The 72,089-nt window shown below is 46.6% G+C and overlaps 1 protein-coding gene and 1 non-coding gene across 2 annotated transcripts; both read right to left on the minus strand.

Annotated features, from left to right (window-relative positions):
• Positions 1–974: 974 nt before the first annotated feature.
• Trnat-cgu lies at positions 975–1,047 on the minus strand. Its single transcript has one exon. It is a non-coding gene; the product is annotated as a tRNA-Thr (tRNA).
• A 1,360-nt stretch (positions 1,048–2,407) lies between these two features.
• On the minus strand, positions 2,408–32,566 carry LOC115326809. The gene is made up of 5 exons (XM_040208292.1): positions 32,492–32,566; positions 30,173–30,188; positions 20,158–20,299; positions 13,183–13,564; positions 2,408–2,692 (listed from the first exon to the last, which is right to left on the minus strand). The coding sequence occupies exons 1-5, from the start codon at positions 32,564–32,566 to the stop codon at positions 2,408–2,410; spliced, it is 900 nt and encodes a 299-aa protein (XP_040064226.1).
• Between the last annotated feature and the right edge of the window lie 39,523 nt (positions 32,567–72,089).

Consider the following 72,089-nt stretch of genomic DNA (forward strand, 5'->3'; position numbering starts at 1 on the left):
TTACATCGGCTAGAATGATTGCTCAACATTGGCACCAATGCCAGTCACCATTGGATCGGGTAGCGCTGCCAGTATTCTCCAATATTACGCCGTTATTTTTTTCCAATTTAAAACCATCATTGGCTGGAACAATGGTTTAGCAATGGCCCAACACTGGGCCAACTTTGAATAGGGTAGCGCTTCCAGTATTGTCCGATAGCTTGGCCGATCTCTGCCAATGTTAGACGAATGTCGGACCAACATTGGTGTGCTGCTTGCGTCCCTTCTAATCAAATAGGCCGTTCCGTCAGTCTAACTAGTCGAAGAAATTCCGAGTGCGTCGATATATTACTCACAATTTAGGAGCGACAGTATGAGAGCACACGAGGCTTACTTAGCTTCGCCGCATTTTCTCAATTTTATAATACTGTCGATGTTGCCTACCAAAACGAATAGAATGCTGGGAGGCGTTATGGGGGGCTCTCGACTCGCCAGAGTTTGTCCGCATGTAAATACGGACTACGATAAATAATGGAAGAAGTATACTCGATTATAATGCAATTAAATGCAAAGGTGCAAGCGAGCTGGACAATAATGATGAAAATAGTCCCTGGAGAAGGGGAACAAGGGGGACAAAGGACATACATAAATCTTTAAACACAGCTAGGTGACTGGTGCGCGACCGAAAAAATCCGCCTGGTCCGGGTATTGAACCCGGGACCTCTCCATTACAAGTGGAGCGCTCTACCAACTGAGCTAACCAGGGGTTAGACATTAGTAGAGCAAACGGGTTTTATCAGCCGCCACCAGTCGTACACCAACAAGGGTGAAGCTTGCAATTTAATGTTATGATTATAATGCAATTAAATGCAAAGGTGCAAGCGAGCTGGACAATAATGATGAAAATGATCCCTGGAGAAGGGGAACAAGGGGGACAAAGGACAAACATAAATCTTCAAACACAGCTAAGTGACTGATGCGTGACCGAAAAAATCCGCCTGGTCCGGGTATTGAACCCGGGACCTCTCCATTACGAGTGGAGCACTCTACCACCTGAGCTAACCAGGGGTTAGACGTTAGTAGAGCAAACGGGTTTTATCAGCCGCCACCAGTCGTACACCAACAAGGGTGAAGCTTGCAATTTAATGTTATGATTATAATGCAATTAAATGCAAAGGTGCAAGCGAGCTGGACAATAATGATGAAAATAATCCCTGGAGAAGGGGAACAAGGAAAACAAAGATTTATGTTTGTCCTTTGTCCCCCTTGTTCCCCTTCTCCAGGGATTATTTTCATCATAAGTATACTCGGCCGGTTACTATGTTCTATCGTCTCCTCAATGTGCTAGGCTCCTTAAACGATCCTTGAGCAGGGAGAGAGAAGCTGAACTGTGGAGTGGAAGCCAGGTCGCCAGAAAGGTGTGCGAGGCGGCCGCCCGTAATCATATTCCCCCTAAGTTAAGACATGTCCCTACGGCCGCTGAAGGTCAATGTTTCAACGGGGGGCTCTCTCAAAGATGGTTCAGTGAAATGCCAGCAAGTGCGGACTTTATTTTTATGCAGTGCTGAGATGCACTTCTTCGTCAATGTGGCAATCGAAACCGAAACCATGTCCCTCCTCCCCGTGACCAAAGACGTTCCATAATGCTACGCGCGAAGTGTTGCGTGCGGGAATTTTTCGCATGAGTCTTATGGGTGGGGACCACGTACCTTTACGTTCAGGGCCCCGTGCTCATTGGGAACGCCATGCAGGACCCGACGGCTACCAGCAAGGGCGGTCGCTACGCCCGGTTCACCACCGCCGTGCAACAACAATGATCCTGGTGTCCAACATACCTTATAAGCAAGGGTCGCCAACAAGGAAGTGCTGTGAAGCCAGCCACGGATACAAGCACCCGCCGCGCTCGCCGACCTGAGCTAGGGGAACCGTAGCCGGAGGCCTCTGAGGTCGGACGAGCTCACGCCACGACTCAACCCATCCCAGGAGCTCAATCCAAAGATCTCTACAGTCGACCGTCCACTTAGTGGAGGGAATGCCCGACAGTCCCCCGGGCCCGAAACGGGAGCCGCGCGGAGGAGTGCGACAGTGTAGGCCAGAACGGGTGACAAACTCTCCTCAGGACGATGGGGAACGCCAGGCGCCAGACTCCGGCCGTCGCGTCCGCGGTTTATGTCTGCTCGGAAGCCAGTGGCTCCCACAATTGGCATAACGACATTCTAATTAGCTTGAGGAACACCAACCAAGTGCAATTTAAGAATCGACTTTTTTTTTTAAACTAATGTTTAAATGTCTTTTCGAGCAAAAACTGGCGTCTCTGTGCAGTTGCCATAACATTGTCGGTGTTTACAACATAAAAAGCGACATAAGTTTGCTTCAATTCACCTTTAATTTGTCAAAGGAGGGGTCATTGATCTCGCCAGACTCTTCTTTAAAATTCACCAGCGATCCGTGACCTTCCAGAAACTATCACCGTTTTTTTCTTGAGCGTGTCCGTCACATCATTCGTGTAGATGTCAGATTCCGGCACGGAGACCTTTGTGAACACACCAGAAGCCACGAAGAGTGCGTGCCTGGGGCCTACTATTTCCAGCTCCTTGCTGGCAAAGGCGAGGTAATACGCCGGCATGATGAGCACGGAGGTGTCTTGAAACGGTTTCTTGAGCCCCATAGCAAAGTATCCACTGATGGTCCAATCGCAGGTCCAATCGATATCCTAAAAAGGTCAAGAAGAAGTTCTGAGAGTCCATAAAAGCTTCCGTAAGCAATTAAACGCACCCTTTTAAAATGTCTGTATTTCTCGGCAAGCCTATCCTTTTTCTATAGGTTGCAATGATGTCACATCAACCGCCATTATGGTGGTCTCGCTGCTAATCGCGTACGTTTTATGGCAAACGTTTAGCACCACAGGAAGTGTTTTTCTTGGCAATAACAAGTACGAATGACCACCAGCACGGCGCGATGGTGTCATGTGCAAGAAATGTATACAGTGTGGCAGTCGCGCGCACGCAGTGCTTTTTATTTTATGCAACAGACGTAAGTCAAGTGTGCGAGTTTATTTCTTTAGGTTTCAAATAATTGCTTCAATGAAGGCATTCGAACTATTGTTAAAACATATGCAGTGCACTAACGATGCACTTTATTATGTTATGCAACCGTATACAAATAAAATTGCATACTCGTTTAACATGGAGGGGGCTATGCGCACGCCGCTTTCGTTCATATCAGCTTTAAACACGTCCTTGATTGCGACATCTCGTTCGTCGTTTTTTCAGTCAGCAAAAATAAAAAAACCATTGGAACTGCAGTGAAGGTGAAATGAAGCAACCGAGCGGCAAAACCAGATTTGACGTTCGTGTTTATAGAGCGTAACTTCGGTGTGTCTTTGAATTACGGCAATACTGGTTTACGCTGTACAGTCAAAGAAATAGAGGGTGTAAAGAAGTACTCCCCTTGTCCCATATGTAAGTCCCCAAAACTACATTTCGTCGTTCTGTCCACTGACGTCGAGCCGGCGATACCAACGTTTACAAGCTGCTTGATAGTCGAGCAACACAACTTATTAAAATAGCTAATGTACTCATTAAAGGCTACATTAAGACAATCAAGGTTTTCTTGGTCCTGCTGCAAAACCTCAGTACCTTTTTTTTGTTTGTAGTCTTTGAGACACATCGTAGCTATTTAGTACGTTATGTCCAACAGCTATCAAGCCGCTTACAAAAGTCCGTTTCGCCAGCTTGACGTCAGTGGACAGAAGATCGAAATGTAGTTTTGGGAAGTTACATATGGGACAAAAGGAGTACCTCTGTACACCACCTATTTCTTAGACTGTAGATGATAAAGTTAGCCAGCCCAGTAAGGCTGCTACCCTGGTGTCTTTGAAGTAGGTACATCACGCAGTAACGATGCACGACTACAGTGTACTAGAATACGAGAGCCGGAGCAGTTCGCGTGAGGCGTGTGGTGTAGATCGCAATAGATGTCAATACCGGCGCATCGGCAGAAAGGTCAGTATGATGGTCGTTGTGCACATGCACCGCGTGCACGCGCACGTGCGGCGGCACGTGCGGACTGCAGCGACTTCGTGCTGCCTCTGCTGCTCTGTCGACTGCAGCGCCACGATTGTTGTCTGCACGCGCAGCCTCAGAAGCTCTCATTGCGTTGCCCTGGCGGTCCAAACACTATCCCGTCTTCTAGTACACTGTAACACGTGTGGTCGGTTTGCCTTGCTGCATACCCGACCCGGAGGAATAACACGGAGCCAACGGTTTCAACAACAAGAAACTACATTTAATGGGACATGGACGAGACGATTAACATTGTTACCACCGGCGCCTGAGTCCAAGCAGCGACCCTCCGTGCGCCGCCTCTGATCTGCCTTATCAAGGCGGCGCATCCGATTTGCGCGTGGCTGGCGTGACGTCGCCGCCACGCGGGAAAAGTTCGGCTCGAGCCTCGCAGTCGGGCAACTTGGCTTGGGAGCCGCCAGGGTGCCCACACTTCCCCCCCCCTCAAGCTTCGTCCGGCATGTCGATGACGGAGACGTTGTGGGCGTCAGGGCGGGATGACGCTGTTGGGCGGACTGACGTTTAAGTCCGGCCGGCGCCTGCTGGACGAGCGCGGTGGCTGCTGACGAGCGCGGCGGCTCGGTCAGCTCCAGCTTGTCGCTTGTTCGGGATCAGGGCTCCACCAGGTGGCTGCTTTGCCCGTGGTCCTGTAGAGGGTGGCCGCGGTCCACGATGAGACCGGCCGCCGTGTCGTTCAGATGGCGGGTGTGGCGACGGTTTTGTCCATGAGTCAGCTTCGTAGAAAACATGGAAGCAGACGACATGGGACTCAGTTGAGGGCTGAGCCTGACGTTATTTTCGGACCCCTTCCAGAAAGTTTGAAATAACGGATCTGAGGTGGGCACACAATCTTCTCCCCCCTCTCTTGAAAAAGGGGCAGATCCGTGGAAGTAGAAAACTACCCCCAAAATGCGAAAGAGGCCAAGGAGACAAAAAAAAAAGTTCCTCTCTCTTTGGTGTCACCGACGTCGCAGGTTATACCGCCGCCTTGGTGGAGACAAGGGGGTTTCCGGAACGGGACTGCCGTCAGTGTCGTTCCGGTCCTGCGAGGAATCTTCGTCTTCTGCTTGGAAAAATCGTTTAAGGTCGGTGACATGAACAGGTCCGGTTTCCTCACTAGACTCACAGTTAACTAGTTTGTAAGTGAGTGGCGAGCACTTTTCACGCACGCGAAACGGACCTTCCCACCTGTTGGCGAGGGAGGCTGCGAAGCCTCGAGCGGCGTCACTCAGTGGGTGAGTACGCCGGAGTACAAAATCTCCCACCTCGAACTGCAAGTCACGTCGCCCCCGGTTGTACTGTTCAGCCTGCTGTACCCGGGCGACGTCGAGATTTTCTCTGGCCTCTCGAAGGTTATCGGAGAAGCGCTTTCGCAGGTCCTCTGCGAACTTGACGTAGGGGCGAGGCCTTCCTCCAGACTCTGTAGAAAGGAGGCTGTTAGAAAGCGGGAATGCGAGCTCCTTGCCGAAATTTAATTGGGCAGGAGTGAGACCCGTTGACCGATTAGTGGTTGTACGGGTCGCGAATGCCAGCTCGGGCAGTTTCGCGTCCCAGTCCTTGTGGCGCTCTGTGTAGGCCACTAGCATCATCTTAAGGTTTCGATTTACCCTTTCCGTGATGTTTGCTTGCGGGTGGTACGGGGAAGTTCTTTTGTGTTTGATTCCCAGTACCGCGCATGCGTCCACAAACACCTTACTCGTGAAATAGGAGGCATTATCGCTTACAAGCTGTGCAGGAAAGCCAAACCTAGCGAATGTTTCGAGTAGACACTCCCAGATTTTTTGCGAATCTAGCTTCCGCAATGGAAATAACTCAACCCACTTCGTGAAGTGGTCGGTTACCACGAACAAGTACTGATTGCCCCGGGTACTACGTGGGAAGGGGCCCATGACGTCACAGCAACAAATCTGCCAAGGGCTCTGACTCGCGATTGGTTGCATGAGACCGGGGGGCTGGCCACCACGTGGTTTTGCCTTCTGGCACACCGAGCAGCTACGAGCGTATCGGAGCACATCCTGCCTCATGCCTGGCCAGGTAGCAATTTGGGATAACTTTTCGTAGGTCTTGCTCCCACTGCTGTGTCCTGCCAAGGCAGAGTCATGCATGTATCGGATGAAAAGCTTACGTAGCTTGCGGGGTATCACGGTCCGGAATGCCGAGCCATCCGGATCGTCGTCGGCCTGGGGGATGTAGCGCAGCAGGAGGCCGTCGTCGCTCATCAAGTAGGAGTCGAACTCCTCGTCACTTGGGAGGTCGACTGGACCTCTTGCTGCCAGCCAAGCGGACACGCGTTGGCAGAGTCCGTCATCCAGCTGCGCCTTGCGAAGCTCCTCGCGGCTCACCAATGTACCCCACCGTGAATCTGGGGATCCTCGTGTCGTGGCCGCGACGGTCACCAAGCCATGGGTATCCTGCAAGTGTTCCTCAGGAAGTGGAGCACGAGAAAGCGCATCAGCAACTTTGTTAGTTGACCCCGGGCCGTACACAATGGAGTAGTCGTACTGTTGTAGCGTAAGCGCCCAACGAGCAAGACGTCCAGCTGGATTCTTAAGTCCCCTTAGCCATGATAGCGCTAAGTGATCAGGTTGAATCTGGAACGTTGCGCCATCTAGGTACATATCGAAGCGCTTCAAAGCATGAATAATGGCGAGACATTCACGTTCTGCGACACTGTAGTTGCGCTCGGCTGAAGTTAGCGTGTGGCTCGTGAAAGCAACTGGCCGAAGCACACCGCCATACTCCTGCAGCAATACAGCACCCAGGCCACAGTCGCTTGCATCTGTCTGCAGAACGAACGGCTTGTTCAAGTCTGGGAGCTGTAAACAAGCGTTGTCAGTCACGGCTTTTGAAAGGGCTGCGAATGCGCATTGTTGTTGTTCGGCCCAACACCACTTGACGCCTTTTTTTAGGAGGTGATTGAGCGGTTGCGATATCTCGGAACAGTGTGGAATGAAATCCCTGTAGAACGCAATCATTCCGAGGTATCTTTGTAGGCTCTTTACGTCATGTGGGCTTGGGTATTCCGTTAGCGCGCGCAACTTATCTTCGTTGGGACGGAGCGTGCCGTTATCCACAACGAATCCAAGGAGGTTAATCTTGGGCGCGGCTAACTGAACCTTTCCGGGATGAATCGTGAGCCCAGCATTACGCATTCGCTCAAGTATAATGCGAAGGTGCTCGACATGCTCTTTGATAGTTCTCGAGAAAACAACCACGTCATCCATGTATGCCATGGCAAATTCGTACTTCGAGTTCCCAAGTACAACATCCATCAGGCGTTGAAAACTGGCTGGAGAGTTAGACAAGCCAAACGGCAGTCGGGTGAACTCGAACAACCCTCTGTGGCAGATGAAAGCCGTTTTTGGAACGTCTGATAGGTGAATCTCGATCTGAAGGAACCCGCGACTGCAATCCAGCGTTGTAAACACGGTCGCGTTACCGAGCGCGTACATCACAGAGGAAATGCTGGGGAAAGGGTAGCTGTCTCGTACGGACACATCGTTAAGCCGCCTGTAATCCACACAGAGTCTGGCTGTTCCGTCTTTTTTCGGGGCGAGAACAACGGGGAATGCCCAGGGGCTCTTCGACTCACGTACTGAACCGGTGTCGATCATTTCCTCGAGCGCCGCATCAAGGAGTGCCCTTTTGTGGACGCTGATCGGTCGAGGATTGCACCTCCGAGGCGGCGCGTCACCGGTTTCAATGCGGTGCAGCAGAATGTCAGTCTTTCCAGGTGTTTCCGTGAACATCGGTGAGAAAGACTCCAGGACGGCTTGCAGCTCCTGCTTCTGCTGGCTGCTTGCGGGGCACCTTCGCAACGATTCTCGAACGCCGGCAGGCAAGACGTCTGGCACCGTGGTGAAGTGGGCTGCAGTGGTCGAGTTAGGGATGCAGTCCTCCCTTTTGGTAAATGGAGTCAGCTCCGGTTGTTGTCCCAGCCGGTATCCACCACCAGAAAAGTCGAGTGTCATGCTTTCGCCTGTAATGAAATCTCGGCCCAAGATCACAGGTACCACAAGTCCTGGCATATAAAGAAATCGCTGACGTCGCTTCTTTCCATTAAACCGAATCTGCAGCCTCACGGCTCCTCCAGCTGTTATCGCTGTACCAGAAGCTAGCTGCAAACGGGTTTCGCACTCCCGGAGGCTTATCTTTTTTGCTTTGCAGAGTTCGAAAACGAAATCCCCTATGAGCGAGATAGCGGCCCCAGAATCCAAAAGTGCGGCAATGGGAAAATCGAGCAGTGATATTGTCATGCGCGGTTCAATGATGTTAGGCTCGGGCTGGATTCGACATACCGATGGAATCTGTGCCGCGGCCTGACCGCTCCCAGGGACTGCACCGGCCGTCGGCGAGTGGCTGTCTGGTTTCAGCGTCGCCGGCCGTAGTAGTTTCCCTGGTTGTTTTGGTTCCGGCCCTTTGCCGCCGTCTCGTGCCACCTCTTGTTTGTAGTGTCCAGACGCCTTGGACACTGCTTTCGGTGATGGCCGGGCTGCTTGCACTCGTAGCAGCAGTCCGACGACAGTTGCCTGCTTAGGCCACCGGCACCGAGGTGCCCGTCGGACCGCCTCCAGTGATCGGATAAGGAACCACTATGGGAGGGCCTCCGCCAGGCTTGCGACTGGCTGTAGTGGGGAGGGCTTGTTCCGTTGCGGCGGGGGTCAATGCTGCTGGGCTGCGGGTTTGCGACCGCACCGTGCCAGTTTTCGCCAGCACTTGCAGGAGCAGACTGATGAAGATGGTTCGCTTGGGTGGTGATCTCCGTTGGGCCCCAGCTTGCGATAGGGCACGGCCAACGACCTCCCACCTGTCGTGGCGACCCCCGCCCGAAACCCTCACGGGCCTCGCTGTGACCTCCGGGGACCTCTCGGGGAGAGTTAGGCGAACACACGCTTATCCCGCACGGGAGTTCACCATGCATGCCACGCCAACTCTCCTGGTTGACGTGGTGGGGAAGGGAGGTCTCGTTCGGACAGTCCACTTGCGTGGAGGCCTCGGGGCCCCGCCATGCGCATGCCGGTTCGAGCGCGTACTTGGCTGGTGGCGGCGGCACGTAGTTCCGCTCGGCATGAAGAGCTTCCTCGATGAGGCGGGCGCCCCGGGCTAGCTCTTCAAGGGTCTCAAAGGTGCGGTTGATCAGGTAGACGTGGTACCTTGGGTGACACTGTCTTCTGACCCGAGCTACTCTGTCCGACTCCGGTGACTTCGGGTCCGCCCTCTTGAAGAGCTCTTGCATGACCCGAACGTACCGGACCAGACTTTCATCCGGGTGCTGCGTCCTTGCCTCGAGCTCTCGGAGAATCTGCGTCGCGTAGCCTGCAGGCAGGAACTCTTCGCGAAGCCTTGTCTGGAAGTCCGCCAGGCTGGCGAAGGGGGCCTGTGACCCCAACCAGCACCTGGCGCTGGCTTGTAACGCCAGCGGGACAATCCGCTCCACGATGAAGGCTTCCGAGGCACCGGAGGCAAGGTGGTACGTCTGCAGCTCGCCCAGGAAGTCTGCCACGGACTTGACGTCGTCGTACCCCATGTAGACCGGAACAGTCAAGTGTGGTCTGGGCTCTCGCGGTGGGGTTTCCTGCTGGCCAGGCGTGTGGGCCAGGCGCTGCATCACGGAGTCGCACATCTCCGTGACCTTCGTGAGCAGGTTCATTTGTGCTGCTGCGGCCATCGCGGCTTCCTGCTCCCGCGTGAGCATGCCTGCGAGCACAAAAAAAGAAACGCCCCCAAAAATCCAACACAAGCGCGCAAAACGATTGCCGCGTTCACAAAGACACGGTCACAAACACGCCAATACAACAAACGTAGACGTGACGGAAGCACGAAACAACGATAGGAAACACGGGGAATATGAAAAAGGCTTACCGAAAGAAGAAACCAAGCCCCGTGAAATTCCTGCGAGTGGGTAGCATACCACGGTTGGGCGCCATTGTGGTCGGTTTGCCTTGCTGGATACCCGACCCGGAGGAATAACACGGGGCCGACGGTTTCAACAACAAGAAACTACATTTAATGGGACATGGACGAGACGATTACCATTGTCACCCCCGGCGCCTGAGTCCAGGCAGCGACCCTCCGTGCGCCGCCTCTGATCTGCCTTATCAAGGCGGCGCATCCGATGTGCGCGTGGCTGGCGTGACGTCGCCGCCACGCGGGAAAAGTTCGGCTTGAGCCTCGCAGTCGGGCAACTTGGCTTGGGAGCCGCCAGGGTGCCCACACACGACCGCACGCCACTACTATGCTCATGCAGATTGAAACGGGCGGATCTCCAAGTTCTGCAGCGCGAGCTTTCGCTCCACGAGCTCCGAGCTGTAAGCATAGCGCTTCACTTGGGCCCCGTACGTGCAAGGATGTGCAGCGTGCGCGTGAACGTAGCATTCGCGAGCCCGTAAATGCACGCACTTGACAGCACGAGCTGAGAGATGGCGGCTGCCAGATGCCCTGCTTGCAATCGTCTGTAGGGAGTATTCATTGGACGCCATATTTGTGGGTGCTGTTTAGTGCGCATGCTCAGAACGAGCTCGCATCTATAGGCTCCTAAGACCGGCACTCTTCATGGTGCGGAATGCACGTTACAAAAGAACTGTGGAAGCTCGCCGTCAGCACGCACTCAGCATTCGCGCACACAGTTATGGCCGCCAGTGAATACTCCCGGAGTATTCACTGGCGGCTATAGCTGTGTGCGCGACTGCTGAGCGCGTGCTGACGGCGAGCTTCCACAGTTCTTTCGCCACGTGCATTCCGCACCACCAAGATTGCCGGTCTTAGCAGCCTATTGATGCGAGCTCGTTCTGAGCATGCGCTCTAAACATCGCCGTCAAATATGGCGTCTAGTGAATATCCCCTATACTCCGTTCACCCTTAAGCGGAGACTGCCACGAAAGCTACAAGCGCGGGCTAGCCCGCACTCCGGGCTTTGAGACGTGCATTTCTTGCCCGAGCGCTCGTTCTGCGGAAAAACGCTTTAAATGCGCAACCTCGAACTCTCGTGCTTCTGGCATTGGCTGCAGTGTCAGCTTAAAATGTGAGCGGAGTATAGCACAATCCTCCCAACCAAGTGGCGTTTACGCGTGTCACTCACTAACACAGCTAGGGGGTTATTCACGGCTTGCAAATGGCCAGGTGAACACAACCAATCCGCGTCCGGCCAACTGTGTTCTTTTATTTGTGTTCCAGTTATCTAAATAATTGGTCGAACTCGGCTCATATATGGCTCTCAGAAAAATAAATTTGTCTGGTCGGTGCGTGATGTAATATAAAAAGTATTTATTTATTGGCTAATGAATTGTATATTAGAATAATTTTTGATTAACTGATAGATGTGGTGGTTGATCGATCGATCGAAAAGGCTGGGCGGCTTGCGCTACGTTTGAATACAGAGTGAAAATGTATAAACATCTGCACCAAGAAATTTTGCACCCTTAATGGCAAAACAATGAGTTCCATAGACTTACCCCCTCCCCCCCCCCCCCCCCCCCCCCCCAATCACGGCGAAACCTTTTCAACACATTTAGCTTGAGTAATTCACCCTTCTGGTTGTAAAATAAGGTGCTGTTGCATGGAACACCATTCAACTTTGAAGGGTTTAGGAAGATAGTGGAAAAGGCTGCTACGATAATTTGAGAACACACTTCATTTATTAAGGATGTTTGCTGCACTAACAACAAGCTGTTGAATAAGTCGCTAAGTTAGCGGCTTTGTCGAATAATATTCCGCTGTATCAATGATCTTTTCTTAGAGATATCTTCCTTGAACTTAGACATATTATGCCCTACGTGGAAGACAGCAAAACAACAGACGTGTGGCCTTCGTAATTGCGGAGACAGTCACCCGTGGATGAGTGTCTTTGAATTGCCGAGTATGCATACGGAGCTAGAGCAGTAAAAAGGGTCGTGATTGCAATACCGTGCGTAATTTGTTGCATTTGCATTTGTTGTTTCTGCGTACGTGAGTACTGCATGTGGTGCTTCCTTCTCGCCAACACTCCGTCTTTAGGGTGTTCGTTCACATCCCGCCCTAAAGCCGGGATCACACTGCTCATGCCCGAGTCCCACTAGAGCGACAAAGAGAAACAACCGACAGCGACACGCCTCAAACCAGATTCTTTCGCAATTTGACAGGCTTTGTAGAATAACGAAGGCCATGCTCAATCACGAGCATCATGCACACGAGGGTATTTTGGGCAGGCTTGCAATCACACTCTCAGAAAAAAAGGTGTATTATTACACCCCTTGTCCCATATAATACACCCCAAAATTTCAATTCGACGTACAGTACCCCATAATCGAACAGGCGGCCCCAAAGTTTACGAGGGGCTTGATACCCGTGTGGTACAACTTACTAAGATAGCTGATGTACGTATTAATGACTACAAAAAAGATTATCTGAGTTTTCTTGGCCGAACTGCAAAAGCTCCGTGTTCTCTTTCTTTGGTCTTTGATACGTACTTTAGCAATTTAATAAGTTATATCGCACCGTTATCAAGCCCCTGGTAAAATTTTGTGTCGTCTGTTCGACTCTAGGGCGCTGTATGTCAAAATGAAGTTTTGGGGTGTATTATATGGGACAAAAGGGTGTAAGGTGATACCCTTTTTTTTAGAGTGCACTCGTGCTTACTTCACGAGCACCGAACAACTAAATGCCTGCCTACTGTCATCGCGAGCACGCTGCATGTGTTGGAGGCTTGTCGCTGTACTGGAACTCAGGCATCATACATCATACGAAAGACAGACTACAAACACAGGACACCGCAATATCTGCGGTTCGAATGCCGGGCGCCAAGTGTGTCGAACGCAGACGCGTGGTGCGAAAGGTTTTCTTTTCTTTTATTTTGTTTCTGCTTGTTTCTCCTTTAACTCGTTGCCATGCGGCATTCGAAGCACGGATCTCGCTGTAACTCGCGTTCCATTTTGTATAAAGACTACCTTTTGTGTGATGCATAAGCAGTATTACCACGGCTTTAGTGTGCTAGCCCAGGGACATGTTGATTTGCACCCTTAAGGGTGTAAGCGATTTGAGTGCGTGGTTGGATATCGATGGTAAGGATTAGTTACACAACAGCGCCCACAGGGTCGCTCTAATGTGCAAATCGCTCCAGTGAACACAAAGCGGACTGCTGTGCCCTGGTTAAGGAATTACGTACGCTTTGAGCGGGGGTGGCGTACCACTCCACTTGAACAGTCCTTTTGGGGGGAACGTTGACTCCTGTGGCCACCGCAAACGTCTTGAGTTTCGTCTGACTGTCGGTCGTGGTGTTGTCCGAGTTGTATTTAGCGCCGAAGGTGCCACCCAGTCCAAACACCTCTTTTAGTGACACACCTCCCGAAGTTTCAATGCCGAGGGTGAATCCGTTGCTTACTTTTAAAGATGTTTTTTCTTTGCGAATGGTAGTACGCGTGACGGTGTATGTTTGGGTAGCATTCGATTCGTTGTCATAGAGGTTAGCGTAGAGAAGGCTGCGGTTACCGGGAGCTATTTTTGGATCACTCATTGTTACCTTGCCCCCTTCGACTTGTATATAAAATCTGGCATAAAAAAGAAAAGAATATATCGTCAGATATATCTAATATACATTTTAAAAACAATGAAGAAACCAATAAACCGTTTATCGATGAACGTGCAGATTTCGGAATATCGCTCGCAATGTAGACGCTTTACACACGCGCCAAATTACAGCCGCCATTGGTGACCTTCTCTTGTCTTACCGAGATGCCGAGCAACTGAAACGGTAGTTGACGATCCTCTACAAAGGCCGATGCTTTAGAAAAGAATACAGTTGAGTCTAATATGGCAATAGCCTGGCCTGCTATGGTAATGATGAAGTGAAATAAACGGAATAAGAGGAAACAAAAACTGAAGGTCAGTTATGGCGGCGTCCATGCACAGCTGCTGCGAAGCGTCTATAGGGGTGGACAACCTGACACTGGTGTACTTATCGCAGCAGGAATGGCGACACGTATTAATATTTTTCATTGGTAAATCCATATTGTTAGCAGTTTGTAGCACTATGCATTCTGGGCTGCACATGTCAATCTTTAAATGAGAGCTGCGGCGTCAATTTGAACGTTTTCAACTAGACGTGTTCTCCTAAAGAGCGCGAGAAACTGAGTCTAGAGCATCAAGTAAATTTCTCCCAAAAGTATTTAAATAATTTTTAATCTTAGAACTACGTCAGAAGCGAAACCGAAACTAACCACCAGCTTTCCTGGTTCCCCGTCTTTTTGATAACGGATGTCAGATGTATACCCATTAGAACATGTGCAGCTTGAGCCTGTTTTGCCCAGCGTCATCGTGAAATAATAAACTACGATACATCCAACAAACAATTACCACCAAAGTTCTAAAGCTTTTTAGCTCCAGATATCAGACGATTCGCCCTTCGCATTTGATCCGGCGGCATCTCCTCCAAGGACACCTCCCCGTGTCGGCTGCTTTCACAATCCGCCTACGTGTGGACCAATGGTCGCTTTGATGCAGAATGGCATGGAAGGTTTGATGCGCTAACAAGCTGCGAACTGTTTTCTAGCAAGACGCGAACGCCAAGAGCCAGCGTTTGCGTCGGACTGCTCGGACTCACTTGCGTCCTAGAAACTTGTCGGATACCAAAAAGATTTCACTCCGTTGATCTCATTCGCTGTGCTATTGCACCCTACCGCCAATCACCAATTACCATCACCCTCCATCACACGCCGGAAACAACCTAACCCAGAGGCAATTCATAAAGCCACATATGCCATCACCAGGGCCGTTTGCTCGAAGCGCTAACCGCGGTTAAAGTTAGCCGCAGTACATAGGAGTGGGATTTTAAAATCACGCGACTGGGGGCTCGGTAGGGATGCGGGGGAACATGGCGGTGCCCCGGTGAGTGAGCGCTGCTCGCTTCGGAACTAATATGTCGTTGTAGCTGCAATATCGGGCGTGTTAGTCAGCAACGAATGGTGCAGGAGGCTTTCGCTTTGCCCTAACTCACTTAAGTCGCAAAGCATGAGCAATGACATCGCCGGATTTTTTAGATAGTCTTTCGATTCTGGCCATTCTTAAGCCTAAATGAACGCGATAATTGTCGGCATGGCAACGTCTTTGGAAAGTGGAGTGCCTTGACTCAATTGGGGAGGAGATCGAACAGTCACGCCTCTGGCGGCACGCTTCAGCTGTGGGGACAACAAACCGAATTTTCTTGTTTATTTTTGATCAGCGATATCGATGGTGAGGATTCGAAGGCCGCTCCTCGTGCAACCAAAGCACTGGTAAGAGTGAAGCGCTCGTGTCCAGACCGTGCATGGCGAGGTTCAATTTCTTTGTTTTTCTGTGTTAGTAAACACCGGGCTGTGGGGACAACAAACTCGATAAAGCTCCCCTACCCTCTAAGAAAAAATGGAGGAAAAAAGTAGCAACGGCGCGTCTTCCTCCCTTCTACTGACGCGCCCCCAAGCGGACGCGAGAAAAGGGGAGGAACGAAACGTCTTTCTCCTTCTCCAGGCAGACGGAAGAAAGCTTTCGCCCTCCCGACTCAACTTCTTTCGGTTTCGTTTTTCGAGCAGGTCGCGCACGTTGTTTAATAAATAGCTGTTGAGTTGATTGAGCTTCAGCGGCAGCGAAGGCCGCCTGTAATTCCGTCTTCTAGTCCAAACGTGCAGAACATTTCGGTTGCATTGACGTTTTTCTCATTAATTTTATCAAACGAGCAAACGAAGCCGCTAGAAACAGCGAAGTTCCGGAGCAGTGCCAGCAGTGCCACGTACACTGGGGGATGGCCGTCTCCGGATTGCGGGACTCGCGCGGCGCGGAACTGCAGTAGCGAAACCACGCGGAACTGTGTCGACGTTTTCGACGTTATGGAAACCGCAGGAACTGCGTCCAAGACAGGCAGGTTCTGCTGCCGGCTGCCTGGGTGCCTTCCGTGCTGAGTTCGGTTCTGTTTTCCAATGCCGAGTGCAACCGGCGTTCAACGTGGTTATGTGTTTGTGCATGTCAGCAACATAGCTGCAACATCGTGATGGCAGTGTTGTGGGTTGTGAACAGAATACTGGAATTATCGCCGAAGTGACCGTGTGTTCGCGTATCAGTGGTGTAACAAGAAGATGAGATCGTAAACTGTTGGGCATTGATGAAGCTGGTCGGGCCCTGATCGAAGGGGGCGGGGATGTCGCAGGTTGACATTCCGCTTTACATTAAAAAGTTTAATACCACTTGAGGGATTACGTGCAATCGATCAACGTGCGAATAGTCATGTTGGAACGCTGGTCTGAACAGTAGAAGCTCCTATCGTACAGTGGCCAATGTGACTGTCGGAATTGTCTCGCCCCCGAGAGCGATTGCGCTCTGGGGCAAGGACTGAACAGTACGAAATCGTGACGGAAAGTACGTATATTTACAGTATGGAATTTCGGCATTAAAACACAATAGTAGGTAAAATCGAAAATAAAAAAGCTACCCTTTATTTTGCTGTTTAAATATACTACGGCTCCTGGAGGAACTGCCCTCCAAGTGGCGCGCTGGGATGAGAGCTAGAAGTTTTCGGGCTCGCCACGGCGTAGCTCTGTACCTGCCGCAAGTCGCGGCTTTGACTGAATTCAAGTTGATCGAAAAGCGGTTTCTCAGCCCGTGAAGCATCACTTCCAGCTGAGTGAATATCCGCTCTACAGAGATTAATTCAAGACGGTAATTGCAGCTTTGCACAAACAGCACAAATAGAAAAACCAAAAGAAATACAGGCTACGACGTGTCGTGTGGGGAAACAAACTTGTGGCTTCGAACCACATTGGAGTGGCTTGATTTATTGGCTTTCAAGTAATTACGGCATGATCGAGCGTTTGCTTTTTAATAAGTGATTCATCCCCTGAGCCATTCAAAATACTCTCAGATGTATGACATTACTGGGAAAAAATGAGCATGCTGGGAATACGTTTTATTGCTGAGGGAGTCACCGAAAAGTTCCGTACGTTCAAAACGACCAGTATAAAAGACGGAAACGCGGAGCGCGGGTGTGGTGCTCGGGTTAGTGTGGTGTTCCGTTGTACTGATATTTGTGTGTGCCGTGTATGTGCTCAATAGGGAGTTTTAGAATAGCGCACGCTAAAGCTTTGCGTGCGCAAAGAATAGCGTCGTCGCCACTGCGCATGCTCCGAACGCAAACCAGGTTTTGCGCTTTGCGCGCGCAATTTTAGCGCGCGCTATTTCTCGGAAATCGCGTGCGTACGCAAAGAGTCTTTGCGCTTCTCCAAGGAGGATTCGTGATGAGAAGTTGGCTCAATCCAAGACGAGCACAGTTAAAAAAATTGGCGGCTTCCAGGATTATGTTGGCGGCTGCTTTGGCGGCGTCGTGAGTGCGACGTCGGCGGCATCCTCGCGACTGCAATTTTCAATACGGGACGACATTGTACCCGGTTTGGCAGCGATCACCGGCAACTTGATGCTTGCGACGTGCGAACATTTCACGGCGAAGGAACGATGAGCGAAGGTCAGTACACGAGACCTCTCTTGTCGAGGCGACGCAAGCGGACACGACCGGTCAACCGCTCGCGTCGCGTTCTCATGTTTAAACAAAATTAAAATGCTACTCTGGACAAAAAATAGGTTTCTTTTTCTAAAGTTACATCATTTCGTGTGTGAAATAAAATTTTTTACTGTATCTTGGTGGCGTCGCAAGCGCCAGATGTTTGGGCTTTTGCGTCGCGGCGGAGAAACGCTATTCTAAAACTCTCTCGCGTCGCGTGCGCTAATACAAGCGCTAAATTGAGCGCTTGCGTGCGCTAAAATTGCGTACGTTATTCTAAAACTCCCTAATGTCTGTTCACCTGATGCTAGTAATAAGCGTAATGTAAGTATAGTAGAGGATCCCCAAGCGGAGTAGTGGCCTGAGGGAAGCAAATTATTTTTTGTAGAACATGAATTGGGCGGTACCTAGCGCCACCTAGCCTAGCTACTTGCAATTACTCTGCTTGACCCCGCCATCTGGTGGCTAGCGATTTAACTCTCTTTCACGCTACGCGATAAACACCGGCTTCGAGTTTGTTCTTTCGAGAGCGGCTTTTGGTTTCGCGGATTGAGTTTGCCCTTCTCCGTGATGTGCGGTTGACGAGGGAATTGTGACTCGAGGAACACCAAAGGTAAGACGTAAAGTGCGCGAAGTAACTGGGTATCGGTTGTCTCCGTTTAACATCGCAGTGCTGTCGACGAGAAAACTGAGTAACTAATTTCGAAACGCAAGTTTCTGTACCTGTGGGAGGAATCTGGCTTCGGAAATAAACACAGTTTGCGGAAAGCTCGTGTTACGCTTTTATTTGCTGCTGCTCTCATCCCGTACAAGAGACGTAGCGTCCTCGTCAAGCCTTATTGGGCTCGATTTGCTCGATTCGGGGCCGCCATATTGAGATGCAAGCGACGGAGGAACTTTGCTCCCCTGCTTCAGGGACGAAAGTTTCTCCCTTTCTAAAGGAACATAGGTTACAAAACAGTTCCTCCCCTAAGGGAGGACTATCCATACCCTTTTTTCTAAGAGTGTATAGTTCGATCTCCTGCCCAATAGGCCTGGTATTGCTAGCACACAAAAGCAGACAGCGTCCCAACTGGACCTCTTTCTAAATTTCCCAAGCACCGAGGTGCATGCTACGGGTGTAGTTACACGCGATGCACGTGTTGGCGTCTGCACTAGTAATCGTTCTAAAGCAAAAAAAAAAAGACTAAAATAAATACTGCCTTGCACGTGCGTTCATCAAAGCCTTATTATGATTATTTACTTCGAATCTTTTATAAGAGGAAAGCCAGCGCGCGCGGTCCATAGAATTAAGCGTGTTTCACATGCAGCGATTTTCGCGGCGCTCGTGCCGCTCAATCGCTGCGGCTGGCCAGAGCGCCGCGACGGCAGAAATCGCGCCGCCCTAGGGCCAAAACCGCTGCATGTGAAACACGCTTCACACTTCCAGCGTTCTCCTCGATGCCTGGGTAATTTAGAAAAAGGTCTATTGGCGATGTGCGCGATCGAAAGCGTCGACAAAAATGTAAGTAATGCAAGATTTTTTTTTTTTTTTTTAATTTTGATGGTGTTGGGAGTGTTGGTTTCAGATCGCAATGATTTCAAGCTTCCACCATGCTCATTACGAACACCATCGAACTTGTTGTTCGCATGGTAATGACGTCACGAGAGGGAACCGTATGAGGGCGCCACCTCGTGTGCTATCAATAACCGGCCGATTGAGTCAAGGCAATCCGCTTTCCAACGGCGTTGCCATGTCGACAACTATCGCGTTCATTTAGGCTTAGGAATGGCCAGAATCGAAAGGCTATCCAAAAATGCGGCGAGGTCATTGCTCATGCTTTGTGATTTAAGTGAGGTAAGGCAAAGCGAAAGCCTCCTACACCATTCGTTCCTGACTAACGCGCCCGATATTGGAGCTACAACATGTTATAGTTCCAAAGCGAGCGGCGCTCACTCACCGGGCACCGCCATGTTGCCCCGCATCCCTACCGAGCCGGTCACGTGATTTCAAAATCCCTCCCCTAGGTACTTCGGCTAACTTTAGCCGCGGTTAGCGCTTCGAGCAAACGGGCCCAGAACGCACAACGCAGCGAAGTAGCGAGCATCGCCTGCTCTCGGAGACGTTCGACGGCACGAGTGCCCCTGCTCATGGTTGACAGTAAAGCGACAGCAATAGATTGGGTGGTGCTCGCGTAAATTTCAGAATTCATTTCCTCGAAATAAAATTATTGTCTTGAATAAATATTTCGTAGACATACTGAGTGGTGGATACTTAGTAAATTGTAAACATTTCATAAAAACCAATGACCCTCACAATTTCGCCGGAGCTTCCCTTTCAGCGCTGCATTTAGAATTTCTTTATTCGTGTTGATTGATTCTTTCATGTAGAACGTTATTGGGCCTCATATTAGAAAGTTTTATTAACTATTTTTTGTATTAAGCGAGGTATAAAAATTACGTGCATTGAAGCTGCATCCCAATGCCCTCGTGTGAATATGACTGTTGCAAAACAGGGCTTGTCGGAACCCTTCATTGATAACAACACAGTGCAAGGAAGGCTTCCAACGAAACACGTACGTAGGATAAAAATGTCGCAATATCTTTCTGAATTGTGTGAGAGTTTAGGTTGAGTTTAGTTACTTTTTTGTCTGGAACAGGTTTTTCATATCCTCACTTTCTGACCTAATATCAGTCCAATTCACTTCGGTTTTGTACTGTTTTTCAAAAATTTTAACGAACTTTTCCATTGCCATCGTTAGATTGAAGACCTTTGGTTCGTTTTCTGCAGAGATAGAAAGAGAGAGAATCAAATTTAGCTGCCACGTTGAAGTGTCCACGTTGATATACATTACAAATAGCATTTTAATGTACAATATTGGTATCGGAAAACATAATAAGGCAAAAATTAAATCGAACATTAAAGAAATACAAAATTCCTTAGGTTGCTGAATGATTATGGTAAAACAACTTCAGCAGATACGAAAACAAAATATTAAAAAAGTGGCAGAACCTTTTCCAGAAGGGCGCCGCCATCTTGAATGTCGTCACTCGAAGTATGGCCGAAAACGGGTTTCGCCGTTGCTACTCCAATAGAATATAAGCGAAACCGTCACCCATTCTCGTTTCGCCTCACCTATTTTTTTTTTTAATGCGAACGTATTAACTGTTCCATGGAGCGCAGCCGGCGGCGTCTGTAACGGCAAACAACGGGAAAGAAATTCCCACGACCGGTGGCGCCTGTAATCGCTGTAACCGCGACAAACGTAAAAGAGGACCTGATTGGCGTAAAGGGAGCCCTGATTGGCGGTGCTGGTTAGGCCGAGAGGGTATGGAGGAGGCGGTACGGAGGGGGCCCTGATTGGGTGCGGCGACAGGCGTCAAGCCGCATTCCGTGAAGCCGTGCCCTGTGACCACCCTTAAAGCGAAGCGCGCAGGGCTGCTTTATTGTACGTGAAAGATGTACACGCCAATTTAGTTTCTACGCTAAATGTAGCGGAAACTTTAGCGGAAAGCTTAAATTGTTGTACAGGTCAGTGATGTCCCATAATGCAACGCGCGCAGTGTTGCATTATGGGACTCCTAAGCGCCCTTTCCCGCTAATAGCGGTTACGCCGGCTCTGACGCCGACACCGATGCCGATGCCCACGCCGCTATATGCGGGAACAGGTGCTTAGAAACTGCGCTGCAATAAAAAAAAATGACAACAATTTGCATATGCGTCAGTTAACCTTTTATAGTTCTTCTTGAAAACGAGATTTTTAGCTCAAAGGTCGGTTTACAATGGGGAGTTTTTCTACGTGGTTACGTTACGACCGCTTTTGGGCGCTTACGTCAAGAGTCACAGGGACATCCGTGGTTCTAATGAAGCGTGGTGACCGGTTCAAGGAGTAGCTTGGCACGCGACGTAAGAAACAGGAATGTTCCGGTTAGTCCTCACGTAACGTAAGAAATCGTAAACAAACACCCTTGTGTGAACCAACATTGAAGGGGCCATAAAACGATTTTTCTACGCTCGCTAAATACTGCTCAGACTCACTCCCTAACGCTAATAACCGAATAAACTTGCCTTAGTTTTTCTTTCCTAGCAATGGCAGTCGGGAAATAAATTCGAAAAAATGAGCATCGTTCATCCCCTGAACATAGGCTTCTCTATATCGACAAAGCCCGGCAGATCGCCACAAGACGCGGCCGCCGAAAGTTAAAAGGTAGGGCGGCAGACAATGAATGAGAGGAGAGGCATTTAAACGGGCACCCCGCTGCGGCGTGGCGCCGAAAAACACTCGTCCCGAGTGAATGAATTTCCGCTCGTGCTGCTTGCGTTCCTCGGGCTACCTGTTAATACTGCAGATTGGGCGAGTTGGTAAGGCATCGTTACGAACCAGCGCAAGAAGACAGTTATTCAAAATCCAAACACACAAAAAAATACATTCACTCAGCGCTGAACTATCAACTGAATTGTATTTCAATTTTCCTCTTCTTCGACCCCAAGGAAGAGCTGAAGATATTTTTCATCGATATCAAGGACCTATATTATTCCTTACCCCAAGAACGTCTCCTAAAATGTGTGGAAGAAAGCATTGACGCCTTTGGCGTCATACCCTTTATGAACGCGGCGGGTCTGCCCCCAAAGTCAGTTTCTGGACATACTGAAGATCTATTTGAAGTCCACCTTCGCGGCTTGGGATGGAAATGCCTACCTACAGAAGACGGGAGTATGCATAGGATCCAGCATTGCTCCAGTCCTTAGTGACATCTTCCTTGCACATCAAGACAGGAGTCTACAACGAAAATTGGATACATCAAAAGCAGTGAAAGTATGCATATATGTAGATGATTTTTTAATCTTCCTTGCTACAGATGATACAAACCTCACAGCCATGGTGGAAGAGGTCCTCTACAATTTCAAGAACTGTATGAATCCTCTGGAGCTCACCTACGAACTGCCGGTCGAAAGATCATTACGATTCCTGGATCTTCGACTGTATGTGCTACCATATCACATCTGTTGGTCCTATGAGTCCAGGGGAAAGAAACCTCTTCTACCATTCAACTCTGCACATTCCAAGCTTGTAAAAAGAGGTATAGTGAGGTCATGCCTTAAGAACTCTATTAGCAAGTCATGCTTACATTCAATGCAGACGAGCTTCGACGTACAAGTATCAAGGCTAAGGTCCGCTGGATATCCTCTACCCATATTGACGTCGGTAACCGAGGTTCTTCTCAGAGAAATCAAGCTCGGTAGCGCCGCAAAAATACCCAGAGACAGGACAACCAGACCGGTAGTCGTGCCATATATGCATAATCTATTTCATGGTCTAAAGAAAACAGCAAACAGAGTAAATGTGAAGGTAGTGTTTTCAGCACCACACAAACTTCACAGCCTCTGCAAAAAAGTAAACACCTCCTCAATCAGCACCGTCAGCTGAGCAAAGAAACACAGATCCAACTTTGTCCCATGTGTTGAAGGGGTAGTCTATTCGTTTCCCCTTTCCTGTGGAAAGGAGTACATTGGACAGACGGGGCGGTGTTTAAACGATCGCCTGCGAGAGCACAACAACAACATTCCAATGGCAACTCCGGTCACCTAAGTATTCACTGTAGGGATTGTGGCTGTTTTGCGCGACTGGACAACTGTGCTGTGTTAGGCAGGAGCAAAAACCAGCTCACTCGAGAAATTATAGAAGCGGAGAACATTGCAAGATGGGAAGCCCAGTGCGTTAGCACTTCGTCCTTAGCTTTATCAGAGAAAGAACTACATTATTTAGACAGAAGGAGTTTAAGACAGTACACCAGTATAACCACTGATTTTTGTTTACATCTGATATTATTTAACAACTAATCCTGTAACTCTTGGACTTTTTGCATCACTCAAACTATTTACGCCGAGAGTGTAGTCGACAGTAGGCCAGCATATCACCTGGTTTATACCTGTTCGTGATTAATTTTCTAATTATTTTTGTAATTTTTGTAACTCTTGGACTCTGGTGTATTAGTATTATTCTATTTTTTTTCCTTTTCTTTGTCTTCTATTCATCTGTTTTCCTTTTCTTTTTCTTTCGCCTCCCCCCCCCCCCCCCCCCCCCCCTTGCCTTGTCTTTCCCCTTTTCTTCCTTGGCAACCTATTCCTTGGGGTCGAAGAAGAGGAAGTTTGAAATACCATTCAGTTGATAGTTCGGCGCTGTGTGAGTGTATTTTTTTGTGTGTTTGGATTTTGAATAACTGTCTACTTGCGCTGGTTCGTAACGATGCCTCGGGCTACCGCTCCTTTTCTCGTCGGGTTTGAAAGCCATCTTTCGGGTCCTCACCGCTGCAAAGGCTGTGGGCTGACTACAGGCTCCCCGAGAAATGCTCTGTGCTACCAGGTCCTCGCCCTCTAAATCTGCGACCGGGCACTTTATGGCTCCGTCATCGAACTGGATGTCTTTGTGAGTATGAAGGAAACTATGCCTTAACTCTCAGGCACAAAAAGCGTCCCGCGGGTCCTGGTGCCTATCCTACTGCCATCGGTAATCATAGCCACGCGCTCGGATTGGCAAAGTAGAAAACACGTCCCGAGTACCAGGTATTGTTAGTGTTCGGCTATTCTCATGACCGTAGTGGATGGACACGACCCACAACCCTGGTGTCCTCTGAGGCATTGATTGTTACGAACCGAAGTCACACTGTTCTTGTGTCTGATCCACAAGCCGCGCTCGACTGTCATCAGACGGGTGGTTTCGATCAACGTTATATGATTAGCTCAGTTACAGAACTTCTCATTGGCGCTTCTTGTAGAGAGAGTACCCCCACCCTCTCCGCGGTTCGCCTCCTGTCACTCGAAGCGCCAATCTTTTGGAGGCGGTCACTGCAGTGACTATAGTTCGATAGGGTGTGCGTAATGCTGCGTGGTGAGGACCGGCGAAGAAAACTTGGATTGAGCGCGTTGGTAATATATTGTAGTGGAGACGCTGAGTGCGGGGTGAACGGAACGCGACGGAACAGCCCGCACCACGAGCGTTCAAAACTAAACAAAAAAACATAAAAGAGGAGCAACCGGCACGCGACGAAGGGAACGCTCGTCGTGCTCGTGCGTGTGCGCTCGGCAGTTGGAAGCCAACCACCGAAGATTTCGGACCTCTCTGTGCGGTGATTAAGCAAGTTAAAACGGAAAGCAGAAATTGTAACAATATTCAAAAATACGAAAGAGTGAGACGCAGAGGAGGGACAGGACAAACATCTTTCTGTGCTGTCCGTCCTCCTTGTCTAACTGTTTCGAATTTCTGAATCTGTGAAGCAATATCGTCGGGATCGTCGTCACCTCGCTTATTCATCGAAATTCCGGAAACCATGTGGACACGATGGATCGCTCACGACAAGAACAAGGCAAGGTAAAGAGAAAAATGTCAAAATCGACGCGGGGAAATAAACCGCGCAGAAGAGGAAACCGGCTGGACGTAAGACATGCATTTTCCATCGTCAGAAAGCCAGCCCGACCAGTGGCACCACCATGTCTCCAATCGGCAGGGTGATCAAACTGCTCCATTACAAGCTCGACCGCAAGCTGCGAGACACCAAGGCCCTTTTTCGCGAAGACCGCCGCCCGGCCAACACCGACGCCAATCCCTGGAGCTCCACCCCGGGGTTGATGAACTCCTTGTGTCACGGGAAATTCGGCCGGATCGTTTGCAAGCTGGACACGCAGGGAACCCTCGCCAAATGCCCGAGACTGGCCTGCTAGAAGTCAGCAACCCATGGCGGCACAGCGAACACCACCGTCGCGAGGGCTCTGCTAGGCCTGATGCTCTTCTCACTCTTCACCATCCTAATATCATCGTGATCATTCACATATATTTACAATACCATTTCATGATCATTACATGCAGCGCCGCAAGCCTTCAAAGTGTGGGCGATTTGCTTTTCTGCGGCGGCGCGGCTCTTCTGAGCTAAAATAAATATAATAAGCTGGACTACATTATTCCTTTCCCCTGTTTTGTTTTTGGTTCCTACCAACACCGCGAAAACAAAGACGCAAACGTGTAACAAGCAGCTGAAAAAAAGTGAAGTTCTTTTTTTGTTTTAGATAGTTTTGTCGTGTTGTTTCCGCTTTGTTTGTTGTGGACTCAACACCGACGGCGACCACCACCTGCGCAACGATGGTTGTCGTTAAAAGAGTTTCTTTACTGGATGTTTTGTATCTTTGGGTCGACTGCTAACATCTTTGTTTTATTCGCCGTTGTTCGCGACTGTTCCCCATTTCTTTTTATTTTCGTATTTCCTGCGAAGTTCGGAAAGTGTTTGCACGGTCATTTTTCTCGTTACGTTTTGTGTTTGTTATACTGCAGCGGCTGGTCCGCTTTTTCTGGTAATATTGACATGTTGTTTGAACACCCTTTTAGCTAAGAAATGAGAACCACTCAGTTTGTAACGGATTAACAGTGACCTCTTACAATTTATTTCGAGTAGCTAAACACCTTTTTCCGTTTCGCACACGCGTTTCAGACGGGTTTGATCCTTTGAGTGGCGTTTGAGACCGCTAAATAAACTGCGCTATCTTTGTTTCTGCGCGCGTTGTTATTTTTTCTTCAATTGCAGTTAGGATCAGTGGATTCCGCTTTGCAAGTGCACTGACCGTAATGAGCTGTTTTAGCTGTTGGGGTGGAGAAACCGGGCTCTGAAAGCTCGAGGACGTCGCGGAGCCTATAATTGACCAGTGCGTCGTCTGCTTCCGTAAACTCCGAGTCTCCTAGAGGCGCTACTGTCGCGTTCGCCGCCGCTCCAATGGGTTTTGGGAGGAGTTTCCTGTATTGGCGAAGCTATATGGTATTTGATGCATCTGCGTGGCCGTGCTTTAATTTATGTCTTATATCTGAGGCGCGTCCGCTTTGACATTGAGCGCCCCGCCGGTTCCCGGGACGAAGCATCCGCGTTTATGTGCTTTTGGCGAATGGGAATTTACCTGCCTTTTTGCTGCTACAGACGGTTACAGACAATTCCTGCTTCGCTCCAAGGGACAGTTGATGCTTTCGCATTGAAATGTAATTCGTCGCGTTATTCAACCGGGTGGCGTCAATTACATTAGTGGAGTGGCTCGAATTCGCTGGTGCTACGCTGCACTGGGACACCGCGTAATGTTTGGGCCGGCGCTACGCAATATTGTGATCTTGCGCGGCCGTGTGGGTACAGAAAACGCGAGTGGCGCTGAGGTTGATATACCGAGCCTGCTAAGTTTGGCAGGGGACGTATGAAGCGTTCGCAATTGCGCTGTTGTCGCAGCTGGCTGGTAGAAGAGAAAACAAGAAGGAAGCAAAATGTATCCAGCGGGCTGTCAGATCATCCGGTGCAGTCCATTTGCCGTCCTGACAGTGCCACCCCCTTCAATTTTCAGCAGTCTCAGGTAAGATGTTTCAAAAATGAAATTGTTACAGTTACTTTAAAACGTAGCGAAGTTAGCGTTACAGTTACTTGTACAAAATGGTAATTATAATTAGCGTGCCTTTTAAAACATAACGGCGATACATTTTAGCAGCTTTACTCGATGCAAAAAAATAGACTGTTCACTGCCATTATGCCGCGCGCGTAGCTGGCCATGGTAGGCAGCACCGCCGTGGCCTCACGGTGATCGTGCTCGCTTCCAACGTGAAGAGCCAGGGTTCAATTCCTGAGAGCGACGCGCCTTTTATTTATTCTTGAAATCTAATGTTCTGGTAAATTCGAAACTATGTTGCGTGTTTGAAGTCTGAATGTTCAACGCGCCGAATCTTCCAAGCCGATTGTTCCAGAAGACCACGTGTCTGTAAAAGTGGTTCCGCGTGGCGAGCCGGAGTCAGTCTCGCCCCAGCGTGCGGTCCTGCTGTTACGCCGCCATCGACGCCCGCGACGCCCTATTGTTATCTCCTGTTCTCTTTTTGTTTTGGGTACAAGTTCGCCCCATGAAACGTTTAGCGTGTTTAAGTTTTCGTCGCCTTATCAATCGTCCTTCGTGACATTTTGGTGGAGGTGCGGCGTATCGCTTTCTATGCCCGTGAACCTTATCCCTTCGAAGGCATCCCGGCCAAGTGAGGTGCTCAGCCCCAGAAGACTATCCTTTTCCGAAGACGCCGAAGCCCGAACAAGACGTCGTACCAGAGGTCAGTTGCCGGAAGTTGGTCCCCTGCCCGAGAACCGGAAGAAGATCCCGACCATGACCACCCCGCCCGTCGTTGTCCTACCCTTTGCTGCCCGTTCGCCCCGTACTTCCATGGTGAGCATTATGAAGACGCTGAGGACTGGCTACAGCAGTACGAGCGAGTGGCCCAGCACAACCGATGGACGGAAGAACAGCGCTTGCAGAATCTTTACTTCGCGCTCGAAGGAACGGCCAGGTACTTGTTCGAAAATCGCGAAACTTCCTTGACCTTGTGGACCGCCTGCAAGGATCCGCTAAGGCGGACGTTCACCAACCAATATCGACGGGAGAGGGCCGAGGACCTTCTTAGAATCAGGACCAAGGGCGCAAACGAGACAGTCAATAGTTTCGTCGAGCATGTTCTGCGTCTGGTCGCTCGTGCCGACCTTCAAGCCACCGACGAAAAGAAGCTGTGGATCCTGATGCGATGTGTAAAGGATGACATCTTCGGCGGTCTTGTCCTCAACACCCCCCCCCCCCCCCTCCACCGTCGAAGATTTCGTCGAGGAAGCCGAGAAAATCGAACTTGCCCTTCAAGCGCGGGCCTCCCATTACCAGCGACTTCCAGCTGGAACATCCCGGACCTCCGCAAGATCATCCGGGACGTCGTGCGGGAGGAAATCACGAAGCTTCTACCTGCTTCTGTAAGCCCGGCTTCGTCCTCAATCGCCGAGATTGTCCGGGTAGAAATTCAGCAGGCGCTGCAGCCAGAAGTCGTTGTCAGCGCCGCTCCCGAACTACCGACACTGAGCTACGCCGCAGCTACCCGACGACCACCGCTCCCTGCTCACCCGTATACGCCGCCACCCCGACGTGAACCTCCAGCGCCGCAGTATTCCCGACGCCAGGAAGATCGGGCGCACGTCCGCCCAGAACAAGCTGCGCCACGAAAGACCGACGTGTGGAGGACGGCCGATTGACTCCCTTTGCGCTCTCACTGCGGTGAAGCCGAACACATTTACCGTCGATGCCCCTACCGACAACTGGGGCTGCGCGGGTTCCACTCGAACAACCCGCGCCCAAAGTACGTACAGAGTACAGAGTCTCCGTTAAAGAAATGGAGGTAATGTTGAAGAGATGCTGAACGACGAGATAATCCAGCCCTCAAGCAGTCCGTGGGCCTCTCCAGTCGTACTGGTCAAGAAGAAGGACGGAACACTTAGGTTCTGCCTGAACTACCGGCAGCTGAACGCGGTGACGATGAAAGACGTCTATCCACTCCCCCGTATAGACGACACGTTAGACCGGCTGTGCCATTCTCGATACTTTTCACCCATGGACATAAAGAGCAGCTACTGGCAGATCGAAGTCGACGAACGGGACCGAGAAAAGGCAGCTTTGTCACACCGAATGGACTGTACGAGTTCAAGGTGATGCCCTCCGGACTATGCACGGCGCCAGCAACCTTACAGCGTGTCGGCGTGTCCTTCCAGCTTTGGAAGGACACGCCCCCAACGATGATCAAACTCACAGGAAGCTATTAGGTGGAAAGGGCGGTTGATTTGGCGCCAACAGCTTTTTTGGCCGCCCTCTGGGTCCTTCCCACCGACCGCGGCCTCTATTTACGGCTTCAATTGGAAGTTTCTCATTTGGCTGGCTTGAGCCGGTATGTCGCCTCCCCTTCTTCCTACTTATAGCTCTATGATCCACACAGCACCGTCTGCCTTTCGTCAGCGTCACCGCCATCGCCTCTCGTTGCGCCGCACAACGAGACCGACGTTAGCAGGCGCCCACGCGAAGACGGACGCGACAGCCGTCTGCTCTCGTCTAGCTTCCGCGTCTTTGCCGCTTGGGGCGGGGCGGGCATCCACCAACGATGATGTCATGTGGCAAGGCCTTGCCTTCAAGGTGGTATTCGCTACACGCCGAATGCTGAGAAGGCGGCGTCTCGCTCCGGTGTTCCAAAAGACACTTGCCGCAAAAGACAAGTGAAAAAGAAGAAAAGAATTCGTAACTTTTCCACAAATGGTTTGAAGAAGCAAGCGCACTGCACTAGCACTAGCACTGCACTAGAGCACTGCACTATAGTTAACCATTTTGTTCTTAGCCCGAGACTAGGGACGTGTCTTCAACTGTTCATTTTTCTTCTACTTCGAAACTTTCCTCTTTTCCTGCCTCAGTCTCGGGCTAAGAACAAAATGGTTAACATCCACCAGCTCGCCTGCGCAATCACTACATTATCATGCTTTATAGTATTATAAATTCCCAAGTTCTTTTTTTTTATAAGTTCTAGAAAAAGGCTTGGTTGCAGACGCAACCATTTTTTAGTATTTTATTTTCTGGTTAAAAATTATATTGATTTCTCTACCATGCAATTATGTCCTTTTGTACAGGCTCTAAGAGCTGTAATGTGGTTTACGTTTTTTGTTCTTTGTTTTTCTTAAACGTTCACTGTGTCAAGTATGGATTGACACGTAAACTCCTGGAACCCTTCTGTAAAAAAAATATATATATATATATATTTGTTTTTTTTATTAGCGTTTGTGAGGTTTCAGAAAAGCCTTCACTCACCTTCGGGGTTAGAGGCCTGAAATTGGTAAAAGAAATAACGTATTGTTACGGCTATTCAGTAATATATTTTGCATGCTAAACGTGTTAAAGGGATTATGAAGGCAGTTTCGAAGTTTTATTCGACGATTGAAATGGATGGCAGGCACGTCTCAGATACTGTCGACCAAGTTCTAGCCCGAACAGAAGTTTGGGTGCCGCACCAATCGAGCAAACAGGCGCGGTAATAATAGCGCCGGGAACGATGCCTGAGACCCCACCGAAGCGGCGGCAGAAAGGTGAACTAAAGTGCGCCGTCGAAGCGTGACGACAACGGGCTCCTCGTCTGGCGATTGGTTCAAACGATAGACGCGCTCTTGGTTTCGATTTCGGTGGTGAGATGTGATGAAAAATTTTTATTTGAAGGTTGGATAATCTTTTGAAGTTGTAGTTGGGAATTAATAGGTCTCATACCGTGTATAAAAGCGTAATCTGAAGCGATCCCTCCGTTTGTCGCTGGTTGAACGCATCCCGCACTGCTACCTCGGGCGCGTAACAAGCATCGAGCAACCATGGACAAAAAAAAGAAAAAAAGTACGAGCGCCGGGGGCGGCGGAGTTTTGGTTTTGGTTTCGTGCGTCGTCCCGTGTTCGCTTTGCGAACTGGTGTCTCACCAATCATGCCGCGTTTATGTGCAGTAGTAGCTTGCGCGAAAGGTCGGCTAAAGACGTGCGGTCGATCGGGTGATGTTAGTTTGCATAAACTGCCGATTGATGCAGATGCGCAGCATTTGGTTGTGCGCCGTCGTCTTGCGTAGAGCTGTGGACAGCAGTGTCAGGATTTGTTCGTTGCATTTCCGACCAGAAGACTTTGAGCAGCACCTTCACGTCAGCCGGAGTCTGGGTAAAAGTGGGGCGGGGAGTCGCTCTGGGGAGGCGGCGACCGAGGAGTTGGTGGTAGGTCTGGGGCGCCCTCGTAAAGCGCCAATCCGGAGTTCTGCGTCCTTAGCAGCATCTCCCGTTCAGTCGGCGTGAGGTCGCTGAACGGGAGCTCAAACTCGTTTGCGAGCGCGGCGTTTTCGTCCATTTCTTCCAGGTTTTCTTCACCGACCGCCGTGCACTAGAGCGAACCACGGGAACCACACTGAGTTTGCACTAAATCCTACCGATGCCGACAGTGCTCCCTGACGTCACTTCTCCTTCCAGAGACGAAAAAGGGAAGAAATCGGAATGTTTGTTTTGGTTTCGCAAATTTATTTGCTGGTACAGAAATAAGAGTCACAACGTTCTAGAAAAAATTGTGTGGCATGCCAGGACCCCCAATGCTTCCAAAAACACCTTTAAAAAAAATTAAATTGCCTTCATGGTCCCTTTAAGGATATCATCGTACTTAAATGTTTCTTCCACTAAAAACGGATAGTTATACGTCCTATATCCAGGAAGTAAGTTGTTCTTTTTGTAGTAAGGAACTCATCAGACGTATATGAAATTCCCTATTTTGAATACATTTCGCATGATCGAATTAGATCGCATATCTTGCGATTTAATTCATTTTGATGTTAAGGAATTCGTCGTATTGTAGCCCATGCGTTTGGTTAACATTTTTAGTGGAGTTTGCAGGAGTCCCGAGTCAAGATCTCGGGCTTCATTGTGAAAACAATGAATCTGCTGAAGTGTTTTGTAACATTTTCGTAAATATATCACAGGTGATTGCCATACGACGGCGGGGCCAGAGGGCAGCATTCCTTACGGCCTTTGGTCTCTCTTAGTACCACTAAATAAGCTACGCTTCAGAGTAACGACACTTGGCCATATTGCGCCCTAAAATCATGGTTGCCAGTTATCTGAAGCTTTATCTGAAATCTTAGGAAACGCTTTTCCGCCCTCCACAAATGTTTAAACAGCTCGCGACAGATCAAAGCAATATTACATGAGCTTCCTAACACCGAATCTAATGCTGAGGAAGTCACACTTTTGAATCATGACGATCGGCAGTTGCGTCTGCTCTGCATACGAACCAAAATGGTGGCGCCCACGACAATGTCGGGGAACAGAGTGCCGATACTCTAAGCGCAGCTCATTTAGTGGCTTTAGTCTCTCTCAGAAGCATTACGCTTTCCTTTTTTTCTAGCCACGTTGTAACGCGACCACACTACCCCCCGAGTGCTGCCTGAATCACTCTGGAACCCTGTTCCGACGATAGTGTTTCAAATTTGTACCAATGTACTCATCTTAAACCGAATAAAACTTTCATAGCACGTTTCGCGTGTTAGGCATGTTACCATTAACCGAAGTACCAAGATTAGTTTTAGGGACGGCTTTAAAAGAAATCGATTCAACTTACGAGAGCCACAGAAAAGACAACGAAGCAGTGCAGCAGTGCTTGGACAATCATGATTCTACTGCGATCGTTCAGCATAACACACTTACGGCACCAACGCTGAAGGGCCAGAAGAAATCAGTCGGTGTACCCTCCGCATTTATAGAGCCTCACATCATTGCCCACTCTGCAGCTGTGAAATTATAAGTCAATGCGCTTTGAAAAAAAAAAAAAAAGAAAAGGAAAAAATTGCAGATGCGACCATTGCTCATGCGTAGAAACCAGATCCAGATCGCCACCGCAGCGCCTGTTGCTCTTTAAATGCCACCCTATGACCGGCACGGCACTTGCACTAAATGCTTCGTGCAGAGTCTTAAATTTCCATTCAACTCGTTACGCCCCAAACCCCAGTGTAATGAATGACTCGTGAATCGCCGAGTTACGGGTATTTATCACTAGCGTTTTAAAGAGGCTAAAGGTTTAGGAGAAGCAGAAATACTGAATTTATACGTGGATGTTTCAATACTGAACAGACGCGGATGTTTTAGAATAATGCACAAACGCGGATGTTTTCATGTCAAGGGCACTAACACCACATAACCTCATCGCTATCTTTTTTGTCTTTTGCTACCGGAAATTATTATAGAGATTACACTAAACTCCCCCAGCTTTCTTGCCCATGAGCTCCTTGTGCCCTCTCTCGCCTGCTCTCCGTAAAACACTGTAAAAGATTAATTTCAGTCGAAAAGCTGTGTACATCTTAATTTTCCCCGGTATACCCATAGACCACAGTAATAAAATAAAATAATATCTTTCCCCTACAAGCAAGAAACCTAATATTCCTGGAGATTGAATAGCGTAGAACTCACATCACGCATCTAAATTCAAAAGTTACTATTACCAGGGATATAGTTTGTTTCTCGAGATCTTCTCCAGTATTACCCATGTATACCCCATTGTTTCGACGAACGTACGTTCTTCCTGCTCAAAGGCCTTTGGGCAGGAACCCGTGTTAGACGATTGTACCGTCTCTGTACAATTGCATACAGCTGAGAGAACTTCTCTATATCACCTAATTAATCACGTGTCACGTCACTAAAGAGGAGCCAAATCGTTACAATAGCGAAATTACGTTCTCCAATCTTAATTTCTGTACAAACGGGCATGCTTCCTGCCCAAGACCTAGAACCGCGACTAGTGTCCAAACCAGTTAGAGATAGTACCTTCCCTGTCAAATAGCATCCGGCTGAGAGCAATCGCCTATATTGCCTATTTACTCACGTGTTACGTCATTAAAGAGGAGCCAAATTGTTAAAATCCCGAAATTACGTTCTCCAAGCTCAAGTCTTGGATAAACCTGCATGCTTCCTACCCAAAAGCTAGAATCTTGAGTAGTGTAAATCCTCACAGTCCAAAATCGTTCTGCTACACTACAGATTATCACATATACATACTAGCGGAAGCTGCGCATATATATACCGACGGATAAGGATTTGTTATCCGTTCTCTAGAACGAGTTCAGTCCTTCAAACTCCCAAGACGAGTTTCATCCACTGCAGCTGAACTCCATGGCAATAAAAAAGCACTGCAGCAGATTCTGGACTGCAGTCTACGACAAAAATGGGTCATCCTTTCAGACTCACAATCAGAACAGCAATGCTTAAAACGTCCTCAGCAAATCAACTAATCTGGCACTCGTTTCTGAACTTCTATTTATTTATGTCACCGCAGCAAACAATGAAAAATACATTGCGTTTCAGTGGGTGTCAGGTCACTGTGGCCTTCCCGGGGAAAACGCACAGAGGCTGCGGCTGCTTGCGGACATAGCATTTGTGAAGACATACCGTTCACAAAAGTGGACTGCTTTCAACTCATTAAAACATTAGAAAAAATATTTTCCTTGAGACCTGGACATCTACATATTACCACACTGTCCTTCATCGCATTAACACTCTTTAACAATACTTGCTGTAAAAGGCCTCCCAAGAGATCTAGACACCCTTCTGCATCGGCTAAGACTTAATGTATCCTACACAAATAAGCACAAATACAAATTAGGATTTATATGCAGCCCTAAACGCAGTGCATGTAGTATACCAGAAGATAGCGAACATTTCATTTCCGACTGTCCACTCTAGAGCACTGAACGTGCGTAGCTCCAGAATTTCACGCCAAGTCACCGTACTAACGACACGAGCATATCATCGATTTTAGACCACTTGTCGTAGCCATGTGTCCAGCGCAACGCCTCTTAAAGCATTTCAGCATTTCTTGAAAATGCAGGCATGGCACAGAGATTTTAGCGATAAAACCTGCTACACTATAATTTTATCCTAACGATAATAGTGTCAGTAACTGTTCTATGAATATTTGTGACTGTAACTTATTCCCGTATATGTGAAAGTCACAATTAATCTGTGACAATTAAAGTGTTCTGACTGACCGCACAGAGAGACGTCGCCGGTTGAAATATGTGTGGGCGGTTACGTCCAAGTGTGTGTCCCGCTTCTCTCTCTCTTTTTCCCTTCTCCTCTTCTTCTGGCACTCTTTTATCCCTTTTCATATTCCCTAATAGAATATCCAGTCCAGGGTATTCCTTAACTTACCTCATTGTTCTCTCTACCTTTCTGTATAAAAAGAAAACAAATCTCGACGGTTGGATTTGGTGTAAAAAGTAGGCGAATAATTCTTTTGACAAGCGCGTAGCTTGCACTTGTGGAGGTGAAAAGCCTGTCCTTATTCTCTTCTTGCCCGTAGCCCATGCATTTCACTGTCATCTTTAATCGTGAATGAAGGACTATGACGTCAATTTTGTTGTGCGTGCTCGTGCACACCGGCTGCTGCTGGCTCGTGCAAAGGTCGTGCGCCACTTATAATGGACTCTAAATTGTTTGGTTCACTATTTCTTTAAAGGAGCTATGCAACAATTTTTGTACTTTGCGCAAATACCGCTTAAAACGGATCCCTGACGTTAATGACCTATGAAACACGCGTTCGTTTTTCACCCCACGCAATAGAAGTCCCAGAAAAAAATTTAAGAAAAACGAGCAGCGTTCACCCCCTCAACTCGCAGCCAGAACAAGCGGCCACGTGATCTGGAGCCGATTATATGCCGCCAGCGTTGATCATAGCCACGCGCTGGGGTTGGCAAAGCGCAGGACACGCGCTGAGTTCCAGACATTGTTATGGCTCGGCTGTTGTCGTCGTTGCAGCGATTGGACACTGGTCACAACCCGAATGCTTCTCGAGCTATCGATTATCACGAGCCCAAGTCGAGTGCCCACGCAATGCTCGGGTCCAATCTATGAACCGCATTCAAATATCGTCACTTGGGTGTACTGCGAACCCCACGTTACGTCATCAAATTTTGCAAAGGAGAGATTGAATGAAAATGATCGCTTTTGTCCTTGAAATTACGCCGCAACAAAGGAGTTTCTAGGCCAATGGCGTTGCGTGTGAGAATCCTTGAGTCCCAGGTGTGCCAGTAAGCTCGTGTAGAGAGAAAAACATTCCAATTGAATATCGTTGCACCGCTCCTTTAAGGGTGAACAGAGTATATGCTGCTTGTTCCGGCCATCGCCCTTAAAGGGTAACTGCAAAGAAAAAAAAGTTTTTTTTTTTAAACAGCCTAATTGGGACAAGCATGTCACAAAACAAATGTTTCGCGAAAAAAAATTTTTTTTTTATCAATATTTACGCCACAGGACGTAATTTAGTAGAGTCAGAACCTCTCCACATTTGAAACTCCCGCTTTTTCGACCCCCGCGGAAGAGGAGTACGCCCCGCCCCTCACTTTCCTTGCGTTGCAGAGTTGAACCACAGTGAAATCATAATCAGTGGTCCCACTCAAGGCCACTTCCGGTAATCGCGCATACACAGCGCTCCTCAAGCCGGATGGCGACAACTGTAGTTGTAAAACAAAAACAAAGAAAAAAACAAGGTAAAAAAGAATTGCAATTGACTAAATTGAGTGCGTTAATGTTAATATTTTTAGAAAACATAATAAGCTAGGTAATAATGATAAACCAACATGGAAAGAAAAAATCGAGCAGTTACCGTTAGCTTCAAAAAGTTCATTGCCCTAACCGAAGCCATGTCGCCGGTCGCGTTGTCGGTGTTGTCGGTGTTGCTGTTCTGCGAATTTCTCTTTCCTAGTACATTTCCCTTTCGGTTGGATCCTCGCTTGGCGTTTTAATGTCACGGGAGTTACCGAATCACGCTATGAATGTGTTCGAAATGGGCCTGCTCAGGCAAGAAGCCAAAAAGCCAGGGACTCACTTCGCCGTTCGAGATTCCGGGATTCCGTTTCAAGTTCGTTGCTGGTGAGTGCAAACATTTTAAAGTGCTCGTGCTGTCCTTCGCGTCAGGCCATGGCACGATCGCCTTTTCTCCAACGCAGCGCATGTGACTCAGGTAATTTCATAGTCGTATGTACGTCGGACGTGTCTTGTAAAACGGTCGAGCGTAATGAATTGCTTGTTCACGCGCAACCTCCATGTATCGAAGCTTGCACACCACTTTACTGGAAAAATATAAATATCGTGGCAGATGACGCGGATCAGGACCGAACCTGGGATTTGCTAATCTGTAAAATCATAAAAGAGAAGATGTCATCATAGCTTATGATAAAACTAAAAAAAAAACAAAAAAAGAAACGCAACATTATAAAAAGTGAATTTATCAGTTGTTATATATTTGCAAACAGGCTCAGCAAGCTGACTGGGTACATTGAACATAATTCTGAATTAACTAGTCAGATGGCTGTCCCTTGAAGGGAATTAACGGGAAGGCACCTCCAAAAAAAGTGTCGCTCAAACATGCCAATTTCCTGGACTCACACCTGTCTTCTCTCTCTCGTCAGGATACCGTGTGGGTATGGCAGCATCTGGCACCTGTCGTCCAGCATGCGTCGAGACCCCTCCTCCTCCCGTCAAGCTCCAGACATTATTTATCTCCGCTTGGCACGTCATGCAGTAAGACCCACAGTACTTATCTAATTTAGAAGTATAAGCAGGGACAGACCCAAGGGGGAGATCCAAGGGGGGGCGACGGGGGCGGCCGCCGCCCCCTCACCCCCCCCCCCCCCCCAAACAAAGTCGACCACCCCCCCTCTCCCATCTCGAAGGGCAATTTGACATGTCTGGACCCCCCGGTGATCACGAAAGAAGGGGAGAATAGCATCCGTACAAACTTTCTGCCCCCCCCCCCCCCCCCAAACGGAGTTCTGGATCTGCCCCTGAGTATAAGGTGTGTCTCACTTCTTCCATTCACTGTATGCTGTTACTTTCTTATTCCAGTACGATGGTTCCTCGGAGAATCACAGTGAATACCACGAGGGCGACAAACGTGTGGAGGCAAGCTGCAAGGGCCGGACACCAGAGACAAGAACCATCCGTAACCAGGGGGATGAAGTGAGAAAACTCAAGAGGCAGCTCATCATCTGGGCCTCAAGAAGAAAATCGGAGACCGTACGCTGGGAAATTTGTCGACCCTCATTCTTGGGTGGCATGAGCATTTTCTGGTCATATTCGTACGTGAGGTGAACTGTTACTGGAACTAGGTTGACTTATCCTTCTGCAGCTTACAGGGCATTACCAAAGCTACGGCACCAACGAGACAACCGGAACATTTGGCTGAGGGACGGGACAACATATTGTAGGAGTATACTCCTCCTACGGAGAGCTCTCACAAAACTTGCTTCGTTGCTCTGATTAGCTCCAAAGGGCGGCAGTGCTTTTCTTTGTAAAACTAGGCGGAAACAGATTATAGCTGTAATAGGGCCACCGAAATTGACATTACGGCATAACATTCCTCATGAGGGTTCTGGCATCTATTCTATGATCTCTTGTGCAATTATGAATGTCGCAGGCCACAAGTGGTCACTTGACAATAACCTGCAACTCGTCATATGACAAACTGCTTAAATGGTTGGGTAAGTGCAGTAAAGGTAGTTCTGCATATCTGGGAAAAAACAGTGGCTGGGAGGGCTCTAGCTCTTCCTCATCACGATCTGTCTTAGGAATCAGCACGACAACCACAGCTGGTTGTTGTGCCAGTAGACCTCGTTCTGAAGTCACCGGAAGAAAACAACTATAACCGGTTGCTGCCATCATGTTGTGTTAGCCAGTGGCCAAGAACAAGATTTTTTCTCTTGAGCTTGGCCAAAGTGTTCTTCAATTGGTTTTTTCAAGGCCCCTTTGACACGCAATGGCACAAATAACCTAGCTCAGTGGACACCCTACCTGTTAGTAGTGTTTCCAGTTTGTGCTAAATCACAAAAAGAGCCCTTGAAGAATAAGGTAGTGAGAAAAACTAAATTTTTAATTCCTCATGCCGGAGATTCCCATTTGTTGGAGTTTGGATAGGAACAAGCTGTGGTCTGCGCTGTTAAAAGCCTTTCTGAAGTCTAACTGGACGATCTCGCACGGAGTTCGGTTGTCGAGGCTGGTGCTGAGTGCATAAGTGAAAGCTGCAAGGGCCGATTCGCAGCTCCTGCCGGGCGGAAACCATATTGGCGGGGGCTCCATTGTTTGGTTTAGCCATCGCAAGCCTTCGGACGGAGAACGTCGTAGCAGTTGTCTGTGTCGCGAACTCAAGCTGAGTTTAGATAAAGGTATATGTGCCGGAACTAGTCCTGGGTACTGTCTCTCCTCAACGTCGGGCCCCGAGGTTGAGGAGAGACAGTACCCAGCACTAGTTCTGGCACATATAACTTTATCTAAACTCGGCTTGAATTCGCGACACAGACAACTGCTACAACGTTCTCCGTCCGAAGGCTTGTGATGGCTAAACCGCCCTTTTTTTGCTGTCCCTCTTCTTTGTCCTCTTTTCTTCCCCTGGCCGCGAGGCGAAGATTCTTTCTAATCTGGCGCGAACGCCACGGTGGGACACACACACACACACACGTGCCCGCACGCACAGCACCGAATGAGTCGGTAATACACTCCGTCTCAAGTGGATGTTAGACTTGAGGGGGCACCGTGTCCCTTTTTGAGAGGCGTTACTGACTCAACTTTCCAGTATTTAGGAACAGAGCTGTGGGAGAGAAAATCGTTGAAGAGGCGAGTGAGGACGGGGGAGATACAGCCAGCACAGGATTTAAGCAATGCAGGGCGGAGGCTGTCTGGTCCAGGGCGTTAAAAGGAGTTGACACAGGCGAAGGCTTCGTAAATTTCACTTTGAAGAATGAAAAAAAAAAAAAAATTGGGTTGTGGGGATATTTATACAGCGTGTAGTTGGTCAGCCATTTTAAAGTTGCGACGAGTCACACGCTGTAGACGAGCAATTTAGCCAGTGTAGTACAACCGCTAGCCTGGGGTCTGTAACGTGCTCACACAGTAGTGATGCACAACCGCACGCCGGTACGATGCTCATCCAGATCGAAACGGGCAGGGGTGGGGCTCGAACCCAGGATCCCTGGGTTCTGCAGCGCGAGCCTTTGAAGAATGACTATGGAAGGGAGTATGATTGCTGGTGTGGCCTTGATTGGCTGAGTTGTGGGTTGGGTGGGACAAAGGTTAGGTGCGGTAGGGTCAAGTAATGCTGCAGCCTGAGAAAAGTGGTAAGAGAAGAGCTCTGCTATGTCGTCAAGATTAGAATAGGGCCTGCCGTGATGTGTGAAGACCGGCGCGTGAAACACTTTTTTTAAAGTGAAAACATGCCCAAGAGTTTGGGCTGGCAGGTTGCTTTTGCTCTTAGTTGGCAGGTAATCGTTATGGAAGATATGAATGAGATGCTTGACTTCGGTACGTGCCTGCTGGGCTCGGTTAAGATGAGTGGGATTTAGAGGCGCTTTTTTGAATGGTCAGTGTTTACGTCTGATTAAAACTGCAATCTTTTTTGTCATCCATGGAAGGCTGCCGTGCCTCCTGTTGATCCTTAGGGTGAACACATTTGTGCTGAATTGCTGATATGTTGAGTGAGAGGTCGTCGGCCTCGTCAGCCGATGGGTGATCAAACACGATGAACCAGGGAGCGAGGTGGATGAGCTGATTGAGATGAGGGAAATCGTTTTTTTAGAACTGCTGGAACTTCTTGGCTTGATGACCTCGCTTAGGGCAATGGATATTGGTGAGGAGAGCACTGCAATCACTGCCTGGTAGGCTGGATTTCACTGTGCAGCGGTAGGATAAGGTGGGATTATTGGTGCAGACAAGGTCGAGGAATGTAGCATTGCTGTTTTGAGAAATGTAGAATAAGGCGTCGTGAAGTTGGGTGAGGCCAGCAGTTTCCAATACGTCTTACACCATGTCATCAAGTGGATCAGATGAACAGTGCAGAGAACTTGCTGGGGTCGACGCGCTGTAGGCTCTTTTGGAGGAGGGCGTACGATTGTTCACGGAGGGAGGGTGGGCAGTAGGTAGACACTAGAAGAAGCTTTCCATGGTTACAAGATACCTTGACAAGGATGGCTTCTAGACCCGAAGGGGTGAGGTGGTCGAGACGTTGGCAGGGCAGGTGTGATGGCATGGCGAGGACGGACTCCTTCGCCCCAAGGAGGGACAGTTTTGCTGGAATAAAGAGAATTGTGCGAGATTGATTAATTCCCATTAATTGCCCACCAAAGACAGGCGTCCAGCCATGTCTCGCACACAGCGAATATTGTATTCGGGAAAGACTACTTCAGCGCTTTAAAGTCAGGAAGGTTGTTTTTTAGGAAGCAAATGTTGGAAAACCAAACGGGATTGGAGTCTGTTGACTCCGATCGCGCACTTTTCACACGACAACTATGCCAAACACGGAGTTGTCATGCGAACGGTGAATGCTTCCGATGTCGCTCGCCGGAGGCGGGTCGGAGAACTACTTGGTAGAGTTGGCGATGATGGTGGTGTACACAGGGGCTCCGTGCTGCTTAGGGGATGCAAAGAGGTCATCGGCCAGCGGTGGGAGCTGGCAAGCCGCACAGAGCCACTCGGTTGATAATGAGGAGAGGCGTCTATACAAAGCGAGAGATACATCTTCACATTTCTGGTGGAACCACAAATCATAAATGTCGCATTGGAGAGTGGCGACATTGTCGACAGACAGGAAACAGCAGGGGCAGGTGGGACGTGAGCCGGAGTTTGAAGATACACCCGTGAGCGATATGAAGGTGAACAGCCCTCTTCTTGTTTTTGACGCTCCTGCAAGTTTTGGAACAAGCTCTGTTCTAGAAGAGGGCTAAAACGCAAAGTTTAGACCCCAAGCCACATACTATTTGAGACGTTGAGAGTTAATATAGCTTTAGAGAGCCGTAAAACGGGCAAGGATCCAGGTAAGGTGTTCACTTTCATATTGCCGGCGGGTGTGCTTCACCAGTGATCAGCAATAACGAGATTATTTGAGGTTGGCACGGGCGATGAGTGAAGAATGCTGAGCCAGGAGGTTGCTTCCATGGACGACAATGTTCAATGGTGATGCTGCAGTCAGAAAGTGGCATTCTAGGTGCTTACGCTTTGTCGATGATGGGTGATATTTTTGTCGAAGGGCCAGTAGCCCCGTTACGCAGATCAGGAGATGGAAAGTTGTAAAGGCGCGCTGTCATCGAACCTAACAGCTAAACATTGTGCTGAAAAATTTGACTGGCTAGATCCAACATATCTCATAGAAAACTGACCAGGGGGGCAATGTTCGACAAATGTCTTGTTTCTCCTAAGAAGAAAAGGAAGTGATGGAAGTGACGATATCGCGTCTGATTAGTTAGAGGCTCAAATGACGAAAGCGGGAACTTTCATCATTTGCGCCTCAAACCAATCAGACGGAATATCTTCACTTCCATCACTTCCGTTTCTTTTTAGGAGAAACGAAACATTTGTAGTCGAACATAGCCCCAGGTGTGTTGAACATTCATCTTGGGGGGAAAGGACAGGCAGGTCAAATGCAGCTCCAAGCACGGCTTTATTCTTTACCACATTAGTCTGTAGTTACTGTTAAAGCAACTGGTTTGTAATCGCACTTGTTATGTAAAACTGTCGCGTCTGTGCAGTTTTTTTTTTTGCATGGTTTATGAATAGTTGTTTTGAAATACCTTTACCGCGACTTTACGTCTACGTGTTTAGACTATGTTTGTTGATCTTAGGTTTATCATTGTTTATGCACATAGCTCGAAGGCTAACATTCAAACTGTTTGTACTACCGTGTATGTTCGATAATACCCGTCAGCAACCGCATCATTGCATGTCCTGTTTTAACATTTTCTTATAAATTGTACTATGTAGAGCGAAAATAAACATTTGCCTGCTTGAAATAACTCTTGTGTGAATAAATTACCTGTGATTGTCGTACAGTGGGGCGCGCGTCACAATAAAGCGAAAGCGCAACGCAAGCGGACGCGGGAACCGGGTACACAAAATGTCATGGGGGCCGCCATCTTGAAAAGCAAAACAATAAAAACGAAGCATAAAATGTGGTTAGTTACCCCATCCGTGGTGAGAGGGCGCTTTTACGAGTTTAAATAATTGTTTAAGGAAATTTCGCTCATTTTGAATTAATTGGTTGTCAATATAATTTATATTGTGTGAATAATATGTAATTAGTTGAGTTCTACATTGTACTTCTATTCACACAAGGCCCTCGATCACGTGGTTTGCGATTACCACAGGCTTATTCTACAGTGGGCAAACTGTATATGATAAACTGTGAGTTGAACGACGCAGCGTCTCGACTTCCGGCAAGATCTGGCAACTACGCCAGGCCGCGGTACTGTTTTGGTTTGATGCGGTTTGCGAGCACATGTCGCAAAGACGTGACCGGAGAAGTGACCCTGTGATGTTCCCGGAAGACGGGAAGTATCGTTCGTAATCGTCGGGCGCACTTTGAAAGCGAAGGGAGTCACAGAATCCACGAGTGCGTAACCACAAGCCAAGGTTCACGACAGCGCTGCGTTGGTTTCGGCGATCTCGTTCTGTTTGGTGCAACACGGCGATGCGACAGAGCTGAAACGTTCGTGGTGTGTGTAATGCGGTGCTATGTGTGTTATGCGGGGTGGACGTACAACGGGTCTAGTCCCGTTGTCATCAGCTGATCCAGTAAAACTGGCCCGGGAGGACGCTGGGAGCGTTTTTAAAAGTAAATCTGCCTCGTTCTGTTTCAAAATGTGGAAGTTTCCCGACGCATACCGTGAGTAAAAAGCTGCGGGCGTTTTCAACAAAATTGCGTCGTTTTAATTGAACGATGGACTCCGAATAGTTGTCCTAAATCTGCCGTTTTTATGCTTCGTGTTGGGCTGCGTTTGCACAGCGACGTGTTGCATCGTACGGTGTGAATAAATTTGGGCACGATTTCGTACCTGCCTACAGATGCATGAACTGAGACCATATTTCCGTAGTGGACATAGTGCTTTTTTATTTTCTGTCTAGTCGCGGCCGTTAGGTGCACACGGGGCGAATCTCGACGGCCTCCAGAGCGATATGACGAGAACGTAACTAGACACGTCGGTCGCTACGCGAACGCTCGATTGCCTCCAGCCAAATAGCATTCCTTTCGGGGCGACATGGCTGCTGGAAGGCTCACCGTCGGGATCACGCATCTGACATCTCCGAAAAGTCAGCATTTGGACGCGCAAACAAGCTAAACAAACAAACAAAACAAAAAAAAGCACGCTAAGCAAGCAAAGAGGAAAACGAAAGAACCGCGCTATGAAAGCCAAAACCCCGCGTCGCTTCCTATCACTAACACCCGCGACAGCTGCTAAACCCACACTACTTCACTTCAAAAAGTCTCACTCAAGCACCTGGGTCAGCACGAAACGACGAAAGACTGATCACTTCGGCGAAACTATTAGTCGAGGTAGGCGAGACAGGCGGGAGCAGAGACTTCGGCGGCCATGAAAGAATGGCGAAGCTTTTGTATGAATCCAAACGGAAGTGCCCGTCTTGTAAACCTTTTGTAAAGAATGATAACTCTCATCACATGGGTTATTCTTTAAATGTAAAAATATGCCGCTCAAAAGGAAATTGCAACATATAACAAAGGTTTAACAACCAAGACCTAAGCTGTCAATCACACTCTTAGCCAATGAGAACCTTTTGGGATTGACGTCACATAATCACAACTTCGTGGCGCGCGATTTAAAACGGACGAAATAGCCGCAAGCTAAAATGAGTCTCACGCAATAAATATTGCTGTAAGAAATGTTTTTTTCTCGCGGAAAAATTGTTTTTTGACATGGTTGTCCCAATTAGGCTATTTAAAAAAAAACTTTTTTTTCTTTGCAGTTACCGTTTAAGACGACTACTGGGTACCACCGCTATGCCCGAGTCGCACTAGAGCGACAAACAGATGCAACAGACACCGACAAGCTTCAAGCCCATGCATCGCGCACGTGAAGGTATATTTGGCAGGCTTGCAATCACTTCTGCTTACTTCACGAGCAGCGAGACTGCAAGTCTACGACCACCGCGTGCATGCTGCACGTGTTTAAGCTATGGCTTGAGGCTTGTCGGCGTCGGTTGTTCCTGTTTGACGCTCTAGTGGGACTCGTACATTAGTACGCGCCGAGTAAGGATCAGATGCAGGTACATGCTACATTTAAATGAATGCGACAATAGTGCATCGAATCGAGATTTGACTATTTTGATTTGTAGCAGATGGGTAGAAGAGGAAGAAATAGAGAGACAGGTTGCGTGTGATTGGTCCTTGCTGAATTCGATGCGCTGCGATTGCATCTATGGCTACGTTAACATGAATGCGATCGTAGGGCATCGAATCGAACAGGGACCAATCACACACATCCCGTCTCCCTACTTCTTTCTCTTCAACTCATCTAGTAGCAATTATTCGATGCGCTGCGGTCGCATCCAAATAAACGCAGTCCATGTAAACCAACGTTACTAGAACAACTCAGTTGGAAAACGGCCATAGAGCCTGCTTTAAAAAGTGTTTCCGATCCGTAGTCGAGAATTGAACTGAAGGCGATCACAAGGCCGCCATTTTTTTCGCAGCGGCCACCCGGGGAAATGCACGGCTGCTGTTATTGGTCCAAATAGTTCATGTTGAGTCTCGCCAACCCGGTGGCCCTATGTCGCTGCGCCATTTCGCAGTAGCTATATAAATCAACTTTCATGTTTGGCTCGACGCTAAAGGGCGGCGCTGTTATCGTATCCAGTTTCGTTTCTCTGGACGCGAGCGGTCCGAGTTTTAAAGGGGATACTGAGCCAAACAATTTAGTGTCCATCATAAGCGGCACACGTTCTTTCCCCGAGCAAGCAGCCGCCGATGTGCGCGAGCATACGCAACGAAATTGACGTTATAGTCCGCCATTCACGCCTAAGATGACAGTGAACTCTGTTGGCTTCGGGCAAAAGGAGAATAAGGACAGGCTTTTCATCTCCACAAGTGAAAGCTACGTGCTTGTTAGACAAAGCACTTGCTTACCTTTTACACCAGACCCCACTGTGGAGATGAAAAGCCTGTCTGTATTCAGGTTTTCTACGGAGCCCACACATTTCGCTGTTATCTTAAGCGTGAATGGGGGACTATGACGTCGTCAATTTCGTTGCGTGTGCTCGAGCACACTGGCGGCTGCTGGGTCGGGGAAAGATCGTGCGCCACTTATTATGGACACTGAAATGTTCGGTTCAACATCCCTTTCAGGGTGAGTTTCCCAACAGAGCGTTTTAGTAACGTTGATGTAAAACCAGCCACAGCCGGCCACCGACTCACTAACAGCTGTAACAGCCGCTCAAGTCTCGACCTCCCGAGCATGGACTTCGGAGCGCGCGCTTCGCGAGTCAGTCGGGACCGATGGTGACACTCAAGCGAAAAACACGGGCTTTTCACATCCATCTTTCCTTCCCTGCTTTCTTTTACTTTCGTGAAATAATGCGAGGATGCAACGATTTTTGCAATTTGCGCAAATACCGCTAGAACGAATCCCTGGCGTTCATGACCTATGAAACAGGCTTTGGGTTTCGCAACACGCAACAGAAGTGGCAGGAAAAAGGGGAGATCGGTGGCCGAGTGGTCTAGCGCACACCAGCTCGGAGCACGTGGAGCGAAAGCTCGCGCTGCAGAACCCAGCATACTGGGTTCAATCCCCGCCCCTGCCCGTTTCGATCTGGATGAGCATCGTACCGGCGCGCGGTCGTGTATCACTACTGCGTGATGCACGTTAAAGACCCCAGGCTAGCGGTTGTGCCGCACTGGCTAAATTGCTCATCTACAGCTGGGAGACTCGTCGCCCTTGGAGGCAGACCAAGTTCTAGGCTGTATAAACATACACACAACCCAATTCATTCTGGCAGAAAAAATTAAAGAAAAAAAGACGAGCAGCGTTCACCCGCCTCAACACACAGCCAGATCAAGCGGCCATGTGATCTGGAGCGGATTATATGCCGCCATTGTTGATCATAGCCACGCGCTGGTGTTGGCAAGGCACAGGACACGCGCTGAGTTCACACATTGATAGGGTGCGGCTATTGTCGTCATTGCAGCGATTGGACACGGGCCACTACCCGAATGCTTGTCGAAATATTGATTATTACGAGCCCAAATCGAGTGCTCACGCAATGATCGGGTGCAATTTATGAGCCGCATTCAAATATCGTCACTGGGGGTACTGCGACCCCCCAGTTACGTCATCACAATTTGCGAATTAGAGAGAATAAAAAAAAAAACGCTCGATTTTGTTTTGAAATATTACCGCCACGTGGTGCACGTTAAGGACCCCAGCCTAGAGGTTGTACTACACTGTACTGCAACGGAGGTCAAATTTAGTTCTCTAATATCCCCAAACAATACCGTAATACTTATGCATGATTGTACGTTGTTGTTGTCAGTCACTGAGACTTGGTTAAACAACAATATTAGCGATGTGCGCGACCAAAAGCGTCGCTGCGGTCAGCTTTCCACGATTGGCCAAACCATGGGTATATGAGCATTGTCAGATTGTCAACTTTGACGGTGTTAGTTTCGGATTGCGATGGCTCCTAGCTTCCACTGTGCTTTTTAAACACACCACCGAACTCGTCGTCGCACTTGATGGTAAGTAGCCAGGATAACAACTGGTGACGTCACGGCGAGGCAAATCCCAGTCGTGACGTCACGGATGGAAACTTTAAGAGGGCGCCACCGAAACATATCGGCGCTAATAGAGCAGAGCGAGATTACCCCACCCGATTATAAAATTTTCGGAAAGATCGAGGATTGCGTGGCGGGAGCATGGCATTTCTTGTTAAGCATCACATTGAAGGTAATTCTTTGTTGAATCCAATACCTGAGCATGGAAGCCTTTCTTGTCAGGTGAAATGGTATAACAACTTTATCACTATTGATGCCGTTTATCCTCCACCTGGTGAACACATACCGTTCATGGAAAAGCTCCATGATTACGTTGAAACATTTATAAAGCACAGACTAAACGTAATAATAACAGGCGCCTTTAACCTGCCAGGGATGCCTGGCATGAAATCATCGGGATTTGGTGATGTGGAACACTCCTAAATCCTCTTGGACTTTGCTTTCAATTTTGATTTCACTCACGTTGTCGGTCAAAGTACCTGACATGGCAAAACAGTTGACACTACCATGAATCTGGCATTTGTAAGTGAAGAACTTTTGAGCTATGATGTTTCTGTATGGAACGGGCTGTCAGATCATAAACTAGTCTCTTTGATATGCTATCTAAATGTGTAAGAGCCATCGGAAAAACACCCGGAAAAGTTTGTGAGGAACTTTGAGCGTGCAAGTGACGTTGATATTTCAGACTACCTTGAGTTAGCTTTGTCCGATTGTGACCGTCCTAGGCCGGTGAATGAAATGTGGAAGGATTTTAAGCGAATAGTAAGCCATTGAATTCAACATTAAGTTCACCTGAAACGAGTCAGAAAGAAACGCAAGCCATGGATTACGAGAGACATCCTGCATTTAAAACGGCAGCTGAAGCGAAAGCCCCAGAGAAAGAAAAAGCAGTAAATCAAGAAGTTTCGCGTCTTCCTGGACCGTTGAAAGACCGCTTAGGCGATTCTGAGTGCCATTTCTTTTTCTGGCACTATGCAAAAGGTTATGAAATCAGAGCCCAAACGGTTTTGGCGCTAGTTGACCCCTGCCAGAACGATTTTGTTCGTCTTGAAGTTGATGGCCGAGTTATTGATAAACCAAAAATGTGTCTAACGTGTTAAACAATTTTTTTCACTCTGTTTTTTTTTTTGATAATGCGCTTAGTGCTCCTTTTGATGACAAGGCAATTGGCATTCGCTACTTTCACAACCTATAGGGGGCGCACTGGTGCCTACCAAAATGGCTGTCATCTGGATGATCGTCGCAGAACAGCAGTAGGAGGCTGGGTCCGCGACGCGTAAGTAATTCTGGTTTGGCTATATACGAGCAGACAGGCACGTAGCCAGGATTTTGTTTCGGGGGAGGGGGGGGGGCGCCCATGGCAAAATGCTGTATGAAGGGGAGGGGGGAGAGGAGGCCCCAGCAAAATGGAAGATTTAGGGGGGGGGGGGGACCGGGCTCCATGGGCCCCCTCCCCCCTGCCTACGTGCCTGCGACCATCCCCCCCCCCCCCCCCCCCCCAGTATTAGATCCTTACTTTATTATTTTCACACCAGGACGGTATAGGAAGCACCTTTATTCTGAAGCCTATCATCCAGGAGCTAGGGAGCACGATTCTCACACCGCGGTACCACCATCGCTGAAAGTTGCCAATTTGTGCTAGACAGGGTTGGGCAGGGATGCTCAAAAATGTATTTGGAAATACAGATACTGGGATACATTGAAATAGCAGCTAAAATACTGATAGGAAAATATATCTGTAAAAATGTTCGCGATACGTATCGGAAATACAATTTAAATAGAGGCAAAAAGTATTTGGAAATACAAATACGGGAATTCATTTTAGGGAGGGCAGAAATACAAATACAGAAATACCGATACTGCAATACATTTTTCAAATTTGAGACGCCAACTGAGATGAAGCTTGAAGTTTGAAGTGGACGTTTTTGATCCCGAAGTTACTTTCCCGTAGGCTTGGCACTTTGCCTTGAAGGTAGTGGTTTCGGACGACGAGGAGTGTTCAATGGGCTGAAAAAAAAAAAGGTTCCATCAAGGACTGACCATGGTCCCTTCCCTGACATCCTGTCTGTCTGACGAGGGATGCGAAAGGACTTCAAGCTCTATATTAATTATGTCACTCTAAATCCCATTAAAGCGTCACCACGCCCCTGTCCAGTAAGAACGCCCCTGTCATCAATGATCCCATGACGTCACGGTGGAATGAACTGGTATTCTGTATGTGTAGGTGTGGCGTTGGACATGGAGCTTTACCACGCTGCTGTACGAAAGGACAGTAGGTATTTTCGTTGTAGGTGTCCTCGTTAAAGATCGTGCAGACAGTGTCGTTTGGAATTTTCGAGAATAGTGGGCCACCTGAAGCATCCTGAAACACATGTCTTATCTACTGTTTTATAGTTGAAAAAGAAAACGGTATACGGTGGCATCCTTGTTGCGAAGGTCCTTCTTGCAGACCCTCCGCAAGAGACGCGTGAATTGCAGTCCTCAAGTTTCGCCAAGCATAATTTAAACAGGGACATCGTGGATTGCGACCTGATATTAGAGAGTTTTAGCAGATCATTTTTTGGCCCGGTAATGACACCCGATCACGGTACGATGCATGCCCAAGGCCGCCGGAGGGGAGAGGCAATATCGTTATCGGGGCGAAAAAACGATCTGCTAGAACTCTTCATTGCCGGCACGGGTGCGAGCTCCCCGAGAAACAGCGCGCTCGAGAGGAGTCGCAGGTGTACGAACTCTGGGCAAGCACAGCGAGGCCACGTCTGGCCTCCTTCCTGGGTTTCGGATCACCAGAGCAGTGGGTCACGTTCACGTCGGCTGATCACGTACCCATGAGCCGTACAATATTACGGGCGCAGCCGCAGACGCATTCGAATATGTGTTGAACTTCACTGCGTGAGTCATGCTACTATTTCAAGTGAACCACCGCCAGGCTCGTACTGCAACAGACTGTGACTCAGCTTTGCCGGCTGGCGTACTGTGTACGCCAAGGCAAGATAGACTGTTAAGAGTGGGCATTGGATGCCAGCAAACAATGATTCAAGAAATCCGTACCTAAGGACCTGGGGTAGAAGATGCTCTGACTCCACTCCTGGCACGCCACCTGGTACCAGTCCCCAACTACGCAACAGTTCTCAGAAGACAGAAGAGGACGCATAGAAAAACAGTTTGGAGAATCAAAGGGGACCTTGGTCAGGCATAGTAACAACGCCCCAGCCTCTCCTTGACCCTGGTGCGCTTAGACCTTAGACAAAAAAAAACAAAAAAATGCGTTTGGGTTTTTTTGTTTTTTCCGGAGGGGGGGGGGGGGGGGGGGTTATTCCTCAAGAAATGTAACGAAATACATATCATTCTGATTGTATCGCGATACAAAAAAACATTCCAAATGTATTTCGATACAGGAATACAGATACTGGTGAAAAAAATGCATCGCGATAGAGAAATACAGATACGAAATGTGTTTCTGAAATACTATCGCGATACATTTGTATCGCGATACTGCCCAACCCTGGCGCTAGACAACGTTACTAGAACCCTCAGTTGAGAAACTTACCGTTAAAACCTGGGCCGCTGGCGTTCACCGAGACCGAGCTAAATACCACAACAGCGCCTCTTTATCATTTGTCTGTACTGTCGTCACCATGAACTTTCAGAACGCTAGTTTCTGCGTAAAAACCAGCGGCAAAAACTCTTTTTGTAGTAACTTTTATTGGAGTTTAGTACAAAATAAGGGGCGCGTGATGTTTTCTAAAATCCTTAGTTTGCAAGGTTTTGTGGCACAATTAGTATTGTTTTTATACAACCATGCCTCAGCGGTAATTTCAGGTAGCGCGTCCCGACCTAGGTGCATCTTAGCTTCGGTACTTACTCTCGGCGTGTCCGCTGGGGAGATAGAGGTGGCGCACCTGTAACCTCTTCCACCGTAACTGTAAAAGCTTGGTCCGCTGGGCAAGTTGGTACTGGACATTCATATTAAAAATAGCGCAAAAAACGCGGGACAAAAAGACGAAGAAGCACTCAGGACAAGCGCTGACTGGCAACTAAACTTTATTGTATGCTTCCAACTTTGCTATCGCCGTGCATGGCTTGGCATTTTGCTAGCTTATTGAACAGGCGGTGGGCGGACTGTATCTGCTGATTTGGCGGTACGCCGTGTTTTTGTTGAGACGACACTAAGCGCGTGCACGGCGATAGCAAAGTTGGAAACACCGTATCTGTTTCGGCGCCAAAATGGGCGATTAAAGCCAAAATACAAGTCACGTGCAGTTCCTCGAGTAGCCGCCGCGGGAGAAATGGCGGCGTTGTGATCGCCATTAGCTCGGTTCTCGTGGACGGATCGGTGCCTCTATGGCAGTTTCCTAACTGAGTGGTTCTAATAACGTTGGTGCTAGACAACACAAATGTACCGTGGAAGACACTTCGATTTCTGAAGCAGGTGTTTTTTTTTTTCTTTTTTTTTTTATTACATATCAAAGTTAAGAAGTCTGGAGGACCCGATAATATACCCAATGCATTTCTAAAACGATACGCCGAGTGGCTCTCGAAATATTTGACGCTAATACATAGAGAAAGGAAAGTGAAGAGCGGACACTCGAGCCGTTTCCCGGCCCAAAAGCTAGGGACTCTGCCGACCGTCGGTAGGCGCGACAGTGCCAATTAATTTAGAAATTTGCTATATATATAAACTTAATGAACATAGTAAACGTATAGAGTAAACTTTTAAAATTATTATTAGCCTTGAACTTTTTAAAAATAAGATTGAATGGCTGCAGCTATGGCTTTGCCTAGACGGGTGGATTTGAAGCGTCGACACGGCGAACGGCGGGACGGGTAGGCTGCGTTGTTTGGTCTGTGTAATTGTCACGTGCGGTGCGCCGTAGGCATACCGTAAGCCCTGTTGTTAATTTTCGGAAGTTTTGGGACTGCAACGCTTGTCGTGAGAGGAAGAAAGATGTTGAATCAGAGAATTCAAGATCGCGAGGACGACACCATCGAACATAACCTGTATATTCTGTAGATATCCCGCACTTTTATCGAATAGAAGTGTTTTCTTTTGTGAAAGATTCCGCATTTCATCAACAGGCCCGTCAGCTTGTTTTCTCGTTCGGGTTTTTCTTCCGTTGCGCTGTAGGTAAGACGCTTTACTCTTTCGTGTTCTGCTTGTAGTTGTGCCGTTTTGGTTGCGTCTATGACATGTTGGAATTTTTTTATCGTCATTATGAACGCGAGAGCTCTCTCTCATTCGGATTGTTTAAAAACATGGGTCGTTGTCAGGGTCCTCCCCACGGTGACCGGCGGTGGTTCTGCCTCCCACCAGTTTAGCTGACCGCTCATATTTGTGACGTGCTAGCCGCCTCTATATATCGTCAGGAATCGACCGAACCTCGCAGTACCATGCTTGCCAGATCGACCCCTGCTGTCGGCACCATTGCTGCACACGCACACTGCACGCCAAAAAGTGCTAAAATACAGTGGACAATATTTCAGTGCCTTAGATACCCCCTCTCTCCTATTTCACGGGTGGGTGGCCGATGTTCACCTCAAATATTGTTAGGGAGAACTTTGGTCTTTGGATTAAGACATCTGCTCGGTTCAAGTTCTTAATATTTTGGGTAAGATCATCGCTCTAGTCAGTAACAGCAATATATGCTTAATTGGGCAGTGCAGGCTGTATAGATATGCAGCCTGCACCGCCCAATTCTAGATATGTAAAAAATATTTTACCGGGTTCCACGCAATAGTTTTAAACCTAAAATTAATAATATCAGGGTCAGTTCACAATTGGTTGGCTGGATAACAGCTTATCTGGAGGAAAGAACGCAATTTGTCGAAATAAACAACACTGCGTCTAATGTTCTGCCAGTAACGTCGGGTGTTCCACAGGGTTCCCTCTTGGGCCCGGTCTTATTTTTAATATATATAAATGACATTGCTCAAAGCATTGACGCTCCTATAACAGTGCAGTTATTCGCGGACGATTCTCTCATTTACGCAGACGTTAACACTAGGGAGGACCAATATAAGCTACAAATTCCACTACAGAAAAATGGGTCTTGGCGCCGAGAATGGGGAATGATGGTTACTACTGATAAGACCGTACTACTCTACCTTTCAAATAAGACAAATAAGTTTGCATATATATACATAGTGAAAGGTTTTCCCTGAAAGAATTGGCATCAAACAAATATCTAGGTGTAACAATTGAAAATAGTCTCAATATGGGATAAGCCCGTCGCTATCTGCTATGCTGCAAAACATACGCTGAGACATTTAAAAATAAATTTTATAAACATGCATCTTCGACTGCTAAGCTTTTGGTCTATATAACTGTCATAAGATTGGTACTAGAATACTTAAATCTAATATGGGACCCACATAAAAAAACACATTCAAAGGTAGAAAAAGTACAAAGACATGCTGCTCGTTACATACTAAGTAAATATAAGCGAACTGACTCTGTTTGTGCTACGCAATTGCAACAGCTTGGACTTGCGTTGTTTTCCGCTGACCGTAATAGTGCTAGATCAAAATACATTTTCATGCTGTACCACGGCTTTTTCTTTAACATTGATTGTTTTCAGTATTTTAAGCCTCGATTAATTCGTTCACTAAGAAGTAGCCATGGCAAAATGATCCAACCATATCAAATGTATTTCATTGTTTACTTTTTTCTGAAATGATAGAGAAGTGGAACCTTCTTCCACAGGACATTGCGAATTCGGCTCCCCCTGTAGAACTTATGAACAGTCTGGGCCAATTGAACAATTAGTTATTAGCATTTAGTTGAGACTACCATTGAATGACACTTGTTGGAAACTTGTGTGCTGGGATTTTGCATGTGCACATGTTTTCTTTGTCAACTGGTACATTGACTTTGTACGGTTTGCAGAGGTTTCTTTTGCAATGAAAGTGTAACCACGAGAGTGAATCGCTTTGTAATTGAAACACTTCTGTTTGGTTTTTTATGCATTTTTGTACTTTCCCTCCTGCAATGACCCCGAAAGGGCGTGACAGTATCTTTATATAAATAAAAATGAGAACGCCATTCTCAGATGTAACAATAAGCGTGAATACCAAAACGCGGTGAAATTGCGGGGCCATTCTCGACTGCCAAAACAAGTACCCATTTTATTTTGGCAAAGCGTTTAATGTGCTTAGATTTATCTTTCTACGACGGTTTATCCGAGGATTATTTATATCGTGTTCTTAAAAAAAACTTTTTTTTTCGTTATTTAGCCCAGTTATATATTAAACAGGCAGGTGCTAACTGTAAAAATGGGTAGTGGGTTCACACATAAAATGCCGTAGAAGCTTATTGACTTCGTAGATCGATAACTTAATTACTAAACATGTTTATTTCTTGCGGAGTATTACGTCATAGACGGAATCGAGTACATAAATCTATTTATTTTTGGTTCAATTACACCTCTATGTGACACCGAATAAAACGTCTTGTTTAATTTTCAGATTTTGTACGCCACTCTTTTTTTCAAACTTACCAACCACGTTAAAAAAACAATTTTGCCGCGAGCCTTTTGGTTATCTAATTGAACGCAACTGTGCGCAATTTTCATCTGGCAACTGAGTATTCGTCTCCATCTTTCTTTTTATTATTATTATCGCGTTTTGGGCACCTCCCATGTGAGCCTAACGGCTCCAAATTTGGACCTGTTGCTGCACACGACATACGTGTTGAAGAAGTGTCAATACAGGGTGCATTCGTGTCAGCCACAATATATTCAAACTTTGTTTCGCCGCCCAGCTGTAATGAGAATTTCACGAGTTAGTGCCGTGTTTCTCACCTATCGTGAGTCCTCCACGCCAACGATTCCACCAAACCCGCCTGCTAAATCCGTTCCCGACTCTACTTTAGAGTTTTTAAAGCGCAACTCTTAAGCGTTTCCGTGCTTCGCGGCGTCGGCGTCGGTGTCGGTGTCGGCGTCGGCGTAACCGCGCTAAATTTAGTGGGAAAATTGACGTCACGTGACCTCAACACTAATTCGATTCCATGCTAAAGTTAGCGGGGATATTCAGTTTCTCTGCTAGATTTAGCGGACAAATTCAGTTTGTCCGCTACATCTATCGGGAAAATTGACGTTTCGTGACCTCACCATCAGTTCAATTCCCCGCTAAGTTTAACGGGAAGTTATATTGGTGTTGAGGTCACGTGACATCATTTTCCCGCTAAATTTAGCGCGGTTATGTCTACGCCGACGGCGACACCGACGCCGCGAAACACGGAAACAGGTGCCTAAGAGCTCTGCTCTAAAACGCCAAAGATAAAAAGACGCACGCAAGTGTGGGGAAATGTTTTTGTTTTTTTTCGCGTTGTGGTATTTTCTTACGTGTCTATGACGGCAACTTTCATCATCATAGACAACACAAAATAGAAGCTTTCGCGTGTCAGTGCACCTTCAAGGTTCTGAGAAATTCTTCGTAGTTGATATTAGTGGCGCTATACCAAGAAAACTCAGCATTTTTTTTTCACAAAATCTACAGGCTTTTGGTTGATTAATATGACTATTAAATATCTCGACTCTAATTTTCATGCATGCATGTCGTTTTTAATGTAAGCTTAAGTCAAAAACAAATACGCCAAATTTGCTTCTTTGTGAGCTTATACCGGTGAAAAAATATTAAGTAAAGAGGGTGATTTTCGAGTCACCCCTGTAGGAAAATTAACCACGTGCCATTGGAATTTAACAGAACATCTATATTATATTTTTGTAATCATTTGTTAGCATATATATATCGATAACACGGCCACAAATCAAATTAAGCACATTAATATTCAGATAATTTAAAAAACTTCTAAGCAATAAAAAAAGCGCTATCATCATACCCTTCTAAGGGAGCGATACCAACAAGCAAGAAATATATTTTGAAGCTGGTGTGCTAGAAACTGGTATAAATGTATGCATAAAGTACCTGGCTCTGTTCAGATAAGATCATACACGCGTTTCCGGAGGTATTTTTGTTTTTGTTTTTGTTTTTTCTAGTATTTGTAAATGTGACTCTCAATATCTGGAGGAAACGTAATAAAGAAAATATATTGATAAAAAAATGTGAACAAATAAAAGATTTCAGTGCGCCACAAAGGCACGTTCGATTTTTAAAGTTTTCAATTATGTCACGTTTAGGGACAGCTGCTGCGCAAACTACACATATTGGAAACCGCAGATATTTTTCGCATATAATAAATTATAGGAACAATTTGGTGATATGTTTATAGCATTGTGGAGGTCATATATATTTCGCGTAAAAATGCGCAAACATCGCTCCTTTAACGTTTTGTCACTATATTCCCGAGCCGTCATCTACAAATATTGACGCTACAATATTAGCATTTATGTCATATATTGTCATTAAGGCGTTCCTTCGAATGATATACCAATAATTACTTTATCTTAATGACTGACATTTTCATGTCGCTCCAGGGTGATTTCAGATAAGATCGACCAAAGGGTGGCTGGTCGACATTTTTAAATCAACTGATGTTTTTATATGACATTGTCTAGTGTCTGGTATAAACGAATCCACACTTAGTTTTGACCAGAAAAAAATTTGGAGACAAGAAAAATTGTAAGGCAGGGAGAGGTGGACAGTTGTAATAACGCGCACTGATGGAGGGGGCAAGTTTGAAAGTGAATAATTAAAACAATAAAATTAGGAGAATTTTAAAACTTTTTACAAACAAACTATGGGTACAACTTGCTTGTAATATAAAGTAATAATATTTATTAAAAACTTATTTAGTTTTCTAAAAATTGCCAAACATGCCTGCTCGAACGACAAATGGCAAACTTTGGAAATCTGTATCTCATGAAATAATTTAATCATTATTACATAACTTGCAGACATTATTTTACTAATATATGGTTATTATTGAAAAAATAAATGAGGTATCTCAGTGACACAATAGTTACAATATATTTAGGCAAACATGGGAAAAAAATCAAACAAAGAAAAATTCCAATGCAAATAAAAAAAAAAAACACCACCTTCGATTTTTTTTTAAATTTGGGTACCCTGTTATACTCTATTTCGGCATTCATTTCTATTAAAACATGTTGCATCATTGCACTGTGAAAGAAGAAACAACTCCCCAAAGTAAAGTCCTTTCTCAAAGCCTACACTTAGCAGTGTCCTATACAAGAAGTGACTCTGAGTTCCAGTTTCATGAAACTTGCACAAATCTTTTATATACATTTATTCAGATGAGGTCATTGATAAAAATATCGATCGGTCACACAGTAAAAGGGAGGAGAAACTATATACAGCATTTTACATAAGCGTACAAAGTGGTATCATATTAGAGACTAATGATTTGAGAAAAGATGATGCAGTGTGAAGTTGTACCTTCCGGTATATTTTACATCTAGAGTAAAATAAATAACTTTACTTCCACACACAAAAACAAAGATATAATAGTAAGATATTTAGGTTGGCTCTGTATTTACGAATACAAACAATTTCAGGTGACGGATGCCATAGTGCCTAACTGGAGCAGCTTCGATGCTCTCGGTGTATGAATGAATCGTGGCAAGCCGATATATTTTATCCTGCTCGAGGATAACATTTTGGGATTTTTTTTATAGTGATCAGATAAAAATTATTAGTAACCACCAGCAAAAACAGTAGGTTAAATACCCCGTGAAGAAAAATGTGATAGATGTCCCTGCATTCAAAATGAGCAGTCCTTGGGAAATCAAATTTGGCACTTTACGCTAAGGTTTTCCTCGCTGTACCCATTTAATAAAGTTGCTTCCAAGCAGATCGGACTGTCCGTGCTACATATACATCACAGGTCCCTTCTGTTGATGACTTGCTGAGCCGCCACGCGTGCCAAGACTGAATGCCAGGGAAGGCGCGCACCGTCAGCCACTCTCCTTTTTTTTGTTCACGATACCGAACAACCTCATTTTTGTTCAGATATACAAGAGTCACGCCTTTCAGTTTCTTTGATAGAACGCTCACCATTGTCCTGGCCGTCTGAATTGCGCTTACTGAACGTTCTCTCAGGTTGTTCAGCGTGGCCTGGTGCTTCACGAGTCCGCCAACTCCGTCACATGCATTTTTCCCATGTCCAGATGCAGAAAATAACCACTGGGCTTGTGGGCAATCGTCCTTTGCAAATTGGTGAAGCTGGAAGCGATTCTTGAAATGACTGGCGGCGCCGTCACTTACGTACGTCACGTACGAGTATACCGCAACGTTGTCTTCAACCCACTCCTTCACTTTTTCCAGAGCCAAGCAAGCGTGAGCGGCGTCGTGACACAGGTCCTCACTGATGATGGCAAAGCTGTTTGTAGATTTTCTTGTCGTCACTACACATGTAAATATCGAAACTTGTTTTTTTTCCAGTGATATGCTTGCACTTCGTCAGGAAGCACGATGGTCTAGTTTTCAGCAAAGTCAAAATGAAAGACAATGCTCCTGCGTTGCATGCACTGTTTTTCATCGTAGATCGCTTTACCTTGCGTTTGCCGGATATGGTTGTGAAGTACCCAACTTCCAACCGTCACTTGGATGACTTTTAGGAAAGTCTCAGGTTCCAAAGTTTTTTTCACAAGGTCGCCGGACTCCCATGTTGCAAGCACAATCTCTTCATCCTCCGGGATATCAAGTTCCTGGAGTGTAAGAAACTGGCCTTTTGGGCAGTGATCACAGTCTCCTTGAAGGCACAGTTCTGTTGCTGTGTCGCACAGAAATGCCGAGTTCATTTCACCAGTGTTGAATGTTGAGCCTGTAACGTTCTCTAGAGCGGCAATACAAAGATAATAATTGGCGCAGCGCACACAAACGCACACTTCCTTGTGTGGAATACATTGGACCCATCTAGGGCGCAACGAATAAAATTTCGTTAGCCCAATGCCGGAATCGGGATGCCTGTCTTTGTATATACGGAAGGCCTCTCGTATTGAGCGTGTCATGAAGCGCTTTGGCACGAACGTTTTCTCTCCGTTGAGCATGACAGAGATGACGTCCTTCTGGTTGGAACTTTGGCGCGAACATTGTAGTTCGTCTTTCGTGAAGTACTCTAGGACAGCAGACAGGTTCTCAGGGCTCATCTTGCACCTCGTGTAAGGATCCGGCTCATACCACACGCCATGCTTTTCCTTGAGTTTTCTGGATTTACTGATGAGGTACATTGAGGCCTGTGGAATCATCTTTTGAACCTCATTCTTCGTCAGTGTTGACGGCAGGAGTGTAAGCAGTTGACAACGTTCCCGGAGAGAGGTGGCGGTTTCAAAGGCCTGCCGAAAGTTGTCCACCCACTCAGTGCATGTGGAGCATGTTGGTTCGGACGACCCCGATGATGCGTCCCTGTCGTACGCAATACGTAGCCTTGAGCGTATATTCTTGACAGCAACCTTCTCCAGTTCTGTCTGCTTTCTCTTGACATAGGCAGGCCTGTCCCGACTTCTTACGACGCTTGGTTGTCTCAGCGGCGACACATCTGTAGGTAGATTGCTGCAATTTAGATCTTCAATTGCTTCTTCAGCTGGCACAAATATGTCAGGGCACTGCTCTGAGCTTCGTATCGAGATCTCCTTAGTGATGTGCATGAAGCAATGGTAGCACAGGTAGTCCCTCGCACTCACTTTGGTGGAACAGTCAGGCGGAAGAATTTGCTTCAACGAGTTTAGGCCCAACTCGCCAACACTTCGAAAATTCCGCTGCTTTGGTATAGTCTTTTTGTGTTTTCAAAAGTAATCTGCACAAAACACTCGTTCGGAGCTCCAGGACGTCTTCATAATGTATACACGAATAATAGAAATTAAACCCCAACTGATGGCATATAATTGCCAAGTGAAAGAACTACTGGGTGCACAAGTGACAAGTCCGAGGCTGAGGGGCTCACTCACTGCAAACGTACATTTGAAAAGAGAGGTCACAACTGAGGCTGTCGGCAAAGCTTGATCCACGTCAAAGGAAGAAAGAGGGAAAGTCTCCAGACAAAAAAATTGTGGTCAGCGGCCTTCGAAAAAGACTTTCCGGAATCGCACTGTCGTCCCTCCACGCGCTGATATGAAAGCACCCGAGCTTCTACCACGTGGTTCATGACACAGCCTGAGCCATGTCAGCGACCGGTTCGCGAGGGGTTGGCGGTGGGGTTACGTTGGTGGTCACTCGGATTAGCCCTTGCTGTACTGAGCTACCGCCTGCAGTGCCTTATCGCCGGCTGGTGTCAACAACGAGAACACACACACCCTGTCTACACCAAAACTACATGCGTTCACCGCACACGCGTCGCCGCCGCTTTTAAGCTTTTGTGAAATTGCTTTCTTTTGCCGCGGAGAACCGCCTTATCTTAACTACGCGCCTGAAATCCTTCCAGGCGGGCGTACACAATATCAAGCGTTTCGAGAAACGCCCTTGGAGTACAACTATGGGAAAATTCGGAGCCCGCGATGTCGATATCGTCGCCGTTGTGTTAGTACGCCGTCGCGTACTGCAGTCCCCCGTTGGGGGAGGGGGGGGGGCGGTCCAACTACGATAACATGGCGACAGCGTTTACACTCTATGTATTTACGCGAGGCTCGAGTATTTGGGGATAATGCTGCCGGTTGGTGTGCCCCTTTGTGCCTGATATTATCGCCCGTGACGCCAGCGAGTGAGATGGCGACAGGCATGACTGCTCAGTAAACAGGCGTCGGCGGCCATGTTTTGCTGGTTGAAGCGAACCCCCTTGTCCTTGACAGCAAGCGGGGAAATGCGAAAAAAAATTGTATCGGCCGTTTTTCCAGAACTAGCGACGAGTGTCGTCTGCGGTTTCCGGCAACTATTTTGCCATAATCGTGAGCTTAGCGAGGAAATGATTTTTGCTAGCCACAGAACACTACCACGCAGAAAGGGAATGCTTGAACATGTTTTTGTTCTGGATATATATCAGGGATATATATGAGAGAGAGAGAGAGAGAGAGAGATGAAGGTAGAGCGGAAGAGGGAGTAGCATATAGTGTCGCAGGAGAATAAAGTAAACAAAGTTCCTAGTGGCCGATGGCTGCATGATCTTTTCTCGGATCACTAGTCCGTAATATGATACCTCTTTGTACACAGTAGTTTCTCCTTACTTTAAGTGTGTGAACGATTTCTTTAGTTATCATTGGCCTCATCTGAATAAAAATATATAAAAGATGTGTGTTGGTTTCATGAAACTGGAACTCAGAGTCAGTTCTTGTATAAAACACTGCTAAGTGTAGGCTTTGAAAAAGGACCCTACTTTGGGGAGTTGTTTCTTCTTTCTCAATAAAATGATGCAACATGTTTTTAATGGAAATGAATGCCGAAATGAAGTATAACAGGTTACCTAAATTTTAAAAAAATCGAGTGTGGTGTTTTTTTTTTTATTCGCATCGGAATTTTTCTTTGTTTGATTTTTTTTCCATGTTTGACTAAATATATCCTAACTATTTTATCACACAGATACCTTAGTTATTTTTTAAATGTTAGCTATATATTACTAGAATAATATCTGTAAATTATATCATAATGATTAAATTATTTCATGAGATACAGACCTCCAAAGTTTGCCATTTGTCGTTCGAGCAGGCATGTTTGTCAATTTTTAGAAAAATATATAAATTTTAAATAAATATGATTACTTTATATTACAAGCAAGCGATACCCATAGTTTGCGCCTAAAACGTATTAGAGTTCTCCTAATGTTATCGCTTTAGTTATTCACTCTCAAACGGGCCCCCTCCATCAGTGCGCGTTAATGCAACTGTCCACCACCTCATGCCTTACGATTTTTCCTGTCCCCAAGTATTTTTTCTAGTCAAAACTAAGTTTGGATTCGTTCATACCAGACACTAGACAATAACACATAAAAACATCAATTGATTTGATGTTTTTGAAACATCAAATCAATTGATTTGAAAATGTCGACTAGCCATCCTTTGGTCGATCTTATCTGAAATCACCCTCCAAACTTGTTCTAAATTACAAAGTTAAGAAATTCCGAGGGTGAATTACAAACAAAACAATACCTTCGCTTTCACATCGTTAAGACCGGAGACGGTCTTTCCGTTGTCTCCGGTCTTAACGATGTGCAACCTAAACCAACTCGCCTACATACTAGCTTTACCTTCGATTTTCTTGAAATTTATAGTGGGGTGATTTCAGATAAGATCGAGCAAAAGGTGGCTGGTCGACATTTTTAAATCAACTGATATTTTTATATGACATTGTTTAGTGTCTGGTGCAAATGAATCTACTTTTAGTTTTGACCAGAAAAACATTTGGGGACAGGAAAAATCGTAATGCATGAAGAAGTGGACAGTCGCATTAACGCGCACTGATGGAGGGGGCACGTTTTAAGGTAAATAACTAAAGCAATAAAATTTGGGGAATTCTAGTAATTTTCATATGGGTACAGCTTGCTTGTATTATATACTAATAATATTTATTTAAATTATATTTATTTTTTTAGATATTGCCAAACATGGCACCTGCGATGGCACCGCGCACGTGGAAGTTCTACAGAAATCCTGGTCCTGCTAACGGAGCTGACATCCAGACTGGATCTTCTGACCGCTGAAGTAAGGCTTCTTCGAGCGGATAATAGCGGACTTACGACGGAAGTCGCCCAACTTCGTGAAGCAGTTAACCGGACTCTCGCTGATGCCACCAAAGATGCGCAATTCCTCGACTCGCCATCGGCGATATCGTCATACGCGGAGGCAGCCACTTCCGTTGTCATGTCATCGGAACAACGTCGAGATGATCCTGCGACTGCGACTGGTGTGACTGGTGACGTCGGAAATCGAGCATGTCAACCTGTTCCTTTCCACAACGTACGTCGAGATGCTGCAGATGCGGGAAGCAGAGGAAATCGTCAATCTACCGACAAGGATGGCTACACTCTCGTCAAGAAAAGGAGGGCCAAACCCACCACGGGAGCCAACACTGAAAGTAAGATCTCGTCTGCGCCTCGACCACTGAGGACTAAGGCACTTTTTGTAACTAGACTACACCCCGCAACGACGTCAGATGACCTATCAGAATTACTTACAACTGTAATTGACAAAAAATTTGTTGTATGCACGAAGCTACCATCAAAGTTCGAAGGCTACGCTTCGTTCCACATCTCTGTCGATTGGGACGATTTTGATAAAATCAACGTGGCAGCAATCTGGCCTGTTGGTTGCCTTTTTAGGCAATTTTTGGATACACTGGGGAAAAAGACGGAAAGCCATGAGTGAAGAGTGTACACGGTATTACCAAAATGTTCGGGGGCTAAGAACGAAAGCAGTTGAATTTATGTCAGAAGTGATTATGTGCCCTTACAGAATAATCTGTCTAACGGAAACTTGGCTTGCTGATGGCATATTGAGTAGTCAGTATTTTCCTCCCAAGTACAATGCGTTTAGGCGCGACCGTGACTATACTTTTACTGACCAAAGATATGGTGGCGGTGTATAAACAGCAGTAGATAAAAGTTTAAATGTTCGCAGGAGGGGCGATTTGGAAGCGTATTCAGAGTGTGTTTGGCTTGAAATTATGACAAATGATGGATTGAATTACTTGACAGGTAATTACTACTTTCCCCCCTATCCGATCAAAGTGTTTTTTGCGACCATATTAATTTTCTTGGAAGTAAGATAGATTTTTCTAACTTCAATGTACATATCTAAGGTGATTTTAACCTACCGGGGTTCGACTGGCCAGACGGGTATTGCGTCAGCGAACAACACGAACACAAAAGTAAAAATAAACTGTCTGCTAGACTTTGTACATTTTAATGGCTTTCAGCAATGCAATAGTGTGCCAACTGCTCGGGAAATGTACTAGACCTAGGCCTGGCTACGTCAGCAATCGACATTTGCACCGCAGATGAACCACTCTCGCGCGTGGACGACTACCACAAGCCGTTTGTAGTATCGTTTCATCTCCAAGTTAAAAGGGCAGATTTTTATGAGCAGTCGTAGTTTTTTTTACTCACAAGGCGATTATTACAATCTGCACCGTTATCTTAAACAGTTTGATTGGAGCAATGTTCTAGGAGATACGTGTGTTGAGTCATGTACCCACAAACTAGCGGAAACACTAAAGCAAGCTTTAGGCACGTATACACCCAAAAATATTTCTAGAAAACCTAAGTATCTTCCGTGGTTTTCGAAGTCACTCAGGCAATGCCTAAGAAGAAAGCTGCATTATCATCGTCTTTTCAAAAAGACAAGACTGAAAAAATGTAATGAAATTTTAGCCGATCTTGAGCGTTGGCGAAGCAGCTCTATAAGAACGATAAACAAAAGCAGGAAAATGCTAATGAGCAAGCACTTCTTAAGAATCTTAAGAACCGAACGACCTTTGGAAGTTCGTAAAAAGATAAATAAAAGCAGTACTCCTTCCTCAATTGTAGTGCGTAATGACAATGGTTATTGTTCGGAGCCAACTTTGGTAGCAAACGTGTTCGCGAAGCATTTTAATGCTTGTTTTTCTGCCGCTTACATACCTTTGACAGGTCCGGACATCAGAGGCGGCGACTTTTTGTCTTGCAGCCCGATAACTGAGTGCGAAGTCATGGAGGCTGTTCGAAGCTAAAGCCGATGTTATCTGTGGGTATAAATGGGATCCCGAGTTTTATAGTGAAAGGCTATGCGGAAACGATTTGTCCCGTTTTGCATCACATTTCTAACTTATTTCTGGAATCGGGTGTATTCCCGACAGGGATGGGCAGTATTTCAAATACAAGTATTTGAAATACGTATTTTAAATACTTTGTGTATTTTGCATTTGTATTTAATTACAAACTGGGTAATGTATTTGACGTGTGTATTTAAATACTAAAACGTGGGTATTTCAAATACAATTGTGATTAAATACAATTTTGTGGGCGAAAATACATCCCTCAAATTTATTGCCACGACTACTTTTGCTCATCCTAAGACGTGTCCAGAGCAGGGAGAAAACTACGTTCTGCACCGAATCCAGTGTCTCTCAATCAAGCACAAGCGTTTAGCGACTTTGTGATTACGGTGCTAGTCCAGGGCAAGAATAGTAACGAAATCGACGTTCACAGGCAGACTGGCTAAATAAGTGCCTGTGACAATTTGTGATGCTTTCCAGCCTGATTTGCATTCATATTTTTGCCTGGAACATTCTAAATGCACGGGTCATCCAGATTTTCGTAACTGGTGCGAGTTGCAACAACAAAAAATTCTCTGGCTAGAGCTGCGCGTCTTGGTCGTCTCAGTTCTTTGTTGGTCTGTACCAATATGTAATCGACTAAAAAAGCTGCTTGAAGCTTTGTACTTTCTTCACCTATTACGTCCAAGCTGATTAGATTTTTTTAATTTTATTTCTATTACGTTACTAGAGCCTCGCACACTAACTCATGAGTGTGCGATGCAAAATTAAAATGAGATACCCAGAAACTCGTTGCAGGTGCCCTGAAGTCGCTGACGCAAATTTTGAGGAATGTATTTGGAAAAGTATTTGGAGGAGACCAAATACATTTCGTTGTATTTGTATCTTGTACTTAAATACTTTTTTTTGGAAATGTAATTAGACTTGTAATTAAATATATTTTTGACGAAGTATTTTGTATTTGTATTTCGATACATATTTGCATGCATTTTGCCCATCCCTGATTCCCGACAATGTGGAAGAGTTCTCTTGTTATTCCAGTGTTTAAGTCGGGTGACCGAAGTAAAGTGAACAATTATCGACCTATGTCACTGCTCTGCACATTGTCAAAAGTTTTCGAAATAATACTACACAATCGTCTATATGCGTATTTTTGTCAGAAAATTGTACCCGAACAGCACGGATTTCTGAAAGGTCGTTCGGTGGAGACGAATTTGTGTTCTTTTCTGCATGATGTTGTGCCCATTGTTCATAACCGGGAGCAAGCTGATGTGGTCTACTTTGACATGACGAAGGCATTTGACAAAGTCGATCACCGGCATTTATTGGCCAAGTTAGATGTGTATGATTTATGCCCCAAGTATTGCAAGCTTTTTGAGAGTTACTTGTCTAAACGCGAGAACTTGGTACGTGTGTCCAGTTACTTATCGAATCCTTTCTTGGCTACGTCGGGCGTCCCACAGGGAAGCAATCTTAGGCCTCGTCTCTTTTTCATTTTCGTAAATTACCTCACTTCTTGTGTGAAATACTCAAAGATTTTGTTATTTGCCGACGACATAAAATTGTATCGACGGACAAATACTGTGGAGGATTGTGTTTTGCTTCAGCGTGACGTATGCTCTATTTCTTTGTGGTGCTTGACCAATGGCCTTGTATTAAACGAATCGAAAACAAATATTATTTCCCTCAACAGGAAACGTGCCATTTTGCAATCTTGCTATGTTTTAGACACAACTGTTATCAGTCGTGTGTCTCTGATTAGGGATTTGGGTGTGTATTTAGCAGAGCTGGCCAAATTACTCATATTTTGTAATTAAATTACATTACCAATTGTTTTGATGAAAACTGCTGAAATGTAATTAGATTACATTACAAATTACCACAGCCAGAAAGTAATTAATTACCATTACAAATTACTTTTAAAAGTAATGACATTACTTTCGCATTACTTTTGTATACTTTTAAATATAAAGGAGCTGTTGATAACTTCCTTTTACAGATAACTTTATTTACATTATTTACACAGTTCATGGCACACAGCTAGAACTCTCTGTTGCATCTCAGGAGCAGCTGCGCTTCAAAATTTTCGTCGGAGAGAGATCCCTTCTTGCAGGACAACGTGTCCCTTGCCATGCTGAACAACCTTTCGGCCGGAGAAGACGAAGGTAGCCCGGTGTTGAACCGCACGAAGCGCTCTTTCATCTTCGGAAAGCTCTCCAAAACTGAAAGTTCTGTGGTATCGCTGTGCTTCCAACGGTGGAATTCGTCAGCGTCTGGACGATGCGCTTCTGTCCGCCTGATGCTGAAGAAATCATCGTCTGGATCAGAAATTTCCGTTGCCGGCTCTGGTCTCACGTGTTTTTGCACGGGAAGCGAAGCATTGTACTGACACTGCACCAGTTTCCATTTCTTCTCTTCCAGTTCTTTGTCTGCTAGCCATGCCAGCTTGAACACTCAAAAGCCAGGCACTTGAGTGTTCGCCTTGTCCCAATTTCCTCTTCGGCTTTGCGTTTCCAACAGCCCGAAGTGTTTCTTATCTTGAGGATGCACCCCTCCGTGAGTTACCTAATATATTTTTTTTATTTTTTTTTTACTATTTCTTTTTGCGCTAAAATCCCTCTCGTGATCACACCCTCTCCCTATACTCGTGCGGGGAGAAAGGGGTCAAGCGCTAAGCGGCAGGAGATTGATTGGTCGGGCGAGCATGTAGCTTCCACCGTACTGCCAGCTTAGGGGCGAACGGAGACGCTCAAACTATACACCTTTCCAGGAAACACTCGACCCCAGGGGCGACAGACCGTTTTCGAGCCCAGTCACTGGGTTTGAGGCTAGGCTCTCACCGGCGTCCCTGCTAACCCTAACCGAGTGGATTGTGATTTCGATAGGCGCAGCCTGTGTAGGCGCAGTTTCAAACACTGCTGGTGGCTAAATTATCGTATTTTCCCGCTGCATTTTGTGTATCATGGTGCATATATTTTCCCGAGGACATTGGGAAGTATTGTACCACATTTGAAGAAAAAGCGGTAAACTTTTTTTGTTGGGTACGCGCGCGACAGAACGAATGCGACTGGAATGTTAGTTGTTGTTTTTTTGTTTTGTTTTTACGGTAAGTTTTGACGGCGCCGTTTGATTAGCCGCGTGTCAAACGACAAAGCGTTTAGCTGTCGAAAATAATTTACAACAGAAGATAGCCGAAAGGCATGCATTTTTCACGCTCAGAAATAACATGTTTACCGATGGACAGCAGAGGAACGCACGCGACTGATCCGTTTCCCACCCCAACCCGGACAACTATTTTTGAAGATGACTGAGGACCCTACGCGGATTATCTCTGGGAGGGGGGAGAACAATTGTCATTGTTCGCAAAATCGCGTCGAGGGCCGTTCCACCAGGGGCCTTAGATCGACCTACTTCCCCTCCTTCGTTTCCCGAGAATGTCGAGCAGAAAAGCTCGAATGGCAGGCACTTACCAGCCCTATTTCTCACAGTGGAAGATAACACAGAGAGGGTACGCAGCATGCATCAGAAAAAGTAAGTGGAAACTTTCAAGAAAGGCCATAAAACGTCGAATGCAAAACCGCAAAACATAGGTAGAGAATCGCGCTGAGCGGGTTTTCACAGTTCAAGAGAGTGGCAGAAAATGTCTAGCTGATAGCGGGCGCGAGAGTCGCACCAGCCGCATTAGCATCGGCAACATAGCGGAGGCCAAAGAGCGTTTTTTGGAAAGGTGTAGAGGAAAAAGAAAAAAGAAAAAGAAAAGCGCTCTTGTGTATTCTGACACAAAAAATAGGCCTGGTGCGGAAAAGTAATTAGGTAATTTAATTACAATTACCGTCGCTGGAGTAATTTATTACATTACTAAATTACCTGCTACAAAAAGTAATGAATTACATTACTAATTACTGGAACAAGTAATTAAATTACTGTAATTTCATTACAGTAATTACATTACTGCCAGCTCTGGTATTTAGACACTGAAATTTCGTTTAATCATCCGGTCACGAGAATCGTAAACTCCTCTCTAAATGTTTTGGTATTATAACGCGTATATCGAGAAATTTTAGAAATCCACAGTGTTTTTTAATGTTATTTCGCTCTCTTGTGCTAAGCCGCCTCGAGTTTTCTTGAGTTGTATGGAAGAGCATTGGAGAATCTAACTTATCTAGTATTGAGCGAGTGCAAAGAAAATTCATACGTGTCTTTTATGATCGTTACTTGCAGTCCAAGGTTTTTTATGACTATGAGAGAATATGTAAACAAATTGGCTTACGCTCCTTGTGTAATAGGCGAATGACGCGTGATTTCCTGTTCTTGCATAAAGTTGTTAATGGTGTTGTTGACTGCACAGCGTTACTGAACAGTGTATATTTTCGTGTTCCTCAACGGTCTATTCGCATTAGCTCATTGTTCTATCCTTCCATTTTACACAACGCTGACCCTATTACCCGACTGCAACTGGTTTTAACAAATTCGAATCCAACTTAGATGAACTTGGTATTGAAATTTTTGGATGCGAACGAACATTTAGAAAGTGCATGGATGTCTTCCTTTCGTTCTGACATGTCAACATTTGTTCTTGAGATGCGAATTATTTTTATTTAGACGTAGTGCACCACTAAGAAGGGGTATCGCTGTTTGTGTGGCACTGAAAATAAAGCTAATGAATGAATGAAAGAATGCCTCCTCGAACGACAAAAGGCGAAATTCGGAGGCCTGTATGTCATGAAATAACTTAAGCGTCATCATATACTTTTCAGATAGTATTCGACTTATATGTGATTTTTATTTAAAATGTATGTTAGGTATCTGAGTGATACGGCAGTTGGGATATATTTAGGCAAAAATGGTAAAAAATCAAACAACAAAAAATTCCGGAGCGAATTAAAAAAAAAAAAACACCACCTTCGATCTTTTTTTTAAAGTTTGGGTGCCCTGTCATACTATATTTCGCCATTCATTTCTATTAAAAACCTGTTGCATTATTTGATTGAGAAAGAAGACATCACTCTCCAAAGTAGGGTCCTTTTTTTAAAGCCTACACTTAGCAGTGCCCTATACGAAAAGTGACTCTGAGTTCCAGTTTCATGAAACTAACACAAATCTTTCATATATTTGTATTCAGATGAGGTCATTGACAACTGGAGCATTCGGTCACACAGTAAAAGTGAGGAGAAATTATATACCGGATTTTACATACAGGTCGATTTGCAGCAAGGTTCAGTCATTAAACATTAAATTTTGCGATATAACTTCACATCGTCATCGAACTGGGACAGTGTGGAATGTTGTATCACTTCGTCAATGTCATTAACAAACCCATTAACAAGCACAGGACCTAAATTTGAACCCTGCAGCACTCCGTAGAGAACCGAAAAAAATATGCGACTTGGCTCCCCCATGGGAAACGCAGTTTAGTCTATCTCGAAGATAGCTAGAAATTCACGAACAGTAACTGACACTTAAACCATGAAAAGATAATTTACGAAGCAAGATTTCATGACTAACACGATTAAAGGCCTTACTGCAATCAAAATAGACTGTATCAGTTCGTTCTCGACAGGAAATGCCTGGTGCCACGTCGCTCAGGAAAGTGACAAGGTTAGTTGCAACGGAACGGCCGCTCTTAAAGCCATGCTGGTTCTATACTATGACTCGTTTGAAGATGCTAGACAGAAGCATGTTTTCAAAAACTTTAGAGAATGCCGGTAACAAAGAGATTGGTATTTATTTAGCCACAGAGGTAGAATTTCCTAATTTCAGTAACGGAATCAAAACGTCTTTCTTCCAAGCGCTTGGAAACACAGAATGTGTAAAAGACAATGTAAATATGTGAACGAGCAAAGGAAGAAAAATATCTGCGTAGCCTTTTACAATGAAGGAAAGGATACCGTCGTGACCACAAAACTTCTTGGGAGGAAGCTTCATAATGGCGACAAAGTCATCAAGCGTAATGAGGGGTGTTGCGAAATTATTACAGAACAGGTGCAAGGGTGTCACTTAGGTGTTGGTTTTTTAGGCAACAAATAGACGGACGAAAAAGACGGACAGCATGTAGCGGTGGTACAAAGATGTACGCTTGTTTCGCCGATGTATGGATGGTAAAATCTCGTTATAAACGAAACGTTTCTATAAAGCTACCCATCACCAGCGAATTTAGATCGGCTCCCCAAGAACGGAAGGGTCAAGGAGAAATTGCTAATTTCACGGAACAACGTGGCGGCCATACGGGGAGCTTGGCACTACTTTCCCAGGATCCAGTGCCTTTAGCGTTAACTAGGACTGGGCAGTTGATCGACTAACCTACCGATTAATTGAAGAATGCTTTAATCGCATTGAATTGTTTTAACCGATTAATGCGTAAAGTTTTGGCGAACCAAAAGAAAGTATAAATTAGACGCTTTCAGCACGCAAGCATGGATGAGAACACCTGTATGAAGGGCAAACTTCTGTCGAAAGTTTAACCTGAACTAATCTGTAGGGGCAAGATTGTAACTCTAGACAGGCGCAGAAGGTAACACGTATTCCGGTTACTTCGACGCCGTGTGAGCGTCTGTTTAGCGCAGTAGAGACTATTGCGAACAATAAAAGGAGATCGCTCTTGCCGGAGAATATCAGCGAACGTCTTTGCCTTATGCAGCTGAAGTGTGGGTGTCTGCAGCATTTGTGAGTGAGTGTCTTTGAACTTTTCTCAACTACACATCAAAGTTGATTCTTATTCAAAATTGTATTTGCAACTTTCAGCGATGGCACGGTGTGAGAATCGCGCTCCCAATAGCGCCTGGAACTGACTGCCACGTGCGTAGCCTTCCCCTGCACGTTGCTTCATAGAAAAGCTAACAACGCATTATATTTTCTTCTTTCCCTCACCTGTCATGCTTTCGGTAGGTCGCGGTGTATTGTGATTGTTAGACAAGACAGTACACGAGCTGCGGTCATATAAACGAAGTAATTGCCTCTCCCTCGTAGTTGAGTCTTGACGAAACGTCTGCAGCAATGGAAGGGACTTTCAGCGTCCGTAGACTACTTTGTG

This window comes from Ixodes scapularis, unplaced genomic scaffold (genome assembly GCF_016920785.2).
Source record: "Ixodes scapularis isolate PalLabHiFi unplaced genomic scaffold, ASM1692078v2 PGA_scaffold13__105_contigs__length_92229423, whole genome shotgun sequence".
NCBI classification, from domain to species: Eukaryota; Metazoa; Arthropoda; class Arachnida; order Ixodida; family Ixodidae; genus Ixodes; species Ixodes scapularis.

What these genes read in the sequence shown, in the direction of transcription:
- LOC115326809 (XM_040208292.1), bottom strand. Translation starts at nt 32,566, where the DNA reads ATGCTGAACGATCGCAGTAGAATCATGATTGTCCAAGCACTGCTGCAC. An exon ending in AACCTGTTCCAGACAAAAAA is followed by an intron (nt 13,565 to 20,157) that starts GTAACTAAACTC and finishes TTTTTATGCCAG; the next exon opens with ATTTTATATACAAGTCGAAG. An exon ending in ACGCCACCCCCGCTCAAAGC is followed by an intron (nt 2,693 to 13,182) that starts GTACGTAATTCC and finishes TGACCTTTTTAG; the next exon opens with GATATCGATTGGACCTGCGA.